Raw genomic sequence first — 72,089 nt, 5'->3', positions numbered from 1 at the left:
CTTGCAGTGAGAAGGCTCACGACTGAAGAGAGTATTCTCAGTGAACCCTCATGGGTGCTAATGACCCATGCCCCGAGGTCCCTTTCCAGCAGGCAGCTTTCCAGCCACTCTTCCCCAAGCCTGTAGCATTGCATGAGGTTGTTATGACACAAGTGCAGGACCCAGAATGTCACCCAGCTGAATCTCATACAATTGGCCTCAGAGAACCAAACCAGCCTGTCCAGGTCTCTCAGTAGTGCCTACCCTCAAGCAGATCAAAAAGTTAATTTTTGCTGTTGTTGTAACTCAACATACAATGGGTGGATATGTTGTATTGCATAACTATGAAATAAATAAAATTATTGTTTTCCATGTATGTCTATATACCCTTACTTATCTATCAATCTCTAACCATGCTCTTCTAAAGCAGGACAAGTATATAAAGGTGAAGGATGATTTGTATCAAACAGCCCTGAGCATTACACTATATGTGTTCTGTTATCACTGCATCACAGAAACCACCTTCTCTTCCTGTCTGTGATTTCTGACTCTATGTGTTGCTGTTTACAATTTTTTTTATAGCTACTATTTCTCTTTGTAGAGTTTACCTATAATGTGTTAAATTCCTTCATCTTCCCAATGAATTTAGAATGGTGTTCTAATACCCTCTGCTTATTGTCATTTATCCTCTTTGCCTTTGACCTTCCCAGTATGTATTAGTATTAAATACATAATAAATACATACTGGGAATGTATCCTAGCATTATTTAATGGAATTTAGAAACATGTCAAAAAAATATTGGAAACACCATCCTACATCTTTATGAAAACCATTCTGTTGCTACAGAAGGGATTCAGGACGAACAGCTTATAAGAAACATGAACATTTTATAATGTAACATTACTTGGGAAATAAATAATTTCTCCAACAGAAAGGAGCACTTTCTAAACCCCTGCTCCCAAATTCAAGTCTACCAGAAATAGCCTCTCATTAGTATGGAATATATTGTATTGGAACTCTATGGCCATAAGGACTTGGTGTCATCTGCACACTTATTGAGGGTCCACTTGATCCCCTCATACAGACCATTGATAAGGACTTTATTGATTATTATTTATTTATGATTATTTATTTTTGATAAGGATAAGGATATTATAGAGACTTGGCTCCAAACTGAGCCCTGGGGACCCCCACCAATGACTGACTGTCAGCTGAATTTAACACCACTCACCACCACTCTGGGCCCAGCATCCAGCCAGTTTTTAACTCAGCAAAGAGCACACACAAGCCATGTGGAGCCAGTTTCTCCAGGAGAATGCAGTGGGAGACAGCATCAGGGACGGTGTCTGAAGTCCAGGTAGTCAATATCCACAGCTTCATCCCTTTAGTGGGTCACCTTGTCATAGAAGGACATCATGTTGGTCAAGCAGGACCTGCCTTCCATAAACCCACACCATCTGGACCTGATCCCATGGCTGTTCTGTACATCCTGTGACAGAACTCAAGATCCCAGCTCTAAGATCAGGATTCCTTGATCCTCCTTATGGCCTCTCTTGTGGCTAGGTGTCCTATTTACTACCCTCCAGTCACCTGGAATCTCCCATTAGCCAGGACTGCTGATAAATTAATAGCTGAACCTTCCTGACTATTGCAAATAATCTGAAGGAAAGTCATGCTGAATGCTTAGGGCTAAGTGTAACAAATGTGTTTTATTTTTACATGTCTCAAGATAGAATGCCTTGTTTACTGTACATCTTTGTTTCTTGAATAGCTGCCTTCAAAAAAATTTTCCACCCTCCAGCCACATATGTAAATTCCACCAGAAATTATCTTCACATTAAAGCTATTATTATATTGTGCCATATTTTACTATTTCATAGAAAGTATAATCAAGTTTTCTATCCCAAAGCACATCACAGATTGCACAGGAATCAAAACCCCAGTGTCTATGTAGTGTCAAAATAAGTCTCTCCATGAAAAAGACAGGCTGTATTCTGACACAAGATAATTCAGTATAAACAGCATGACAGATGCATGGTATATTTGAACTGGTGCAAATTACATAATTTCCTTCATAATTTAGAAATCCATTTCCATTTGGAAAATTTTCAGTGGGGAAAAAACACAAGCTGATCTCTAGGCTCAGTATCAGTACAGGGAAATATTTAACCCAATGGAATTGTTTGGATAGGAAAGGAAGAATAGCAGCCAAAAATGAAGTGGAGAATTCTTTTCCAAAAACTGTAAAAATGTTCAGATTTAAGAAATGCCATCATCCCACCTTACTCTCTCGTGGAGCAACTCTACTGACTTGTACAGGGGCAGAAGAGAAAAGCAAATCAAGAAGCTTTCAAAACTCCAGAACTTCTGGGAAACACAGGCTGACTCTGTTCTGCCTATCAGAATAATTTGCTGTTATAGCCATAATTAGGTGAGAAAAAACACACATGCAGCCACATCCTGCTTTGGAAGATGTTGCTTGAGTGTTTTATGCTAAGGACTAAATGCAAATATATTCATTCCATACAGCACAGAGGTTACAACGAGGGATTAAGGAGGGGGTGGAGTGTGTGAAGGGAAGCCTCCTAGAGAGTGTGAGGGCTCAGGTGCCACTTCCCCTCAACCTCAGCAACTGCACCAGTGGGGAAATAAACCTTCTTAGACAAACAAGCAAAGAAGAGCAAGATGACCTCTGAGCTGGAGGATCCAATCTCAGCATAAAGGTTCTGCAGAAAATTATGTATGCATTACTCATATGTCCTGACACCAAGCTGTGGACAGCTGTCTGAAAGTATTTTTTTTTTGATAAATACAAAAAACTCAGAAAAACTAGGAAAAACCTCAGAAACATCAGGGATTTATAGGGGGATAAGAACTACTGAAAGATCATCATGCCAGATAGGTTGCTATTTCAATATTCCCAGTACTATTATTTTAAGATAAACATCTATGTGAATAACTGAGTCATATATTTGCATTGGAAGACCAAAGGAATATTTTTGGAATGCAATCTCTCTTTTAGGTTAACTGAAAACATATTTTATTATTTTAACCTCTTAATCTTAAAGAATTCTTTGAAAAAATACATCAGGTTTCCATATATCTTATTTGATCATGTTTGGCTTTTTTTTTTTTTTTTTTCTTTTTTTTTTTTTAAATTAAATCCCCTTGACCTAGAAAGATAAGAAGGAGCTCTTAAATGGAAGGTAAATAAAGAATGCAACAAGCTCTGCACAGGGTCAAACTGAGACAAGATCATAAGACAAGGAAAGAACAATCCTCTCTTTCCTCATACAAACACATCCAAACCAAAATGCTATGAAATCAAAGTGAAGGGGATGTGGTTATATTACACTGACATTATATTATATTGTTGAGTAGAAAACATGACATTTTTCAGGTGTACCCTAACATGAAACTGCATCATATCATTTATTCTGGCTGTATTTCAGTCCTTGACTATACTTTCATTATGCTGCCAATCAGTAGGTATGTCAAGCATGGAGAAAGCAAACCTGTACCAATCATTAACAGTAATTAACAAATCTAACAGTCTCTGGATTGTGGGCCATCTGGGCTGGCAAAACTTGCCATGCAGACAGCACAGAACAGGGTCACAAAACAGTGTGGATTTAATGTATTTCATCTTTCAAAGTGGTTTTGACTTAATACAATAGGACATTGGACTGATGGCTTTTAAATAATAATGATAACAGTGAAATAATTATTTTTTCACAATATTATTTGTATCCATGGAGAAAAAACCTTTTTGCCTTGTTTTGTAAGTAGGCTGTCACCTGTGTTTACATAGCTCCAACATTTACTGCCACAATCAGCAAAGGTAAGTGGCAAGTGACACAGGGAAGGCACCTCTGTGTTCTGATTAATGTATAATGATGCACTGGATATTTCTTATTCTTACTGACTTCTAACCTCAGAAGTATCCTCTTGACACAAAAATGTAAAAAAAAAAATTAGATAACTTTATTTCTGATGACTTTGGGGATTTAGGGATGTATTTAAAAGATCTTTGTTTAGAAATCACCAGAGATGGCAGAAGTTGACCACAGCACATAGCACAAGGCAGCTTCCTACATTCCTTCTTTAGCCACAGTTCAGGAGCTAGACCATCATGAGGTTGCTCCTACTTCTTCTATCAACTTAAAAATGAAATCAATGTCTTTTAAAGAAAGCTTGGCATTATCTTGATCTTGTTGCATGAACACGTGCTTTTAAACTTACATTTTTTAATTCTGACATTTAAACTGGTGTAACTGGGGAACTTACTGTTCACTAATTCTGTTAAGGTTCATCAAACTTCTATGCTGCTGCAATTTCCTTTGACTGAATACTTCATTGTTACTGATACAGGAATTATACTTTTGAAAATTATAGGTCTATATAACTATCATTGTTAAGAAATGCATAATGTACTCATTGTACTAAACCCTAACTTTAAAGACAAGATTTTTTGAAAAAGCAAGGCAGAAAACAAGTACAATTTGTGCAATGGGACAGAATTTTATACCATTTTGGTTGGCTTGTAAAGTTGAAATACTTATATATTTTTTAAGATCTAAATTTTTTATAGTTACTTTTTTTTTTTCACTGGAACTCATTCTTGCCTGTTTAATTGACAAATCTTACATTTTTATAAATGGTGAGCTTATAAAACATGCCTCATATATAAGACACCTGGAATTCAATTTAATCAGTGCAGGAGAGTATCCTTATATTGCTAATTTGAACAGATGGATTATATTATTCAAAACCAAAAAAGATATAAGAATGCAGAATTTTTTCAGCCTTGCTCATTTCAGAGAGAGTTTATTGGTGAAGGGCTGTAACTGAGGGTAAACCTTTTCATTCTTTCTAAGCTAATTTTTTTCTTTTACCTGGTATATTTAATGGAAGTCTTGTCATCCCTTGTTTCTCCACTCCCCCTGTCCACAGTATACACTAGGATATTTTCTAACAAGGCATTGCTGTAGAGATTACAATTTTCCTCTTTGGCAAGGAATGGTGCATGCTGCAGAAGAAACTCAGATTATTATTACTTCCATTTGGCCTTTCATTCCCTTCAGTACCTTAAGACAAATATTTCTGATCATAATTTGAAGGCATACTCTTAAAAATATGGGACTAGAAATTATATGCAAATATGTACAGGATTCAGTTGCTAATTTCTTTTAAGAAGTCCATTCTTTATGCTTCACGTCATGCAAACTGCCAAGCCTGAAGTACCTAATTTGTATTTTTTAATAGCATTTACACCAATATTTGTATCAGAGACAGACTGAACAAATGTCTTTACTTGTTGAATATTTGTTTTAAACAATAGAAAATAAACAAATAAGTTGATTATTTTTATTGTTGTCTGTTGCATTTGCAATTGAGTTCACAATTCTATTTACTACATTCATTATATTTTTTTTTTTATTTCATGGCAGGCAATGGTACTGAAATAAAGAATTAAAGAAGTAGATGAGATAAAAAAGTGCACTTCCCTGTGTTCAGTGAAACATGAGAAATACACAGTCAATGTTCTTTAAACAAAATGGACCAGTGTCTTGAAGCTCATAGAGCAGCAGCTTCCATGTCAAAGTGAAAAGTGAGCTCTGACACTGGCTATATGAGAGAGTTAAACCATGAAAGCCATTAATGCCTTTTAGAGAATACTTATTTGATACTTTGTCTTTGTGGATCTTCTATTTTCAGGACAATCACATGCAATGCTTTTTTGTCAAGAATATAAGTCTTCTTTAAGCTATGAGTATTACAGTTCATTAATGCTGGGTTTCAGTGCTAATTAAATCCCCAATGTAATTTTCAAGTACTGATGTAAAAGATACAGAGGTCAAGGAACATTTAGCTACCATTTCCACTGTCTACAGTCCTTCGTCTTCATGTTTAAGTAAGACTTTAGATTGCAGTTGATGGAAGAACAGCTTCTGTCTATTCCCTCTCCAAATCTTTCTCAGGTCTCTCAATTAGCTCAATATACCTCCTGGCAGCTTTGCAAATGTAAAAAGTCCTGACAAATGAGATCAAATAGGAAGGCTAGAGTCTGAGAGCAATTCATTGTTGGTATTTGAGAATTTGTTAGAATTTCGTAGAATATCTCAGGTTAGAAAGCACTCATAAGGATCATCAAGCCCAACTCCCTCCTGCTCACAGAATTGCCTAAAACTAAGCCATATGACTAAGAGAGTCATCCAGATCCAATTTTGAACGAGTTGCTGACTTTCCTTAATTCAATTTCCTGAAGCCCTTGTAAAACAGTATATTGGAGTTCTGGGGAGAATATTATTTAGGAACCTACATTTCTTTCCCCGTATTCATCAATAAAAAAAGAGGAGAAATTATGAAAAGCAATTCTTCTGATGGTCTTCCTATCAACATACTTCATCAAAAGGAACTGCATCCCATCAGGACTCCTGGACCTACGGATATCAGGTTTGCCTAGATATTCTTTAACCTCCTTGACCAAGGGAAAAAATATTCCTTCCTCCAGACCTTCTCCTTGGTCTCCTAGGTCAGGGATTACTGAGGACTGGTCTTGGTGGTTAAGACTGAAGCAAAGAAGGCCTTAAGTATGACAGTTTTATCTGCAACAGCTCTGCAGGGTGCCCATTCCATTCAGTAGCAAGCACTAATGCATTTTCACTTTTGTAACTGACGTACTTGAAGAAAAATTTCTTGTATCCTTTGACATCCTCAGCCAGGTTTAATTCCAAACTGGCCTTGGCTTCCTCATGGCCTATCTTCACACTCTGACCACATTCTCACATTCATCCTTGCTTCCACCTCACATGTATATCCTGCTTATGTCTGAATTTTGACAGGGGTTTCTTGTTCATTCATGCAGGTCTCTTGCTCCTTTTGTCCAATTTCTCACTAATCAGGATGCACCATTTTTAGTCCTGGAAGAAGTAAACCCTGAGTATCAATCAACTCTCTAAGATCCCTCTTCCCTGTGGGGTCTGTTTTTATGTGATTGTTCCAAGAAGATCCCTGAGGAAGCCAAAATTGGCTCTCCTGAAATCCCTGGTTGCTATCTTCTTGCTCTGCCTTCTCACAATACTGACCTCCACAATTTTGTGGTCATTGTGGGCTGCTCTCTTTTTCTGCTCTGATCCCTGTGCTCATGGTCACCAGTGTCCCCAAGGCTGCTTTTTACAGGGAGATACTAAACCTTTGTAAGAAAAAAACATTAATGTACAAAATCTGTAATGTGCACAGATACTCCATTTAATGATCAGACATTTAATGGTCACTCCCTCTTTGACAGAAGATCCTTTGGCTTTAGTGACTTTTTCAGGGCTGTACTCCTGAGCATTACAAGGGTAATTACTTCTGGAAGAAGAGGGAGGTCTCTTTTTCTTGATTCTTGTAGCCACCTATGTTAGCATGAATCACAATGAGAAGGGAAGGGAAGGGAAGGGAAGGGAAGGGAAGGGAAGGGAAGGGAAGGGAAGGGAAGGGAAGGGAAGGGAAGGGAAGGGAAGGGAAGGGAAGGGAAGGGAAGGGAAGGGAAGGGAAGGGAAGGGAAGGGAAGGGAAGGGAAGGGAAGGGAAGGGAAGGGAAGGGAAGGGAAGGGAAGGGAAGGGAAGGGAGAAAAAAGAAAAGAAAAAGAAAAAGAAAAGAAAAGAAAGAAAAGAAAAGAAAAGAAAAGAAAAGAAAAGAAAAGAAAAGAAAAGAAAAGAAAAGAAAAGAAAAGAAAAGAAAAGAAAAGAAAAGAAAAGAAAAGAAAAGAAAAGAAAAGAAAAGAAAAGAAAAGAAAAGAAAAGAAAAGAAAAGAAAAGAAAAGAAAAGAAAAGAAAAGAAAAGAAAAGAAAAGAAAAGAAAAGAAAAGAAAAGAAAAGAAAAGAAAAGAAAAGAAAAGAAAAGAAAGAAAAGGAGATTAATATCTCTTTGTGACTTGGTTGCAAATAATATATGCATTATCCTAATATTATGCAAATGTGACTGATCGTGCAGAATGATGTACTGAAGCCATTGAGCTAGATAGTCAGACAAAAAAATGTGGAAACATCTCCCTAAAATGTTAATTTCTTCCAGTGAAATATGTTTCACTTCCATCTTGGTTTTTCCTGTTGTTTTTTGGTTGGTTTTTTAGTTTATCTTGAAAATATACTCCTATATCTGGAAAATTTTTCATTCAAATATTTTGCAGACGGGAGACAAAAAAAATTTTTCATATTTTCTCGAACACCTCAAAACATTTTTCATCTTTTATACATTTCTACATTCCCAGATCCAAGTACTGGATTATGTTTTAAAACTGAAAAATTATTCTTGGCAGAATTATTTCTTGGAAAATTTTGCAGCATTGAGTATGCATAGAATACTATTTTTTGAACCCTTGATCTGGGAGGAGACCTTCTTGTATTTATTTTCATTGATGTCTGTGAGGTTCTCAGTGTCGTCATTCTATCTCAGATAAAAAATATGGAAATCCTCTGAAATGTCACTGAAGAGAAACAGCCACCACTCAGTAGTCCTTACACTATTGCAAAATGACTGGTGTGAACTTTGCCAAGATGGCAAATGGTTGGATTTTTTTTTTTCCACAGAAGACCTTCAAATGGGAGAAAAACAGAAAACTTAGAAATATGCTATTTCAAGAATTTATGTGAACATAATTTAAAACATCTTGGGTGTCCATTCTCATATGAATTACATTATTTCCAGGCTGACAACATGGCTTATTGGCTCAACAGTTAAAAAATAATAGGGAGAGACTTCTTAGTGGAGAATTCCACATCTTGGATGACCTTCATAGCTACACAGTCTGGTCTAGCCAACACCCAGATACCAGTATAAGGCATCATACTTTTATGTACTCTCTATTTCTTTGCATGCTTTCTAACCATTCTTCATTCCTCTTCTAAGCAGGCAAATGACACCAGCTTAGATTCCTTTCCATGCAGGCCAATTGAGTCAAATTCAGAGGCAGATATGTGTGTACAGTTAGTCAGAAAATAAAATGTTGTGAATTTCCATTAGTATTTAATGTGGGATGAGGGAAAAATTTAAATTAGATTATGTTATTGCTATTATATTCCCATATAATAAACTCTGTACTTTGTATCCTCATTTATCTTAATTTTTATTCTTGATGAAAAGCCTTGTGCCAGCTCTTGTGGCACTCCTCCATTTCCTTTGGGAACTCTCTTCTCTCCAAGTATTCCAACCCTTTCTACCTTCCTATATTAAATGTTATACATAAGGTCCCATATTACACATAATTTCTTTGTGGTGAATATAACTCTTTCTTATGGCTTTAAACCAGTTTTGGGCTTATTTTTTAAATGATCTTTTCCTCTGTTATGGTGAAAGTTCCCTTAAAATCAATTATTCCAGCTACAAACATCTTGAATGTATATTCTACTTATAAGTGTTCAATTTCTCTGGTGAGACAAACCCCAGGAGATTAGATGACATACAGACTTTGCAAACAGAAAGCAAGAAGCTAATTAAGAATTAAAACTCTGCTGCTTTTCTTTGCTTGCATTTAGAAGTGAAATATTCATCAAGTATCAGCTATGTCATGGGAGAGCTGAATAGTCCTTGCTGCAGAAAGAAATAAGCTCTCACATTAATGATATAAAATCTTTTAAGATCTCATCATTTCCACAACAAACATGTTTCTCACATACAGCTATCAGGTTCTGATTTACAAAGGACCTGTTATTAGATATTTTATTCCAGTGCCTATCCTGGCTCCTATGTCTAGTGCAGGTAAGACATCATCCTCCATATGTCTTTTATTGTTTGCATTTTTTCTTTTTTAACATAAATGCTTCCTTGCAGTTTATCTACCTTTTCTGGGAGACAACTGCAAAAACATGTTTTCTTCCAGTTTGCCACGACTGCTTGCACTGTTTTTCCTGTTATTATGGCAAAACATCTGTTGATTGTTGGCATTTGTTATGTGTCTGTCTTCCTGTAGGACTTGCAGCACCAACACAGGTTGTGCCAACATATGTGTCTTGTGATTTGTCTCTGTACCTGGTAGATCTCTCTACTGTCATCTACCTGTATCTAACAATTGCTTTGAACTCTTTGAATTGCTTGATTTGGTAGAAAATGGCAGGATTTTAATAATCACATTACTAACTATTAATCCCAGAACTTCACAAGAGTTTGATTTTTTTAAACTAGAAAGACACACTCTGATAATGATCCCTTCAATTCTCCAACAAGTCTGAAGCTGTGGATCCACAGTGGCTGGTTAGTTTTAAGCCCTGAATGATTAGTGGCATCCCCCTTGGTTTGACCTTCTAGAGGAATTATTTTGTTCAGGAGATTAAACACAAGTCCAAGAACTTTACCAATGCATTCATGCCTGTGTCTAAAATTTTAGTTGAAGTTTAAAGAAAATGAACTCAACACACCAGATTTCAAATGTCCACTGTAGAATTTTGATTAATTCATTATTCCCAGAGAGCTGACTAAGAAAAAAATTTATGGGTGTGAGTTCTCATCAACACCTCTAGATTTCTTTTAGGGTGACAATTTCAAACCTCTTTTATTTTCTGTGATTTTTGTGTGTGTTCACTGAAAAGACTCACTGAAGCCATTGATAAAGCTAAATACACATATACTTGTTAGTAGGAGAAAAAAGCCTTAATTATGAGCTATATCAGATGCTTTTTAATTTTCTTCTGCATTGTGCTGCTCTCTTGCTTTCATTATATTTTCTGTCACATCTTTGTGTCATATCTTCTTGTTGTGAGAGCATCACTTCATCTTAATTGGATTTGTTGTTTGTAGCCATTTTACAGTAATCAATGCCTGTTTTGAAAAGATTTCTCTTTACTGAGGCATATTTTCCCCATTTGATATTCCAGTCCTTTTTCTTTCACATCTCTTTTATTTATCATTTTATTGTTTCCCCTGCTATTTGCAGTATGTCATGATTTAAGCCTGTTCAGATGGCATATTTAAATTTAATAATAGATCTGTCTTCCTACCAAATGTGGTGTAGCAGTCTCAGCAAATTGGGAGCAAAATTTGGTGATTCACTGAGAAAGGTTTAGGTCACTGTCAATCCAATGAAGTTAAGGTCTGTATTAAGCATGTAGTAAAGCACAAGACAAAACCACAAAGTGAAACCTTTTTTTTTATTATTTTGAAATTTCCTTGGTATTGGCTATAAATGCTCATGGACTTCAAACCCAGAATGACCTTCACTGGTAAAACAGGCGCAGCAATTGTATGTTTATAAGTGTGATTAGAGCTATTTTTTGGTTTTTTTTTTAAATATAGTAAGTTGTACTTTTTCGGTACCATATCTAATAAAAATAATTCACTTCTTTCTTTAAGCTGTTGTTGGAGTTGTCACTAGATGAACTTCAGGCTCCTTTCAACCAAAAGCAATCTATAATTTCTACAACATAAGCAATGTAATGTTAGTTTAGATCTAGCTTGCCTATTACCAGTAACAGTATGTTCACATATATATCCCACTGCAGAACACACTCCCATCACTCTGCCTTTAAACAGGAGCTGCTGACTGTAAGCTACACTGAAAATCTGACCACTCTGTTTCATACCTCAGTGTCAACAGAGTTCCTTTGGAAAATGCTCATCACTCTGAGCACTGAAGCTGGAAAAGGTGTGAAGAAAGAAACATCAGAAGAAAAAGACTGGGCTTTGGACACATAGGTTTATAAATTCAGTTGTATATTTTCCTCTTTCTTTGATGGAGAGAAAGTACCTCATGCTATTTTTCTTTTACGTTTTCACAGAAATTGCAATCAAACACTTGGTTACCCATTACTGTCAAAGACAAGATGCAGGGTTTTTTTGGCTCATCTGAAATGAAGTTCAGGTGCACCCTTAAATACAGGTGATGCTTTTTGATTGGTTCACTGGGTAGAAAGGAAGAGGGAGATACAAAATTTGGAAAATGCAGAAAGTTACATTTGAAGAAAGGTAGACTTTGTGATGGGATAGTTAAATTGACCAAATTCGAAGTGATGTAATGAGGTAGACCAACAGAAATTTTTCAATATTTGTAATGTATAAGTGTTTTTCCTATAAAACATTTTAAGCAAGTCATAAAGATACATGACTTATCTGCAATGTCCTCTTTTTTACATGCCTGTGCCAATTACATGGAAAGATTTGGTTGCTTCAAACTGAAAAACATCTTATTAGTATCTAAAACAATACTCATAAGGTCTGGCACACAGATACACAGATACAGTTTAAAAAATGCAACTGAAAGTGCTACCTGCAGAAGAGACATGTGGCCAAGTTACAAGTCACCCGATGACCAGCAGCAACCAGCCATGTTCATACCTTTTATTTTAAACTAATGTGCAGTAGCGCAGCTGTGCTTCTCCTTCTTTCAGTGTGGAGTGAATTCAACATTTAGTTGAATTAATTTGTATTTGCTGTAGGCATGCACATAGACAGTTTCTTTGACAATTCCTGCTGCTCAAGGACCAATTGGTTAAGCCATGAAAATTTCCTTGTGTGTCTGAGCCAGCAACAAGCTGAATAAGGAAACATTACTTCAGCATGCCACCTCTTATTAAGAGTTCATAATTAGCAGGCCATTTGGACAGCCTCTTCCCACGGACAGTATGATTACCACCACTTACAAAAGGAAGGCCCCAAAAGATGATCTGCTAATGCATTTTTTATCTAACACATGCAAGAGTAATGTATTATTATAGTGGCAACAATTAAAATCTGTTTAGAGAGGAACTAGAGCTTTTTAATTGACAAGAGTTCAAGAGTTTAGGGTACTACAAAAGTTGATGCTTTCCAGTTTTTTCACACAGCAGTCAAAAGGGTACTTCATGGTCTAACAGCACTGCTGCACTGTAGGATCTTGTGTATCCACAGCATACTGGCATCCTTTATTAGACTCTTCCCACCTACCTTTACCAGTATCAAGCAATAATAATACCTCTTTCAGCCTCTTTTAGTTGTTTTAGGAAGAAAATTATTTTTAGAACTGCCATAATTAAACTAAAGAAGAAAGTCACTGAACAAACCATTAAATTGCATTGAAATATGCTGTCTTCAAAAGCAAAATCTAATTAAGGTTTAAGCTGCAATGTTAATGGCACAGCACTGAGATTCACTGTGCATTATGGGTTTTTTATTAGTTTCTGATGAGTAATTTCAGAGAGGCCAATGCAACTTCTGGTAAGCATGTTAAGTCTTTGAAAAAGAACTTAATTACTAGGAGGAAAATACTTGGTTTATAGTTAGTTTAGGACAGAATATCTGAACCTTAGTAAGAGCCTGGGAACATAGAGCACCAATTAAACCACAATGTAGCAGTTCTATTATCTTCAGAACTATTTATTTTGCATTTCAAATGTAATCATCTCTGCATAGTTTGGAGAGGACTGAACCTGCTGTTAACATTACTGCAAATAACCAGATTCTAAGAAATAACATTAACAAAGTGAAATAATTACACCAAATAATTATTCATGGGATTTAAAGAAACAAAGAAACCCCATTCTGTGTTATCACCACTCTATCATCAGTAAAGGGTAGCGTTTCAGACCAGAATTTTTGCTTGATTACTTTTTCCTACATGAAAACTTTTAAAGAGGAGAAGCCTTCCTTCCTCTGTGCACTTTTATGTCATTTTTTGCTCTCAGCTAATTCATAATTATATGAAAACCTCCAGGTGAAGCCAAATACTTAGGAATCTGATTATCTTTTTCCCTTAGAGAGACTTGGGTTAAGTAAGGCTCAGCTTCTTAAAGGTGTTATGTCCTTACTTACTTCTGAAGTCAGAACCAAAATATCTTTGAGGATTTAAGTCTTAAGCACCTATGTTACATCTAAGAATGAGATTTGGGTGCCTAGATAAAATTGGCACTTTCAATTTTCCTTCCCATTGCTTTGAACCTTCACTCCTGTACAGAGGAGTTTTTCATAAAGACTTTGATGAGTGTACATGACATAAATGGACTCTTTGTGACAGCATTTCAGAATTTCTCATTTAATGTCCTTTGCACACCACTAATGACATCCTGTTAGACGTGGGTGAAAAATGGATGTAGTGAATTCCATCAAAATTAACCATGCACATGAAAATTGAACTATACTTTAGTTACAAGGTTTCTGGTGAATACTGCCACATCTTTTTGACAATTTTCAGGGAAGGAATTTTGTTTGTACAGTAGACAGGGGAAGTGTTATTTTTCAGGTTGACCTGTAGACCTTTATCCACAGGCAAGTACTACTGTTGTTGCAAAAGTATATATGTGATTTTCAAACTTCTGTTTTCCACTGAAGGAAAAGAAACAAGTTTGCTTTTGGCAGCTGAATAAACCCCGTGGAAAACAAGGAATGCTGGAGGAAACTACATACAAATAGAAAATATCTCATAGACAGAAGGAATCCTGCAAATTGCTCAATAGAATAACCCATGCACTGACATTCTTCATTCACAAAAAGAATCAGTTATTTCATGAATGATTTTTGAAGAGAAAATGGAAATAAATTCACAGCTAATACTCCTTGCAATAAATTATTCAACCAGATCGACTTTAGTTACCAGAACAACATAGCTATAAATAGCTCTCCTCAATAACAGTATAGTTTTTCAGCAAGAAAAAGTATGTTTGAGAAGTGTAGCATCTCTTGTCACTGTGAATGACCCATTTTAAAATGTACTATTAATGAAGTAATTTTTATAGCCTCTTTCTTGCATCCTGATTAAAGCAGAATTGATCAATACAAGTAGATTAAGAGTTCAATATATAAAACTATAAGGATATAAGTGTCACAGTCACTAATTATACATATACTTGAAAATTTCTATCAGGAGGATACCAGCTGCTTATCATGTGCTAGTCCAGCTCCACAGTTTTCATAGAAACATAGAGTGGCTTGGGTTGGAATGTACTTTAAAGATCAGCTAGTTCCATGGGCAGAACCATCCTCTGGAACAGGTTGCTCAGGGCCCCATCCAGTCTGGCCTGCTTTGTCCCACCTCCAGGATATTTTGGATGAAATGCAGAACACTCCTCAGCATGAAGTAGCAGATTGGGAAAGCCTGGCATCCATCACTAATTAATAACAGAAGATGGGGCAAAGTAGGGAAGGGAGCTTATACTGATGAATTAATGATATCCATCCCTCACAAAGATTCACAGATTTTAAATTATCCTGTCTGCTTAGGAAAGGCTGGAGCAGCTGACCCTGAAACATATTGCATCTAGCCCATAATATCAGACTAAACTGTAGCAACAGTCATAATCATATCAAATTGAACATCTGAACCTCCTTGAGCCTATGCAAAAGTCTTTTTATATATATTTTTTTATTACTCACCTGTATTCTGTTGTGCATCTTTCACATCACACTGTATGCACGTTTTTGCGATGTTCTATAAAACATTATGAGCCTCATTCAATTAATTAATTAATTAATATTAAGTCATCACACAGCCAGCACGTACTGTCACTGCTAGAATTGAAAGTAACTGCAACTCTACTCAGAAGATGGCAGCTGCCAGAGGGAACTAACTAACAAGCTATTTACAATATGCTAATTTTAACTTGAACCACGAAACTGAAATTAATAGTTCATGCAAAAGCAGGAAACACTTCCTCACACACAAACAAAGCTTTCTATACTGGTGTAGGGAGCAAAGTGGGAGCAAATGTCCCCCAGATGTTACTAAAAGAAAATGTATTAAATAGAGACATCAACTTCTATTCCAGGCTAATTTAGTCCAAGAACTTGCACAACTAGTGAAAGAGGTGATGTAAACAGCTACTTATGCTTTTGAATAAACTGCTATTATCAATTCTCATGGGACCTGACCTTTCTGAGGAAGATTTCAAATAGTGCATAAATGAATCTCTAGTTAATTCTTTAGACAGAATATGACTGGAGTGGGAGATATTTGGAAGTTTTTGCATTTCATAACATATACAAGAGAGCAACAAAATAAGAACACTATCATTATGTCAGGATATTCCTGTAAACAAATGCTTATTTTTTTCTGAGTATACTTACTGCTAAAAATCCTCAGAGTAAAACTATTAAAAATAATGAAATACCAGTGGGTATTTTTGCAAGTAATTCTTTGTTGCCATAGGAGGAATTATCATTTCTATACCAGGATCTCAAGATAATATAAGCTTTCTTGTCTTCCTATCTATTCTAGCCTTTACATGCCTAGATAAAGATGAAGTAAAAAAAAGATGCAGGTCTTGTATTCACTATATTGCACAGTGTTCCTCTTTGTTCCACTTTCTGCTGTTTTCTAGACCCAGCATGTGACAAACCACAAATTTTATTCCTAGATACCTGTTGAGCTTTCTTCAATAATAATTAATCATCCTCCTGTTGCCTTTAGGCATATCCTCTATTCTTAGGTAATTATTATCCACGTGTTCAGGAAGGTGCTACGTGTTCCTTCTGTTCTTTGTGCATCCATATTAGAAACAAAACCTTTTTTACTCAGCATGTTATTAGTTTCCAGAGAGGTTATTTTTGCCTTACACAGCTGGTAAAATAATCAATACACTATAAAATGGATAAAATCTTGCTATTTCATTAGATTTTTTATATTTATTATTTAGTTTTTTTCATCTATTATTAGTTTTGATTTTTGTGAGAGAGATATATAGAACACATTTTTTGAGCATGAGGTATAGGGGCTTTTGTTTTTGAAAGAACACTGATGTATCAGTATTTCATTTGAACTTTAGTGCAGAAGTTCCATCACCCAAGGACCATAAGAAATCACTATTTTTCCAAAATGTCTGCACATACATTTAATGGGGAAATTTACCCAAAAAAAAACCAACCTCAACACATCCCTCTCTTTATCTATATTCAGATTTATAGTGGATGCTGCCAATTCTTTGAAATTTCTATGAAATTTCCTCTGAATGTTTAATTTTGAAACAATATGCTCAAAAATACCACATTTTCGTTCCTAAAATAAGTAAAACTTTTCAGCTGTAAGCATTTTGTTTAAAAATTTAAATGAATGCATAACAAGATGATAAAAACTTACCATAATTGCTAGGGCTAATTTTTTATTTCAGCTGTTTTGTTTTCTCCCCTTCAACTGTTTGATTCACAGAAGCTTACAAGATTTCAGCCTTTTATACAGATTAGCAATGTGATTTTATTTTTAAATCCAAATCTTTACAAGAAGTTGGAAAACTTCCCTTGCAGGTTATGACAGGCCCACCTAAGTCAAGAAGATAGATGTGATGTGCTGCCAAGGGAATAACAGGACTACAGAGGGAAAGATCAAGGGAGACAAGCAAACTGTCATCTTTGGGATGGCTCCTGAGGAATAAAAGGTCACCAAACTCCTAAATGAATTTTTCCACAGACTGCATGGTGGGGAGGAGCTGCTAATTTTTCATGTGAGAACACCAGTGATCCCAGCCACAGCTAAAGAGGCACTGGAAAAGCATTGAAAGTGGGCAGAGGAAAACGAGGCAATGACCTCATTACTAAGTGCTCCACAAAAGCCTCATTGAAGTTCCACAGCCTTTCTCAGTTTTCTTTGCTTTTTGTCCCATCCTACCAGGAACATTTTGTAAATCCTGTCTTGTCAGCTTAACACATAGGGACAAAAATGCATCAAATGCTTGAGTAAACTGGGTTTTACGGTGTTAGCAAGATTATGGCAGGATTTGTTGTTTCAGTAAAGTGGATCATTCCCTTTCCTTTGAGGGTGATTTGCATTACAAATATCTCTCCTCATATTACAAAAGCCAAATTGGAATCCCAAGCCAAGCAACTGACTTTCAACCTCTCTGAAAGTACAAGAACCCTTTCCTGAGGTAAGATTTTTAATATTTGCAGTGATCCTAATGTACATCACACTGAAATCAAATAGTTTTTCCTATATTATTGTCTCAGGTTTAGAGTTAACCTATGCCTTTGAGAAGTTCCTGTTGTTACATGTGCTGTAGTGACACTTCACTGAGTAACAATTGGCACTAAGGACCGGCCCAAGGTGTCTGTGAGGGGAGCATATCCTGGGAATCATTGCTTGCTTCCCTGCTCCAAGGATAAGGGTCAGAGCACAGCTCCTGCAACAGTCCTGTGGCAGATTGAGAGCAAATCTGTAATAAAAGAGGAAATTGCACCTACTGTCCATCCTGAAATGCCAACTGGTATCATATACCATATACCATATACCATTGCCATAGGAAACTCAGCCATATAACTCCTAGTTAGGATAGAGCTTCTATCTGGCAAATATTTTTTTTGCATAAGCTACTTTCGTAGTTTCCATGAAATAATTTCAGACCTGAAGAACTTCCAGAGCTACACTATTACACAGCTATTACAGAAGCCACCTTCCCTCCATTTATGTTTTTTGCCTTGCCATACAACCATAAAGAAAGTTTTATGTCTTTTTTCAGCTGCAGCTGTCATTACTGCTCAGCACCTTCTTATTTATCTTGTCTTTGCCAGCCTCTCTTCCTCTCCTGGTAATTTTGGTGGACTTAAAGTGGGACACTCGAAGGACATGTCAATAGTATTTCTATTAAATCTAAACTACTTGGGGAAAAACATCACTTTAATGTCATTTGTAGGCTTTTTATTTTTTATTGAGAAAAATATACAAAAGTATTATAATAGCCATGACTTCAGTTTTCCAGGAATACCCTTTTTCTCACCCTTCTTTACTGGTAGGAGAGAAAAGGGAACAGATAAAAGGGAGAAACGATATTTAATGGAAAAGAAGTACATGTGAGCAAAACTATTCAAGGTTTTTTTCAGCTGTAGTTTTAGAACCTTTCTCAAAACACAGCATAAAAATTATTTGGTTACTGACAATTCTGTGTTTCTAAGCAACTCTGGAGCTCCTGGGTGGGAATTTAGCTGTACATTGAATACCTGTGGCTTTCTATTTGCAACCACATTATACACCCTCTTTGACTGACTGTTATGTGTTCTTTAGGCTTTTAGATCCTATTTTATTTCATCCTTAGAACTCTGCATACATTTATACATTTTTTCCCTAAAAGCATATAGCAAACTATGGCCTCAGGTTTTCCTTGTTTGAGAAAATCAAGACATTAAACCAACAGTTCAAAATTGACCACAAAAAAAAAAAAAAAAAAGAAAAGAAAAAAAAAAAGAAAAAAAAAAGATGATGCACATCTCACTTGTGAGGAAAGGAGGAGAGGCAGGCACTGATCTCTTCTCTCTGGTGGCCAGAGACAGGACTGAAGGAACAGCCTGAAGCTGTGTCAGGGGAGGATTAGGTTGGATATTAGGACAAAGTTCTTTATCCAGAGTGTGGTTGGGCACTGGAACAGAGCTCCAGGGAAGTGGTCACAGGAGCAGCCAGACAGAGTTAGAGAAGCATTTGGAAAATGCCTTCAAATATATGGTGTTATTTTTGGGGTGATCTTGTGCAGAGTCAGGAGTTGGACTCGATCCTAGTGGGTCCCTTCCAACTCAGGATATTGTATGATTCTAAATTAGTTAAATTAAATCCTTATTGCAGACTTATTTTTCTATGTTCTACACATCACTTTGTTGTCACTGTGTTAGTTGTATTGGACATTTCTGAAAAGACATATTGTTCTCCTATGTCTGCAGAATATAGCAAAGCCACTTCATCTCTTCGCAGTGAATGTTTTCCATTTTATTTGCTGTATTCCACACCCAGAACAAGCCATCCAGGGAAGATTTAAGTGTAGCAGTGTCATTAAGAATGGTATTTTCATATGCTGGCCAACCACTGTTCCTATTGACTTCAGAATTAAATCACTTTTTAAATACTGATAACATACTATTTTCAATAGAGTAATTTGTGAACATTTCATTAATCCTCCTTGAAACTTCATCTGTGCGTTACTTTGCAGACCTGTTATTTTTAGCTACCTCTCAGTTACTTCCAAATCACACACTACACATGCAACAACATTTTGTTTCTGCTTCAGTCTTCTTGTCTTCTTATATCTAGTGTAACTAATATTTGTTTCCCTAACTCTTACATAGAAGAAAATACATAGAAATAAGTTATCATCTAATGCATGGAACGACCTTTCTGAGGAAAATTTAAATAGATACAACAGTGCAGTTTGGAAAGCAACTGAACAGGTGTATGACAGATGTACATAAAATTATAAGCATATGAGTTATGTGAATTTGGAATCAATACTCGTTTTTTTGCAGCACAGGAGCTATGGGAAGGAAATGAAATTTAGGAAATACTGTTTCACAGAGAATATAGTTACAGCAGGAAACTGCCTACAACAGGAAGTTGTTCAGACTTAACAGAATTCAAGAAAAATTAATGAAAAATGAAGTATTACTGAGGACTAATAAAAATAACAAGCTGCGGGGAAAGAAAAATAAAAAGCTCCACGAGCTTCCTAAACTACAGATTGTGGGAAGATGGAAGAAGTAAAGGGAAAAGCCTAACCCTATTCTGTGTATCCCTAAGTGTTTGTCCACTGCCAGAGATAGGTATTGAGAGGGTTTGAGTCACGATAGCCATTCTTTTTATGGATGTTTTAAAATCTGAAGTGCTTAAATCTCTGATTCTTTTTCACTAAATAAGTACAAATGGCACTTCTCTCTGTGAGATATGGCAAACACATTTCTGGAGTGCCAAAAAAGCATTCATTATTATGAAGCTGTGTGTCAGCTAGTGTGTAGTATGTTTGTCACATATTAGACTGGAAGGCAGGGAGGTAAATGACAAATATGGTTGAAGATGTGAGTAAATTACTGATAAATTGGAATCAAAAGTTCTCATTCTGAATGTAAGAGACTTGGTTCTTTGCAAGTATGACAATGTAATTACAAAAGTGGAATTGTGAATAAAGAAACAAAAGAGGAAGGGTCTTGTGATTCAAGTGAAATTAACATTCTCAAGGTGTTTTTTCTGCTCTCAAGTTATAGTTTTTATTAGCAGATTTGTTTGAAGCCTTACAATTGTCCAAAGACTGTGCCTTACAGTCCACTTGTGATTCTGTTTTCTTGTCTGTTCCACCAACACGTCTGTCTGAGGTATGGGATGGCTAAAAACATTGGCAAAATATTAGGCTGTCTGATTCTATCCTTAAAGTGGTTCTGTGAGAAAAACCCACCTTGTTTTTTTTGTTCTGAATTTAGTTTTCACCAGACTGTGCCTATTTGAGGACAGTAGAGAACAGGTTGGACATTGCAGAACATAAGATTAAATGAGGTTGGGAAATGACTTCAAGAAGAAGCAGAAATATAAGTGACAACTCAGATTGTAGCACATGTAAAGAAACCAAAACACAAAAATATGAAATTATTAATTTTATATAAATTTCTTAGATATTCACCAATTCAACTTTCAAGTGAAAAACAGTAAAGTACCAAATCTCTTTTCTCGAGATGGTGTCATCAACAAAGGTAGTTTGGGGCTCTAAATTCAGATTCTGAGTTTGCCACAGTCTAATTATGGTCTTGACAAGTCTGTTACTTCTTCTGGGCAGCAATTCTTCAGCCTCAATGTAAAGGTACCTCCTTGCTCCATCCTTCATTTCTTTCCTTATCTGTCCTTCCTTTCCTACCCATAAATCACTCAAAGAACCTACTGCCCTCTACAAGAGTAAATGTTACCCAGGGATGTTCAGGATTTGGTTTCTAGCCTTGGTTAACTTAGATTTAACTCATATTCAAATATTAAATACAATCCATGAAATAAAATGTGCTGCAAAAATAAATGTTAGCATTACTGTCCAAATTAATTTTTTTGGAATGACAACAATGATCACCTTATCAAAATGACTTACACTTTTCTTCGAAAACCAACTGCTTGATTTAAGTAAAATTAATATCTGAGCAATTTGTTTGAAATTTTTTGTCTCCAAGACTTCATCTCTGTGAAGTATCTTGAGTTTGATGAAACTGCAATTTTTGATGGAGAATCATTCCATTAATTGCCATCTAGAGGATCCAGACACTGCATCTCATCCTTCTTCTCTAATCTAGACAAGAGAAAATGGTTTTCTGCAGCCTTCTCTATTTTTCTGCTGGTTGAGACAGTTTTAAATGGGCTTAATGATACTCTGGGACTCCCAGAGTTTGTGAAAATTTCCATATGTCTCTGCAAAACAACTACACAGTGTCCAATGGACCTGTACAAGGGTACCATTTGAAAGACTCTACTTCTCAAAAGTAATGTAAAACATGCATGGAGAAAAATTTTCTCTTTACTCCACTGCTCCTTGTGAACAATTATGACAATGGGGAAAAGACAGAACTTTCTTTTTTGTCCTTAATAAATGGCTGTAGGTTTACATTATTGAGCTCACTGTGAGAGGTCTGTGCTGACAAGAATCAGCCAGATTCACATTTCCTACCCACACTTCAGCCTCCTGCTAATCTCTGCTTATTCTGATGTCTGGAGGATTCCAAAGAAGGATGATGAAGATAATGCAAAACACAAACAGAACACCAGAGAATGGAGAAAAAGACAATTACTTATTAACTTTTCTGCTATGCTGACAAGCAAAAAGACCTGAAATAAATCTAATAATAATTCAGAAATTAAACATAAAAACACTGGAGAAGTTTGATTCAAAAAAATTACAGAAGATCTAATAGCAATTTATGCAGTCTAGCTAGTCTCAATGGAGGTGGGTATGATTTTTTAGTTCTTTCTTTACAGAACACAAACATTGGAAGACAGAGGTCCTCAGTGAGCCAGGGAGAGATCTGGGAACAAAAATCTTGTGTTTCATCAACTCAGAGACACTGCTCCTGAATAACATCACTAATGTTGGGAATGAATTGAATAATTGACCTTTCCATTAACAATTAAAGATATTGCTAGGAAAAACTTGAGAAACCTTGGCTTTGCTGAAGGCTAAAGAGCAAAGTCAAGAGGTTTATGAGGCCCTTTAAATGCAGTGTTTACCTGACCTAGTGCAGACCTGTACCATACACACACATGGCACTACACTATCTTCTTAGTCAATAGAGAGAAATATTTCAAAATCCCTCAATTCACAGAAAGACATCCAAAATAGGCCAGATGGACTGCTGTTTTTAAAAGGGCTTATTTCAGGGGATATTAAGCATGACTTGAAAACTGTCTCAGAGACAGACATCTGCTATGTAGCAATTTGATATTATTTGACAAACCTTACTGAAAGTGATGTCAAATAGAGGCTTACAAAGACCTGTTTGGGGCCTTACTGTGGCCAATTAAGAAATTAAGAACAAAGTTAGGTTTTTCAGAGGAAAAAATACCTTTCATAAACCACCTTGAAATATGATGGATTTCAAAATTTCTTTGCTATAATAATGTAAATTTGGGACATACTCTTAAAAGTATTCTGATGAAAAATAGTTTCAGGGTCTAGTCCTTTAATATTCAAGGAATATTATTTTAATATAATTTCTCTGAGTGGGGGCATGAGATTTAGTTTTCCAGGATTGCAGGACAGGCTATTCTCTCTTGCTGTATGGAACAGAGTGATTAATTCATGGGGCCTGATGTGTGGAGTGATGTTGGGTTGAACTCTGGCCTGTTCAACAGGTCTGCATTTTTCTTGTGATCAGGGCTCCAGGCCTGGATGCAGTCTCATGAGGGTGAAGTAGCAGGGAAGAATCACCTCCCTGTACCTCCTGGCTTTTCTTTTGGTGCAGCCCAGGGTAAAACTGGCAATTACACTCCCCAGGATACAACTGGCTTTCTGGGCTTTCTGGCTTTCAGGTGTCACTGCAAGGTCACACCCAAATTTCCATCCATGAGAATTCCCCTCTCCTTCTCTCTCCTTGTCTGCAGAGCTGCTCTCAATGAGTTCTTCTCCCAGTGTATACTCATGTCTGGGAAAAACACACAAGTATTCCGTGCTATGGAGTGATTCACAGTTGAGAAGTGCCTTGCTAAGAGCAACGTGTTTTTGTTGTGGTTATGGAAGTACTTTTCAATGCTGGTCTCCTAACAGCTAGAGGCCATTTTGGTATATGCAGAATTCTAATGACAGCTTGTACTTTTGTCTCCTCCCACCCATGTTGTTAAAGTAGACATACACACAAAAAATTCTGTAGTCAGAAGGGCTTTCAATTAGAAATTTCACTATACTGTCCAGAAGACAGGTCTGTTTGCAGACTCTCCAAAATTGTTCATGGTAATTTGGCAGATGTCTAATTCAGAAGAGAGGAAAAATTCTTCAAAAATTTATGGCAGAAACTTGCAAAGAAATACATCTTAAGAACAGAGCTGACTTACATTTATTCATCACTTGCACCTTATGGTGGGTTGTTACAGTAATTCAGTCCCAGATGCAAGTGAAGATGCACAGTAGTGCTTAATCTTTATGATGCTGATGAGACATGCAAAAGGGAAACAGTTTATGAGGAAGTTAGGCTACTCCTTAGACCTGAATGCTCAAAAGTGTAAATTTCATCATCTTCCTTTGCAGACAACTGTCTCCTGCCACTTCTTTGGAAGAAGATACCGTGTTTATTCAAGTCTTGAAACAATAAAGGGGGGGAAAAGAAAGGGTAAAAATTTCCAAAAGAAACAGCAAAAGATTCAGATTATTTTTTTAATCAGACTACCTAACTGAATGTGACAAAGAAAGGACAGTATAGTCAGATAGTTCATTTGGCCTTCAATCTACAAAATCAATTAATCACTGCTTTGCATCTGCCCTGATCTTTGCTGTTCAAGGGCTTTGTGGTTTAAAGGAGGTGCACAATTAACAAGTCTTTCATGCTGAGGTTTCTGATGGGAAATAGGCCCCAGAATCCAAACTTTGTATATGTCTGATATAGACAAAAATATACAAATATATACAAAATTACATAAGGCATATAAATATAAATACAAAATTATATACAAAGTTCCAAAAAACTTCCTCTCCTAGAGTCAGAAGATACTCTTTGGCAGAGGGTGCCACAACTGCTTATGTGCTTGTGGGGAAGAAACTGTCATAGCCACGAGGTTGTTCTAAAAGGTGCCAAAATCCCTACAGGCTTTGCCATCCTGTGTAACACCTGACTGCAGGTTTTCCCCTTTGATAAGCAATAGACACCTGCTTACAGACAGAATTGCCACTTGCACTGTGTTGCAGGTCTCAGGACAGTGTGATAGGTACATTTCAAACTGCCTTGCTCCCCAGACAGCCCTGCTCAGGAGTTTCAGAAACAGATCTGTATCTTGATACAGATTTGGGACACATTAATACAGGAGAACTTTATTCAGTTTATGTCTACATACAGAGCAGCACACAAAATACATTTAATGCATTTACTGGACAAATACGAACATCTCTTAAGTGCATTATTAGAGCTCTCTTAGGCGGCTACAGACTCAAAAACACTCCCCACTTTGGAAGGAATCAAATATACTAAGGAAAATGCATTGCCAGAAATTAAGGCTTCAAGCACAAGGAGCAACTCACAGTCCTGTGCAACATTAAAATTCTTTAATTTTTTTTTTTTGTTGTTGTTGCTTCAGGAACACTTATTATCATGTTCTAATTATAAAAGCAGTATTTTGACTGCTTACAAGTTAACCGGGTTTATAGCAAAAATTGAATATAATTAGAAGGTTCATGGTCTTAGACCACAAAAATTCAGGCTACTACTTTTGTGCAAAGCTTCATCGTAAATGGGTCTTTATTTCAATAAAATATATTCTGTTAGTTAGTATCATGAACTCCATCTGCCAAATTGAGAATGAACTCTCTCTGAGTATTTCCCATACCCTGAACAAAAGACTTCAAGTAACTATTAAGATGACGTCTTTTTAGTAGCATAAAACCCTGAAATGCTAATCCATGACAGAAGGAATTAGCATTTCATACACAATAACTTAAAAAGAAGAAAAAATGTTAGCTTATGATTTACTGAATACAAGATTTTGATTCCCATCCATTAAAGTTTTCATCAGACAAGTTACAATTTTTAAATGCATTAGTGTCATAGTTTACATTGCTTGCTTTTATATATATATATATATATTTTTTTTTTTTTTTTTTTTTTTTTTCCCTGAACTGATATGGACTTTGACTAACCAAAATGAAAGAACTTATACAAAATTCTGGCTCTTGCTCTTAAAGAAGTGTCCATTGTCCAAAGGATTCTTGAATTCTGGAAGTCTTGGTGCTGCGCCCACTTCCCTGGGAAGCCTGTTCCAGTGCCCATCCACATTCTGAGTAAAGGTGCTTTTTCCAGTACCCAGCCTCTACTCCCCCAGTGAAGCTTCAAGCTGCTCCCTCAGGTCCTGTCAGTAGTCATCAGAGATAAATGAGAAAGAGTAATGAATGTCTCTATGGCTTAGAAAGGAACCTGGCCTGACACACAGGTGAAAAGCTGAGGAAGGGGTGAATTCAAGCACCCTCCCAAGCTGGGTTGGTGAGAGGATCTGACAGAGACAGAAATAAAATCCTCCCCTGCCCTACTTCCTTGTACAGGTGGGAAATGATGTTTTTCAACAGAGTAGTCTCATGGTTTTATCCTATTTATTCAGAAATTCACCCATTAATAAAGTCTATTTTCATGTTTCAACTTAAGCACATTGTGGAAATATTTAAATGCACATATTTTTTATGATTCCTATATTACCAAGTTCCCTATTGCCATATGTATTACTACCCATACAATTGCTTAATTTTAGCTATAATTCAACTAAAAATGATACAATGTGCAGAGAAAAATAAAACCATATTCATTCTACTCCATTTCTACATGCTATGGTAGCCACATAATAAATGCAGTTTGGAGATGGCAGTCATAAGTCAACACCAAACTCTCTGGAAAATGCTGCCCTTCTCAGTTTCCAATCCTTCCTGAAAAAATTCAGCACAATTATGAGAATTCAGAAAAAGAAGTTCCATTTCTACATATGGAATTGCCATCCAATACAGTGTTATTTGACATAATGCTATCATGGGAAAACATACTTGAAGTTAAACATTGCAAAAATTTGGCCAGATCTGTAGATCTTAATAACAGCTCTCAAAATACCAGTTTATATGTACAAAAACTTAATGAACCATACAGTGATCACTTACAGAGGCTGGAACTGCAGTTGGCAGAATGGAGAAAGGGAAAAACATGGTTGTTGCTGAGCCATAACCGATGAGGAGTTAACGCAGAGGGACTGCAGAGACAAAGCAGCACTTCCCCTGGCAGGGTAGCTATTTGTTCAGAGTAAAGGTTACTGCCATTCATTTGACTAAAATGGGCACTGTACGCAACTTAACTGTCAGGCAAGATACAGCTGAATGGTGTTTTTGTTGAAAATTATAAAAGACAATAAATTCAGGTGCAATAAGGTCTGTTTCATACATACCAGGTAACCTGACATATCTTATTTTCCCAGGATAGTATCAACTTGCTGTTAAAATAACCTTGGTATTTTGGCCTCAGAAATCCTGGAGGCAATCACAAATATTTGCTTCTTTTGAGCTGAAAAAGTGATTACCTGGGCTGCAACGTGCTTTCTCGAGACCCTTTACTACCCTGACTTAAAAAAAATATTCTAACATATCTATGGGGGCATTGTTGGTGGAGTACTTCATGGAGACTGATTTCTTGAACATGTCTTCTCTGGGAGCTCTCGATGCTTTCCTGGTGCAACATATGTATGGTTTGATGCTCAAACTGTGAAAACATGTTATAGTACATGAAAACAGAACAGTCTGGTCCTAAATATGCAATTCCTCTAGTTGGACAAAAAAAAAAAAAAAAAAAAAAGACAGCTGCTGCCTTCCTATTAACTTTACATAAAAAGAAAGAACAATTTTAGAAGATGAAAATTCAACTGAGTTTAATGATGCAATGACTCTGGGGTCAGATCAAAGCAAATTAGCTGCCTACAGAGTCAGTATTTCACTTGCAAGCTCTCTGCTCCATATTTTGAACAAAAAGCCCAGGACAGACTGCTTTTTTCACCTTTGCACAAAAGTGGCTTTTTTTAAGACCTCATTTTTTTTTAAACAAGTCCACATTTTTTGAAAGTCTTCATTTTTTTTTTAATTAGTGTGGCTGATTAGCTTCACAGGTAGGAGAGGCCAAAATAGAGAAGTCCAGATAATTTTGCTTGAAGTCCTTTATGCATCTTTAATTATGTGGCGACTAACAGTTGGCTTGGAGGCCTCACAGTTAGAAGTACTCCTAACTATAATTTTATACCTGAAATATAAGTGATTTAATAACTGTTTATATCATTACCTTGGTTGTATAACTCAGCCAGTCTGGGCCGCTGGGGACACAGGCAGCTATTGGCTGTCTGGCTGGGCAGCTATTGGCTGGCAGGCTGGGTGGCAACCAGTTCAGCCAATCAGGAAGAACCGAGCAGACCTTCAATGCCATATAAGGAGAAGAGCATCAATAGAGGTTGGCTGCTGTCGCGGGACCCTCGGCGCGTTTTGTTGTGTGCTCGTCTCCAACACCAAAGACCTAGTGGCATAATTTTTATTGTGTGTTCTCTTGCAGCATGGTACCTATGTGAGGAAACATCATGGGAACAATTCCATGAAAATATAATATTTGCAAACTGGCTTTTTGTAACTGTGTTTTCACAATGACAAGTCTGCAAACTTACTTATATGCTGTTGAACACGAGCAATATAATGACTCTTGTATCAACAATATTTCCAGTAATCAAAGCATCTAAGCTTCAGGCAGATACACAGTAAGGGAAATTTCAGACCACAGAGTAAAATCCTTTTCCAGGATTAAGTAAGTGAAAGTTGAGTCCCAAAAAGAAAATATCGGGCAAGTTTAGCAATGGATGTTGCTGTTAATAATGGCTAACAGGAAGCTTTCTAGCTCTATTTATTTGCAAACTAATTAGAAGGAATTTGAATTGACACCTTGCCAAATATTTCAATTATGTCATACCAAAGGCAAAGATTACAAAACAGAATTTCTTGGTAAACTGGAAAATCTCAAGGTAAGAATGATATTCTTACCGTTCAGAGAATTCCTCTCCTCATCATCACTTAGTGTTAAATAAAAGCAAAATAAAAAGCAACAAACAAAACAACTCCAAACCAACAGGAAAGGATGAATTAAAAGCCCAGGTTTTATGTTACACTGCAGACTGGGTCTTGAATCTCAAAAGGCCTCTTTTATTCTGCACACTAGAAACAATAATGACAAGTGCCGGTCCTGCTGTTCCCTCTGAAAAGGATGGCGGAACAGGGTTTGTTCATAAATGAGCAGAGCCTATTTAAATATTTGGATTAGCAGTAAATAGGAGTGCTTTCACTCACTTGCTTGTCCCTCAGTCTGTGCAGGGAAAATTAGAAAAACTCTACATGGCTTGTTTCAAAAGTGAGGTAACATCATTGTGTTGTCTCTACCCTCATCTACTCCATAATTTACCCAATCTATTTTATGCCACCTGTCAAGACCTGCTTGCATGTAACTTGACAAAATTCATGCTCTTCTCAAATTTATTTAAAATGAAGTTCTGTGCAGAAGTTATCTTGATTGCATCTTTTTTACCCTAGTTTTCTTTTTATCTTACACTTTCTGTGTTTAAAAACTTGCTTTGTTAGTCCAGTTTCACCGCTTAGGAGAACAGTGTTACAATACACTGCTTTTTCTTCTCTGCTTTCATTTCCTTTGATTATTCATTTACAAAAGATTTACTGCCTTTATCCAGGAAAAGAACAAATGTTATTCTTCAGGATTTCACTGGTTAGAGATTTTAGCATATCAATTACTGTCTTTTATTTATCTTTTACAGCAATGGAACAATAAAAAGAGCAGCAGTGTTACATGAAAAGGCCAAAAGATTTGAAAAAAGTTAACTCTGGTTTCCATGGGAGGAATAGTTAGGCAAAATCATGCATATCTAGGATTTTGAGAGAGATCTCAAAGTTATAATTAATAATTCTCACTGAAGGCCATAAATAACCAAATGATGGATTTAACAACATGGCTGTGGAAATCCTGCCATCTCTCCTCTGTCTTTGTCACTACTACTGCATTACTACTGAGCCATGCACGCTTCATCCAGATGTCAGAAGTACCTTTATATCATTGTGCTGAGTTTTTCAGTGATATGATAACTGGAACCATCCCTTAAAACATAAAACTGTCAAACACCACAATTGAGATATCATAGTAAGTTTGAGTGCAATATTTAAACAGAAAATGAACTGAAGAAGTGACCAGAACCTTGGGTATTTGCTTAACATTACCAGCGTCAGAAAAAAAAAAATCTCTGTAGGAGTTTTGATGTGACATTAAACATGACCTTTTAAGTAACTGATTGAAATAGGATTCTGTAGAAAAAGAAAGACATATATGAAATGTTGAGGTAAGTACTGCATTCACTGCTGTTAGTCTCATTGAGTATAAAAACTTTTTTTAAAAATAAATGTACTAGCGATAGTCAGAAATTAATTCTAACTCATTATTATCACATAGGCTATTTGCCAGCCAATATTCAAACAACTAATTTTAAAGGCATGTCAATGCAAAATCAACTAATAGACCAAATATTTCAGATGGAGATGGAAGCCAATGATATCATGATTGGCCAGGGATTTCCCAGGGAAAAAGAGAGAGGAACTGTCCCCAAGACTTGAAAAAAGTCAGGTCTCCAATTTTTTCACCTAGGACCTAACATCCTTGTTTCCCCATCAGCAAGCCTGTCAGAGCAGCATTTTGTACAGCCCTGCTGAGCAGTGTTTATAAAGGAGCCCCCCTCAGAAAGAGGTCTTTACAAAACAAGATTCAAAAGGATCCCTAACTCTCTAGATAATTTTCAAAGACCACCTCTGAGATTTAGAGAACTGAATTTTACCGCTTGTGAACTGCACTCCAGAGTTTGAAATTTCAAAACTGTGCAGCAAAAACACAGATTAAAATCACACTGAAGGTCCCAGTTCTCCTTTAAAATACCATATTCCCTGTGCAGTCTATTATTGCCCACTAAATTTGCCAGTAAGGTGGGTTTTTTTCCCATGTCCCAGTTATGGTCATGATTTGGTGGCATTTCCACAAAGTCAAAATTAAGGGTGCAAGTGCCGACCACGAACAGTACCAAAAGTCTGTTCTTAAAAGCAAATTACTTGGCTTAAAAAAAAAAAAAATATATATATATATATATATATATATATATATATATATATATATATATATATATAACGGGTTTGTGTTTGATATTTATTTATGTCATGCTAAACACAATGAAATCATAATCTTGAGTAGGATTTTTTATGAAACACTCTTTTCTGGATTTGATCCAGCTTTTGACCAAAGTCAGAAAGTTGGGAAGATGTATTAATGATCTAAAACTATGTCAAAAGTAATTAAGATTGTGTTGTTTCATTCTCAATATAGGTTGCTGTAAAAAGGGCAAGCTTATTCAGTAGAATAACTGAGGGAATAGAGAGGAAAAAAAATATTTCCTATATCTTCATGCTCTAATTTTTACCTTATTTCAATTTAAGAAAACATTTTCCTTATTTCAATTCAGACAATTACTCATCCCTAAAACTGTCCTTTAAAAATGGGAATTACTCTTTTTGTGAAGTCATATAATTTTATTCCAAATACATTAATGAAAAATGATATTGTATGACCAGATAATTATTTTGTTTAGTTGCAAAACCAGGAATAGAGGACAAGAACACTTTGAGGTTGCCAAACTGAAAAAAATTGCTCAGAATAAGACTTGAAGGGAGGGGATTATTTGGGATTGGTTTCTGGTCACAGCTTGTACTTCAGCATGTTCTGTCATGCATTAAGTTGTAGGATTTTCTAGTCACTTCTGACAAAACCAGTCAGTACAAATGGCCTTCCTATCTGGAGATTTAATCTAACATGTTCCAGAATAGAAACATTTCTAAATATTTCTTATTACATTACAGAGAATGAAGTACTATATCATGCTTTTTAGCTGTTTTCAAATAGAGATTTGAGATGGCAATGGAAAAAGTATTTTCAAAAGGTTTTTGCAGACTAAAAGGTGGTAGCCTATTGATTGACGAAGCCAGATCCTTATTGAAAATAAGTCAACTTTTGAATGGTGCAATCATTATTTCACCTTTATAAATCAAAGAACAAACTGTAGTGGAAGGCTCCAAAGCATATTCACACTCTAAAATACCATTCAGCTTATACTGCTGCAGTCCCATGGCAATACTGCAGCAACTCCATGCAATTAAATCAGACCCAGAAAATCCCCTGACCAAAAAATGACAGAGTAAGACAGAGATAATGATGCTATTTCCATTACAGTAGGTAAATAACCCTCTCTAATTTCCCTCAAATATGGAACCAACCAGGTAATGTGTATCTTCACCAAGTATCATAAATGTTTTGGACGCCTCAAAATACAATGTGATTCCAAAAGTAAGACTATATGTCAACAGGCCAGTTTCCATTCTATTTGCAAGAAAATCTCTTTCCACAATACAAAATGGATGATATAATGGAGGGGTTTATGTGTGCCAGATGAGAGGATTCAATTTGCTGAAATTTTCACAAATGGTAAGAAAAGTTAAGCTTCTCTCAGTACAGCTGCTAGAAAGCTTTTGTTAGAAAGCAAAAGGAAATCTTCTCTGTGATCTGTCAGGAAGGAAGAGCCTGGGAGAAACAGCTGTTTTCACTAAGTACGGTCTAAGTAAACCAAGCTGTTATCTCTAGAGTATGTCTTGTAGTGATTTCTTCCTCTACCCCAGGTACTGAAACTCAAACAAAACACATGAATCACAGATATAAAACTGCTCCAAACCTCAAACATAGGCTTAGCTAAAGCATCAGCATACATACATAGCACATATATTATAAAGTTCTCCAAAGTTTGAAGTTCCCTGATGAGCTGTGTATTTAACAGGAAACAGTCCTTAGTCCTACTCACAATGAAGAAAAGGCATCACAAATTTCTTTCCTTTGTCATTTCTTTCCTAATGTCATATAAAAACTATATTCCTGCATCCTTTAATTTACTTCCATTCATATTTTGAGTTGATTCATGGTGGTGGGGCATTTTTTGTGTTTTTTTTTTTTTTTCCCTGGGGGTTGGGGAAGAAGTCCCAGAAATCTGAAAATAGATTACAAGAGTAGGAAATTGAAATTTCTCTGCTTTGGGAAGGGTGATGAGACATGGAAAGAGAGAAGAAAGGAAGATATGATTAAAGAGCAAACTGTTCCTAGTGCTGCTGGGTATTCTCAACTAATCTACGAATGGAAATAGTAAATCCAGTTATATCCAGGATGAGAAATGCAAGAAAAGGGAATGAAAAAACCACAACAAACCAAAACACAGCACATTCAAACCAAAACACAGCACATTTGCTGTGTTTTAAACATATCCAGAATCAAAGTCATGTACTGATTAAACTCTCTCCTGAATGAAATAATTTGTTAATAAATATACCCAGGAGCTGTTTGGATTTCTTCTTCCATGGTAAATGCTTGAAAAATTCTCTTTATGTAGAAGGTATGTTTTCAAGAAATGCAAGTCAAATCTCCATGGGCAGAAACCTAAAAGAAGCTGCTACATCACAAAAAGCTGCATCCAGGGGTAAGGCTGCAATCACAAATAAATGACAACACTTTGTTGAATAGCACCAGCTTTGTGTTATCAGCTGTGTGTTTGCCAGGCTTTTCACACGTTTTTCAGCAAAACTGGAGTACCAAATGCAAAGTGAACAGCTCAGGAGGGTTACATGTGTTTCTCCCCAGTGGGGACTAAAGGTCACAAACCAGTGGACAGATTGAAATGAAGCACACAGAGCAAGATTTCAATGCACAATGAAGACAATTTGTTAAGTACTGTTCTATGCTTTATATAATTCATTTCCTTCAGATCAGTGTTTTGATAATTCATAAGACAAGAAGCCCTACTCACTATTAATATGTAGACAATCCCACAGGGCAATTAATTTAAAAGGCAAAGCTGCAAAGGAGTCATAAATTAAGGATTTATTCTGTTAAAATATAACATCAGAGGGTATCACAAACTAGAGAGGAGAACTTCTCATCTGGAATCACACTCTATGTAGCCAATGCATTATGACAATGCAATTGACTCTGTCAGGTGAGACATTTCTGGAGATTGGACAAACTGACTTTCCCAGACAGATCTTTGCTTTTGGCTTCACTTGCAGCTAAAAAGTCGGGAGTGGAAACAAGAGCAGGTTTGTCCCACAAGACACTGGATGGACATGGAACAGGGAGATGAATTCTTTGTAGCCCACCTGAACTGGGAGTTTTGGTAAGATTCTCACTGGGGCTCAACTTTACCAGTAGCTATCTCTTCTGGCTATATTGACAAGGTTGGAAAGGCAAAGAGTCATGGATAAACTCCTCAACTGTATTGCTTTTCCAAAGCTTAGTTTAGTTGTACCAATCTCAGTCCCAATTCTGCATGCAACACTCAGAATTGTCTATTTCTTTACATCTAAACAAACCTGAACCTTAACTCTGAATAAAAGTGCTCTTTTTTTGAAAATCAAGGTAAAACTTGACTGTTCTTTTTTTGCCCTCATTTTCATACCACTTAAATTACTAAAACTTTATTTATTTGCTTAAATTGCACAGCAGTTAAAGCAAAGAAATAATTTTAAATCCAGAAATAAAGCAACCATCTTGAGACAATGAAATATCAAAAATGTGATGAGGTCATTGATTAAAATGTTCCCTTCAGCAAACAGTAAATAAATGACAACATGAATTCCCATTTGGCTCAGGAAAGGAAGACAGCATAACTCACTTCAATAGATGCCAAAGAATCATTGATTATGAGGGATCAAACTCTTTGCTAGATCACTAATATCAAAGCAGAGAGATTAATCATGGGCTGCAATTCAGAGAAAACTGTTGCAGGATGTGAGGAACTGCATTGACTTGTTTGTTCATCAAAAGTATGAAATTAGGATAAAAGTGGGGGGAAGTCGGGACATGGAATTTGCAGGCTTGACTGGTAACCACAAACAAAGATTGTGAAAGATTTTGCAGGACTGGCTGGAACTGATAACTGCAGTGGAAACCCATTGTTGCTGAAACTGATAACCACGGTGGAAGGAGACCCATCACCCCTACTTATGCAGGATAAAAAGGGACTGAAAAGAAGGAAAGGTTGTCAGCTTTTGGCAGAGCCAGGCTCCCAGCTGAACCCAGCGCTGTTTTGCTTGCTATCGCTTGCTGTAATTAATAAAATTACTAATTGAACTTAAAAGGCTGAATCAAATTATTCGCCTCAATTTATAACACAGGACCCTTCACTGCTTTTGATCTATGAAAGTTAGGTTTACCTTTGGCAGATCCCAGTGACGAGGCTCACAGAACAGTTTGGACACAGCCATATCCACTGCAGTTTTACTAAAACCTCTCCAAGAATCCTACTAATTCGATAAAACTTTTAAATGCTTTTGGGAAGACAAAGTACTTTTCAATCTTTGTTTATCCTGATTCAGTTGTTGTGAGAGGTAGTCAATCACTGAAGTAGCTCTTAGCTGAAGAGCCTTGCAATATATTCTGTGCACCAAGATGCATTTTTCATCTGACACACACAACACTTCTCTCACATCAGCAACTTGCATGGTTAGTCTTTGTAACTGAGAATTTTCTACTGGAATAACAAGTATCTTAAAAATATTCACTTTGCAAGGAATAAAAGATAAAGCACAGCTACTGCTCAATATGGTTTTGCTTGCAAAAGAATTTGCTGTAGGTAACAACATAGTTCACTAAGTGGAAGTAGGGTAAGAGACTGTATCTTCTCTTACCAGAAACAGACCCAAACCTTAATCATGAAGTCAGTATTAAAATTCTGTTGTCAACTGGAACAGTGTTTTTTTAAAAAAAGTAATTTACAGTAGATATTGTCATACAAGAATATTATGGGGTTTTTTTAGTGCTCTTTTAAAGAGGAGCTCAACCAGCCTCTGTAATGAAATTAAACATGAAGATTTACTAAGGTCATAGTCTTAAGCTCTTGATGAAGTCATCCACAACTTTGCAGATCTCCATCCAAAATTCCTTGCACCCCTCAGTGATAAGCCTTCAGCAGACTCTGGGGAAATTATTCCATTTGGTGCTTCTATACGATGTAGAAGCTACAACTTCACAAGAGCAGATTGACTCTGATTGCACATCTAATATCAGACAGCCCTAACTCTCAGTAGGATTTTCAGGGAGAGACTATTGACTTAATGTCCTTATGTGTCAAACCAACAACCTGTAAATCATATGACAAAGTGTATGGGGAGTTAATTTCTGAGGCCAGACAGGGGGATAAAGAATACAGCTGAACCTAAAAAAGATTGAAACTCAAATCATTGATTTCCTGAGGCAAAATTAATAAAGGTTTTCTTCTCATACTTTACAGTTAAACCTCAGACTTCTTTCCTGCAGAAAACTTTCTGTTGGCTAGCATAATGAATCCAAAAGTTAGTTTTTTCTGTTAAACCCATTAAACCCAGATTTAACTTCTCATGGCAGTGCATTTTGTTTTTTTCCCTATTTGTCCATAGTGAAAACATGCAAAAAAAATTCTGAAACTAATGTAGGGACATAAAGTGCATTTACTGAAGAAAAAGCAGAATAAAGAACATTCAATGTATTTAGTATGCCAAAATTTAAATGTATTTTATTGGTAGAAGTTGTTTTGTGAAACAAGAGTAAATTTATCCTTAGCAAAAATTCTACTTAAAAGATTAAAAGTTCTCAATACTTCTTTATTCTAGAAGCAATTAAGGAACATCCAAAATACAGTATCATTACCCTTATTACAGCATTGGCTGCCTTGAGCTCTCCCCTATATTTTGTCATCAAGCTATAAATTTTCTTCTTGACAGATTGATAACTCTGGTCTTGCTGCTTACAAGCTCCAAATGTGAACCAAACCAGTGTGGGGACAGGGACGGGGGGCGGTGTGGTGTGCATAAAGAAATCTTTGTGGTATTTCATTCTAATATCACCCAGTTTTCTCCTGTTATATTGTAAATGTGTCTGTTCTCAGTGCTACTGCATGGAAACATGGAAAAAAATACCAAGAAGGTGAAATGAAGGTGAGCAATGAGAGACAGGATCATCTGCTCAGAAATGCTCAGTACTGGTCTCATTCTTGCATTTAAGAGCACTGTGCTTTCTTCTTTCCACTCAAAAGAAAAGTAGATTTAACCAGTGGAGGTCAACTAATCTAAAATAAAATAAAATAAAATAAATGAAAATGCAATAAAATAAATTAAATTTAAAAATAATATAAAATACATTAAAATAAAATAAATAAAAATTTAAATATTTAAACAAAATAAAATAATGATAAATGGAAATAAATGAAAACATAGTATGAATAAAATATTTAAATATTTTAATATTATTTATTTCTACGTAATTTTAATTTAATTGTATTTTATTAAATTTTGTTTATTTTAAATTTTATTTTAATTTAATTTCTCTTATCTGACAACTAGTTTTATTTTTCCTTTTAGAATAATTTCAAATTAATTTTCAGTCTATTTGCAATCTTTTTGCTTTTATCTTCAATATATTCTTCTCAGCTAAAGATGACATGAATTTAACATTTCCTTGCCTCTTATCTACTTATATCCACTTGCTCCTGTAATTATTTATAGGGACAGAAGGAAAAATCTGAAATTTTAATCCACTTGTTTGGTGTCATGAGGACAATTTCTAAGGTCATAAGACACCGGGGAGGATCTGTTTCCATAGGCCTACTATGCTTGTTGAGGTTCAAGACAAAGGCAATTATTATTCTGAGGGCCATCTGACAGGAGCTGTTGGCTACAAACAAACCTCATTATTGCCATTGACTACAACATGGAAGATGCTCCACTACTGAGGAAAAGGCAGCAGGACAAATGCTAAAACTGACATCAAAAACATGACATGTGTCTTTCCTTCAGCTGAGTGTTTTGTATCCAGCCCCCTCTATTGTACAAAAGCCAGACTACTTTATAAAGTGAACAGCAAGAGCGATGTGTTAACAGTGTGGTACTTCTGAAATCTCCATTTCATATGAATTAATTGATGGCTCTGCAGATAGTCAGTGCTGGTCAATCCCAAACTGCTGTTATAGTTAATAAAAGACCTCTTGTGACCCTACTTTAATGCAAATTAATAAAGAAATGCTTGCCTAAAGAAGTTAATCACATTTTCTTATTTTAATGTTGTTGTGGTGCTATGAACCTTCTCCAAATATAGTAATCTGGAGAGAGGCAAAACCTGTTGTTTGAAAGCTACAAGAGCTTTTAATACTGATTGTGGACATGGTGACTTGAATAAACAGTGTTTGTTGCAAGTATTATATCTTATTGTACATGAGAAAAAGTACTTACAATACTTTACTTGGAATATTTTACTGATACAATTTTAATTTTTTTTTTTAATTTGTTCTGTTGAGTGACATTAGCATCAGCTGGAAAAAGGAGACATGGAGTTACATTGCTGATGTTGAGCTGTGCTGCACCACGTACACTTGACACTTGCAAACTTCCCCAAATCCCTCTGCAAACACAAAAAGTCTGACAAGCCCCAGTGAGAAGCATGAAGTTTCCTGCATGATGTTCAGATTCTGGTGAGTCTTTGTAGTAAGGATCTGCTCTGTCATGATCTGACCATCCTCTGTCCTCTCATTTAAGCAAAAAGAGTTACAGACATTTTGGTAATGAATTTTGTTTGCTGGGGAGAAATGCACAGCATAAGCAACAACTGCACAGAAAAAGCACGTATCAAAGGTTTGCTTCAATCATAGTGTTCCTTTTACCCCTTTTTCTTCTATCTTCTGAATGTAGATTAGCACTTGATTGCAAGTTTAATCTCATCTACTTATTTATTTCCTTATTTATTCATTTTAGCCATTGTGGCTTGGTGATACTGTCCCAGTACATAAATACTGACATCATTCTCTCATTTGATCCAGTGCCCAGTGTTCTATGAATTAAATTAATTACTTTTGCTTTTTAATTTTTCTAATGTAAGTAAAATGCTAAAACAAGAATAATTAAGAGATTGTTTTGAACATAGAATGGTCATGTTCTCAAAAGTTGAGTTATTTCACAGATTCTCCAAGGGGCAGTGTGGGAATATTTTTCTATCTTCACTGTTTTCAGCTACTTTTTATTATTTAAGTCATATCAGGTCAGGACTTCATACTTCCCACTGGCCACAAGTGTGTTTTAAAGTCAGTAATACACCCAGATACATCAAAAGTCCTACTTCCAGTGCTCTGACTCTACCACTTCCCTGGGCAGCCCATTCCAATATCTAGTCACCTCTTCTTTGAAAAAGTTCTTCCTAATATTAAAGTCCAGTAACACCAAGTCTTTTGGAGAAAAATACTAATAACAAATAAGCACAAGTTAATTTTTCCCCTGATCTGTAAGAACATCACTAGTACAAAAATCCTGTTACTTCTGCTGGAGTTGTCTTCCACATCCTAGCTGCAAGTACCTAGGAATTATAGGAAAGAGAGAGAAACTGAGATTTTTTTTTTTTTTTTTGGCTGTTTAAATCAGACACTTCTTATAGTAAAGCAGTAAAAATTTAGAAGAAGCTTAAATGAGGTCCAAAACTGAAGCAAATCAGCACTGTTCCTAATAGTAATGGAAGTGCTTAGTGTTACATTACTTTTTCAGGAACATAGTCTCCTTTTTGAAGACAAAAAGCACACTTTTTTGGCCTTAAATTTTCTGCTCAGCTTTTGTACTTGTACAAGGACTTTCAAGCCAAACACTTCAGTACTCTGTGCACGGCACACTAATCATCTGTTGAATTAAAAGCCTTAAGTCCAAGAACTCTTTCAGCCTCAACTTTATTTATCTAGTCCTTTGCTATTATTAGGCCCTTTATGTAAGAGATTAATCTTGTAAAATTCCTTTGCATATGAGAACATGCAAATTTGCTTGTCTTACTGCAGTATCTGAGGTGGAAATATCCAGGTATGAACCAGCTGGGCTTATTTGATAGTCACATCAGCAGAGGATTTCTGCATTAGAAGCACGTCCAGCTCTGGAATAATCAGGAAGCAGCTCTGCTCAGTCACATCATGAGAGGCACCTGCAGTACAGGGGGGTGTGGGAAGTATCGCTGAAAAGCTGCTGCATTTATTACCTAGGGAAAAAAAATCAATTATCTGTTCTGAGGTAACAACAGTCTCCTGGAAAGATGAGAGGGAAATAGCAGCAAAAGAGGATTAATGGAGCAGTTAGTGTGGTATTGATTAGGCCTCTGGCTTGTGGGACTTGTTCTGGATTTGGCTAAAAGTCAACTTTACCCAAATAATGACTGAATAGATTTTTTTCAGTGATAAGAGGACCAAATCCTGCATGCAAAAATAGTAGAGAAGAGAGTGGGGTGGCTGTAATGCTTTATGAAGCTGACAGTCTCCCAGAATATTAGTTTTATGCAGAATAATAAGGCATGCAACTGTATAAAATTTTCATGCTATTTTCCCCACCTCTTTCCACCATTAACACAAACCTCACTGGAGGTAAAAACCTTGTTTATTAGACAAATGCTAAGAATGGAAACTATCAGAAAAAAAATAATTCTGAATAAAAGGAATATGACATTTTCACAGACAGAGAGAACATCTGAGTATGTGGTATTCTGCTTGTCTAGGTTCGACAAGACAGGAGTCTGCGAAGGAGGGCTAAAGCCTCCTGTGCAATGGAGAAGGTAAACCCCCTCCCTCTGAATTACTAGGAGTTTTAAATCAAAAGGCTCTCAGGCAAAGATATGGGAATGGGAGTAACAATTCTTTACTAGGAGAAAACTAGACAACAATTTAAAAAGGCAAATGCAATCGGTACAAACAAAACCAGTGAAAAAGTCCACAACCTGAGGATTCGGGGTGCCAGTAGCAGTCCTGCTGGGATGATTGCTCCCCTTGCAGTGATTGATGAATTGCAGCTGCAGTGGTGATCTTTAGAAGGGTATAGTTTTCCTCTGAAGATCTGGTGGCAGTGGGGCCGGTCTTCCTCTGCGCCGGGGTTGCCTCTGAGCTCCGCTGCCGTCGCCTCAGCGCGCTCCGGCTGCTTCGCTGCAAGTGCCGCCGAAGAGAGCTGCTTCTCTGGCAATCCCCCAAAGTAAAGAGCTGCTCTGTCCCCAAAAAGGTACCCCCTTATATCCAATAAAAGAGTGCTTGGCTTCCCCCTCTGGGTGGAACATCTCACAATAGGATGGTGTTACGTTACCAGCCCTGCATTGAATCAGTCAATGGCCCACTAACAAACTATTACCTCTTAGGAGCAAAACCGGTTCTTGGAAAAGATAACAAAACCTGCCCAACAGGTTTGCCTTCAACAGATGGCAAATAGAATACAAGTTTATCTTACAACCTAGGACACTGCTTTAAAAAAAGTCTTCAGTTGTTTGTGGTTTTGCAGAGCAGAAAGAAAATCTTCTTCTATAAGTTGATTCTACATTGGTTTACAAACTCTGGAAATTGAGATGATTTCCAATAGAGTGGGTATTCATGAAAGTACAAATTAAGCTGTGACAGTGGACTTTTCTCAAAAGAGCAAGGCTTTTCTATATTTTGCACTAGGAATATTACCTTATTAATATTCTCTGATGTTAATATAGTCATTTAACATCTGGAAATGGCATAAGAAATAAGCAGGAGGAATATTAACGCAAAATTAAGGAAACTAGCTAAAGGTAATTAAAACAAGGAAGAATGGCATAAGGCTAAACATGCCACCTAACATGACAGGTGAAAGTAAGAGTTAATAATTAAAAAATATATATTTAATATTCATTTGGTGCCCAAAATATGGGGCTTTTAAAATTTTTTTTTTGCACTCTTCATTTTCTCACCATTAGAAGAAAAATCATTTTACAGAGGCAACAGAGGAAGTAGCAAAATTCAGACACTTGATTTCTGTCCTATTCAAATAGTTACTGTGGAGTGGAAAAATTTGAAAAAATCTGTAGCAGGAGGTGAAAATACTATAAAAGAGGGATATATTCATAAATCAGTAAGTTACAGTAGCATATTATAGCTCAAGTGTAGAATAGACTGTTTGCATGAAAAATATGTAGATTTAAAACGCAATAAAAAAGACCAACAAAAGAAATCAATAATGATACATTTTATTTCAAGCAGTCATAACAGCAGTGCCACATCCATCAGTCATATTTTCCTAGGCCCTGTATATAATAATCCCCCTGATCCCTATATAATTGCCAGCTTCACCTTTTGAATTATCAACAGCTCTCACAGCTTATTGCTCTGTACTTTCTTAATAAGTGCCCGCAATCAATAATCTTCCTACTGAGTAAGCAGCAACCAGCCAGCCAAACACGGGGTGTAAATGTTTCAGAAGTGATCATTACAGGGATTTGAATGACAAGGTGACTGTGCTAATGCAATAGGCACAAAGTAAAGACATAATTTGGAAAACCCGCTTACTGGAATATGTAGGTGTCTTGCCATGGCAAAATACTCACTCTGCAGAGGAGAATATTTACCCTTGAAAATGAAACCTCCTGGAGGACATTTTTTTTCCTGAGATGACAGTCACCATTACCAGAATTTCATACCTCACCTTCAAAACAAACCATCCAGCATGTCTGCAGCCAGCCTCTTTTATTTGGAAATGCAACTGCTTAGTGTCTCACACAAACTCTGCAATGATTGATAACAGGGATTTACATTCAAATTTGAGAATAGTGTCACTTTGATGACAGTGGTTTAAATAACAATGTGTATAACAAGGGCCCTCACAATTTTTTTCTGTTACAACTCACTCGCTAAACACCAACACAGTAAACATCCACCTATGTTAGAGAATTATTTCTTAAATTTGACAAACAAAGCAAAGAAACAGTGATCCAGACACACGTAAATTTTATAGAACTTTGAACAGAGATAGTTTTTCCAGAGTGCTCAGTAGTAACATTGAACACATTTCCAAATGAGCTCAACTCTAAATTACTAAAGTTGACTTTTAGTCAACAAGAAAAAAGAATAAAAGTTTTCTAAATGTCCTGGTGAAAAAATGTGCTAATTTTCTTTCATTCTTTATAAGGCTACAGGCACTGGGCTTTAAAAAACCCATCTATATAGGCACACAGACGAGTTCCATAGGAAATACTCAGAACTTCTGAAAACGTAACTATTTATTTAAATGCCTAAATGAATGTTTGTTTTGTTATCCAGTCTGAAGACTCCTTGAGACAGTGGGTGAGTTGTAGTGACTTATACTGGAAAAATATTTTCCTTTGGAAGTAATATCAAAAGCTCATTAACCTTAGTCATTCTCACCATATAATTACATCCCCTGTTCTTCAGAGATGACAGTGCATAGGGAGATGGAAATCCTGACAATTCATTAAAATCTGCAAGACATAGCAAGAAAAAATATATTTATCCTTATTTTTAATATTATTTTTGAACTCACAAAAGGCTTCTGGTAAATTCAGAATTTGATCAACAGCATGACAGAAAGTGATATGGAAAGTACCATCAAAAGAGAAAGAGAATTTTACCTTTATCATATTAACAATGAGTTTGAATTTGTCTTTGTTGACAGGTGGTTTATTTAAACATTTTTCTTGATCAATTTTTTTTTATGTGTTATTGATTTTTCAAACTGGTTTGTAAGATATCTGAAATAAAAACATAAGGCATATTCATTTCACAATGAAAGTTAAACTAAACTGTAGGCAAGAAGAAAATGAAAAAAATTTAAATTCACAGTGGCCTGTTCTTCAATAAACCCTCAGTGCCAAGACTCCAAACAATTGCTTAATTCCTGACAATCCTTTTTGCAGATAAATCAGGGTTTAGTGCTTGCTTACTTTATTTTGTTTCTTTTTCTTTTCTCTGAAGTTTTATTCTGCAAAGGCCTCATAGCATTTGACGAATAAAACCTCAGAGAAAATTTACTGATTTTTGGTTTTCTTTAAGCACTGAACAACTAGTGAGCTTTCCCTATGAAGGACCTGATGAAACTGAATACCTAAAAGTCCTGCAAAGTACTCAGCCTTCTAAATTAGCAACAAAAATTCCTTGCTGGCATTCTGACATGAACATTACCACAAAACCCAGTATAAAGACCTTTAGGCAAGACTGCTGGTGAGCCATTAGATGAGATGATGATGATAATGAAGATGATGATGATAGGAAGCTGATCATTAAACAGCACACTCTTAAGGGACTACTTCTGCTGCCCTAATTATCCTGTGTTTCTGACTTAGAGCTTCATATATTGCCCAGCACAGCAGCACCTTCTGAGTGCTACAATCTGTCAGTGGACCCAGCAAGGTCTGCAGCGTATTTCCTGGCCTATCTATTTTTTAAGGGAGAAAAATGCATTACAGATATTTTGCACATTGTTTCCCACTGGTTTGTGACTGTTGGCAGGACAATGATGTATAGGAGAGTAAGATGCTTATTAATTAAATATACTTCAGTGAATTGTTTGGGGATTGAAGTGTCACAGTCACACACTATGTGAATATGAACGTGAGGGTATGGTCTACAAGAGTAGGTTTGTGCCTTTAAGAGTGCTTCTTTTAAAGGAGGGAGGGAGCTGTCTGTAGCTAGAGCAGTGATCTCCACTGTTTTTCAGATATATTTTCAGGTTCATCTCTCCTTTCTGAGCTAAACTGCACTAAAAAGATTTACCTTTTGTGAAAAAATATCATGAACACTGTTGACCTAAAGAACTGTAGGCTTTCCAGTCCTCCCCCTCATTTTTCACCATAAAGCAGCTATTGACAGAGAAACTTCTAAATTACCCTTGCTTTTTCATTCCCTCCTCCTAACTGATGCTAACAAACCTGCTCAAGTTCCTCACTCCCTCATTGATTTCTCTCCTTCAGAAAGATGGGAGCATCCTGCAGTTTCCCAGGACTTCATAAACCACCATTGTGCTCCTCCTGGTAGGGACTACCAAGAGTCCTGTCAAGGGTGGTCAAAGACATGGTTCAGTTCTAGATACTCTCAGGTTCTGATCCAAAACTCTCAATTATTGCACATTATTTTAACATCCTCTGAGAAAGTTTAGATATTTCTCATGCCATTCATGAGCGGGAAAGCTTCTACTGGTGACAACAGGGCCCAACAGAACCACCAGAGGTTGTTCTGAAAAGAGGTTGAAAATTAATCTCAGTACATTTAAACCAAAAGCTCAGCTTTACTTTCCTTATAAGCACAGTCTTGGACACCTGGACCCACAACTAGATCTTCTAAGGCTTCTGCTACAAATTGTGTAAGCAATTCAACTGCATCAGAGTGGGTGGATCAAGTGCACAAGTGCTTTGGATCAGCAGCAATATCCAGTGTGACTGTGTGTACAGCTTTGTCACTGCTCAGGTGTGCTCGTGTGGCCAGTTAACAGCTGGCCTTTTGAGGTAAGCATGGAAATAGGTACCAGAGGCATCCCAGAGCTTGCAATAGAGAGTTTAAATAAGTTTGAACAGAAAGGCTGGAAAGGAATAATAAAACAGCTATTTGGGTAGTGCTCCATAGTTGCCAGTTCATCAATTAATAAAAAACAAAATTAATTGCTAACTTTGAAATTACCTCATCTCTTTTCAAAAGATGCTGACAGCTTGATGTATTAAAATAAGAATGATCACTTATTGTAAACAAATTTCAGTTCACCTCCCCCCACAACTCTTTAATTTCAAGAAGGATGGTGCACCTCCTTTTTGTGTCTGCTGGACAACCTTCAGCTCTGCATTAGCTAATTAATTCAAAGAAGGAAGAATGTCTTTTTCACAGAATCATCAGTATAGCTAATATTATTTATATCTAACCATAAATAATACAGGGGAAAATATCTTTTAGTTCCTGCGGATGCTGCTCTCACTTTAACCCTCTATCAATCCTTGGAGATTAAGAAAGCAGTGATAATATGTGCTATCATTGGTAACAGGAGCACCTCTGTAGCATTGAGGTGAAGGTAATTAAGCATGGTTTTAAAAACAGGAGCATGTATACAAAATAAGGGAAGGAAATGCTGTGCAAACCTATATAAGGACAGGGGACAAAGGTGCATTGTTCTAATTTAAAATAAGGGGGCTGAGAAGGTGTGTTGTCAAGGGATAGAAGTATTGATGAAGGTTTGAAAAAAGAAAAGAGGAGAAGTGGTATAGATAAATAAAACCACTGAAAGGACAACACTTGTTGATATATGAAAGGAAAGGCTTTCTTCAGTCTATGGTGACAGCTTCATGAAGAACTTTTCATGAACTTGAAAAGATGACTTCAACAGGTCTGTTCTGAAAGGATGCCACAGGGCTTCACAGAAAAGCACAGAAGGCCAAGGCAGAAATGTTGAACAGCAGGAAGAGTGAGAAGAAAGCTGCCCAGAGCTGAAAGTACTCCTCTGTTTGCACAAGGGTGTTAACTCTGAATTGTGAGAATATTTTAAGTAGCAGACAATGTGATCCCTGAGGAAGTCAGGATGCTACACTGGAAAATACAGTGCACTGATGAAAAAGCAGGACTGATGTTAAACTTGAAGTTTCAACCATTAAAAGGCTTTAAGTGCCTATCTTTAATCTTCCAAATGTGCACATGCACACGTTACTGAACTATATGTCTGGAATACTGTCATGTGAAACACACTATTTCCCAACAATTGGACATGACTGAGTTTTATTTAGATACAGTGGCAGTGTATACCAGGGCTTGCAAATATTTTTCTTCTTCTTGTAGTTCTAGCTGTAAGTGCAGGTTTGTTTGTTGGGGTTTTATTTTGTTTGTTGTCTTAATTATTTCTTTCATTACTTTATAATTTTCTTTTTATTTTTTTTTTCATTTCCATTAAGCAGTTTTGAAAGCACAGCTGAAATTCTGAATCATGTGTGCTGTTTGTGTATTTAATTTTAAGTGCTAAATTTAATTTATTTTCTGTTATTCTCGGAAATCCCCTGTATCTTTATATCTCAGGGAGTTTAATGTTTTCTGTGTTTCTGATACCTGCTTATTTAAGGATTTGAATACTTATTTAAGGATTTGAATACTTAAATGCATTATGAGTAAATTGGAATCTGCCATGGTAAAATCTTATTCTACTAATTCATATGTGGATTTCTACCATAGAATAAATAAAATATTCTTCTATATTAAAATCATGGTTGAAAACAAACACAAAAAATATCTACCTGCAAAATCTCCTAATAGTATGAAACTTCAAAATAAGTGTCATCAAGCTGCAGTACTGTGGACAAGTTCTCTTGTCCCTTCAGCATGGCACTACAGTAATTATGATCTCAGTCTTGAAAAAAATATCAAAGAAGTAAACTGAACAAAAATACCAAACAAGGAAACAAGCAAGCAACCAAAAAAACCTCTAAATGTAAGCTGTTCCAGTCGCGAGTCAGCTCACACATTCATGGACGACTGAAAACAGCATTTAAATCAGCATTTTAATATAAAATAGAATTTATTTTCGCCCCATTCCTTTATTTATCTCATGTGTTATTCCAAACTCACCACCACTGGCTTATGACACTGAAGTCAGCCCAGACAAACAAGAATAGTGTCCATGTCAGGTCACAGTTGAGGCCTTTATTCCCACGCTACTTTTTCCAGTCCTGCTGAAAAGGAGTGCTGTGGTTACTCCATTCCACACTATTACAGCCCCAACTCTCATGTCTCACAATTGATTGAGCAGCAATTTTTCTCAAGTCTCCAGCTCTTAAAGTCCTGCAAAAGAAGTTGCTGTGAGTTGTGGCATGAAACTTTAGGACAGGAGCACCTCAGAGAAAGACATGGACTTATTGAGCATAATACACAAAAATTATTTGATTATCTCTCCTATGATGAAAGGTTGGACTAGAACTGTTCTTTGTGGAGAAGGAAACTTTTGGGGGGATAATTATTAATGATTGATCTAATTAATCTCATTAAATCTTACTAACCTTATTAACTAATTAATCTGACTAAATCTAGATAATACCTGAAGGCAAGGCATAAAGATGACATAGCCAGGCTCTTTCCAGTGGTTCTCAGTGACAGGACCAGCAGTGACACAAACAGAAACACAGGAGGTTGCTCCAAACATCAAGAAACACTTTTTCACTCTGGAGGTGATGACCAAGCAAACAGCAGCTTACAGTGTAGCACAACCTCTTTTCTGCACTCTTTCTGTGGAAATAGCAGCACTCTAAAGCCCTGAGATACCTGAATCATTAATCAGAGGTTGCTCAGAAATCCCTCTCCCCAACCCCATCCCCAAATCTCAGTTCCCAAGTAAATATGCATTAAACTCTGGCTTGTGATATTTGACAGATTGATCTGAATCCTGACAGTTATATTAAAGATGGAAGAAAGGAAGGCAATTAGTTATCAAGCATTGAAAACTGACACAAAAGTAGCATAAACTGGCAAAAGTTAGTCCTGAAGAGAGGAAATCAGTGTCCCTGGTTTTCTGATCCTCTCTTCATCATTCACAGGTTTTATTGCTGACCAAGAAAAGAGGAAGAAGTGAAGCACAAAGACAGGGCATTGGAATTCAGGGAATGAAGAGAAGAGATAAAACTGAAGTGAAGAAATCAAAAGCCTCACTTTCAGCGTCTCAAGTTCAAAGACACTTTCCACTCTATCACAGCACTTCACAGATTTAACTTTTTCCATTAACCCCTACACTGGCTTGCATAACAAAAGTAATAGCAGTTCAAAAGCCTTATACTGTGGTCCTGACTTGAACTGCAGTCAGCTTGTGGCAAGCTGTTTACCTGTGATTAAAATGGTAAAGTTCTGACCCTTGACCTTACTGTCCTTCAGGTTTGAAATGTCCTGTGTCACTGGCATGCTCTAAGGATAAGCATATGAAAGGTCATTCGATACTCAGATTCTACCATAATAAAGATAAAAACTAGATTTACAGGCATCCTATTCTGTCTTCTGTTGTACTTTTTTTTTTTTTTAGTAGGGATAGAGTTAATTTTCTTCATAGCACATTTTAAGGGGCCATGTGTTGGATTTTTTTGCTTTGCTTGTGTGCACAAATTTTATTTTACCTATTAAACTGCATCTCAAACCATTTTTTTACACTTCTAACATTCTGATCCTCTCCTCTCTCTCCCTGTGGAGGAGAGGCTGAACTAGTGCCTACGTGAGGCTTGCTGGGGTTAAATCACAATCAAAAGCAATTATGTAATCTTTTTCAATTAGGTATTGATGTACTGCCAATAAATAAAAAACTGCTCTTGACCATGGACTGTAATTTTTTCTGATTTCATATGGCTTGCTTAATTAAATTAGCATCACAATTTGCATTTGTTGGATACAGTTGGTTCCAAAGTCCTGCCAGAAGGAAAAATAGTAGCAAGTTGTACCTCTCACAGTAGGGACAGCAAAGATTTCTTATTTTTATTTCACCTTGACCCAGTGTGAGTAGCATTCCCCAGCAAGCCTACCATTACAGAAAGGTTTTGAGGTGAGAAAACATTAGCAGTTGCAAATTCTATCCAAAAGGCACTTAGCACTTTCTGCACAAATCTGGCTATGTTCTTCCTTCACTTGCATCCTGCAATAAAATTCCCTGACATCAATGGAAAGGTTTCTTTCTGTATCCTGAAATGTATCCTTCCAGTCAGCTGAAATCTATTCTTAGATGATTATTACATTTTGTGAGCTTCCCTAAAAGTCCATGCAACTTTGGAAACCTCTTTGCCCTAGAACTTTAAAATAGCCTGCTGCATCATAAGAAAACCAAACCCATGAATGTTTCCATATCATTGCAGTGTCTCAATATCCTTCCATCATCTGGCATTTTCTCCTGGGAAAAAAGACTTCAAGGAACCCACACTGTGTCCCCCAGCTAGGCCAACATGACCAAGGAGGACCTCCCCTCAAAGCATAAGATTCATTTATGCCTTGAAGCCTGTTTGCAGCTTCAAGGCACTGATAGGGAAGAGTGTGTGTTAGCAGGGTCCAGGGGAGCCCAGCTGGGGGACCCTTCCCTGCTGCTGCAGAATTGTAATGGCTTTGGTGGCAGGAAAGTCAGTAATAAGGAAAGTCACTAGCATAGCCAGTTCAGAACCAGCACACCCCAATTTTGCACATTTGCCTTATTGTTAATTGTAGTCTCAATCTGAGTGTGGGCTGAGAAGTGACTCTGCCCAGCACGTTCCTGTCTCTGCTTCAGAATTGCCTATTTGTTGTGCAAATTGTTCTTTCCCAATATTTTTAGAGTTCTCTCAGCCAGTGCGTCTGAGCGCTCTGTAACCTGTAGTGTGTTTACACTCACAACACCCCTGAGGGCAGTAGAGTGCAATTATCCCCGTTTTACTGATGGAAAACTGCAGTATAAAACAGATTAAGCCATTCACACGAGGATCAAGAGCTCTTTGCTCTACTTATTGTGAGCAGGTCATCTTGCTGCTGGTTTTCCATTTGGCCTGAATCCCAGTCAGCAGTTGAGCATCACATCCAGCCGACGAAACTCTGCTCCAGGAAATCACTATGAAACCTCAAACCTTAATAAAACAATGAAGGTATAAGTAAAAGCTTTCTCTTGGGAATACTTTGAGCCCATGAATACCACAGAAGGCAGTATCAGTTGCAGCCCAGTCTCTCAACCACAGTAAAGACACTGTGGATATGCTGTCCTAGGACATGAAGTTGCTGTCCTCCCCTCCTTTCCAAGATCACACTGCTGGCCTCTGGTTCCAAGAGGGCACAGCTCTGCTGCTGGTTATGGGATTGACCTGCTCCAAGCAGGAAACACTAAATTCTGAGAGCAAACAGCAGTGACTTGGTCATCACAAACAGACCTGGACGAAGCAGGAAACACCACAGAGCTCCTCCCTGGTCTGTCTGTCAGAGCTATGAACTTTCTCTATTAGGGATATAAATTAAATCTTATGCTGGAAGGATAAAGTCCATCACACATGAACAACCAGGAGTCAGTGTGATATGAGGTACACATTCTGCTGTAGCATTTCCCTCTAAAGCATCTCTTACGGGCCTTTGGAAAATTTGCCTTTCTAGAAAGATAAGTGCTGAACCATTTTAATAGTTTTTAAATTTGCTCTGCTTGACATGAACGTTTTTATTTGAACTCTCTGTAAGACCACCAAGAAGAACCTCATGGATCAGGAATCAAGAAAAAAGCAGATTTTCTGCTGAGCAGTGATTAAAACCAGTAAATTGTCCAGAAGCGGAACACATATGTATTAGCTTTATTTATCAGTACCATGGACAGAAGAATAAAATGTCCATGTAAAGCAAGGACAATCCTATTCCTTATTGGGTGTTGGTCTTTCCCTTTTTCTCTCTTATTTGCTTTTTTAGCTTAGTGCTTAGCACAAAGACATGAACCTGTGAATGATTTTTTTTGCTGGTCTAAATCAACAAAGAAAGGGCAGTTTATATGTGTTAGTAAAATCTTCATCTCAGCCTGCTTCAGTGCATAATTATAATAGGAGTTGTGACACTGTTTATATCATAGAGAATAAATTTTGCTTTCACATCCCAGACATTTCACATTGTAAATCTTTTCACACTGTAAATCCCTTCACAGCTTGCTTCATGTCCTAGTCTCAGTCACTCAAGATCTGCCATTCCGGGTTAGACCATGGTATCACTGTGTAACAAAAACTGGAAAAGGGGTTTGAAGCCTGTTACAGATGTGAGGTGTGCATGGTCTTGCTGGAGTAAGTTTGCCTTAGAAGTCATAAAACATTTCCCAGCCTTTCCAGAAAGGAAAATTTTTATTCAAGTTTAAAGACTAAGTTTGTGCTGAGTGCTTTCCTCAATAAGGTAGATTTATGAAGTACCCAATTGATTCCCTGGTTCAAGGTATTAAATGACAGTAACAGCTGCATTTCCACTCTAAAAAACATTCAGAGATTTCCTCTGAAGTTCACCTCATTCTTTTGGTTAGAATCAGATTCTTCACCTGAAAAAGAGCTGATTCCTTTTCCTTTGGGAATTGCACAGATCAATATTTGCTATATGAGTTTCTTGCTATCAAGTTTGCAACACTTGGCAGCAAGTGTTCTAGTTAACTGTACCCAAGCACAATTAGGTTTCAGACACACTGTAATGCTAATTCTTTTTTTCAGGTCAGTGATCAGACGTGGTAAAATGAGTTGAAAGGCAGCACATCCAAGTCTTATTCTCTAACTCGACATTGGCATCTATTCCCTTGCCCTCTGAAAACTTATGTACAGCAATGTTTTTTTTTGGTGGCCACTACTACACTTACAATTGCTACTTCAATAACCATAGGAATGACCTTTCCCTCATTCTTCTATTCAAATAAAAACCTGTTTTTCTGCAAAGAGTTTTCTTCACTTTTACATATGTGATAGTGGCAGCTCCTGATGATCTTTCTGTTCTATGAGGAACAGTAATATACCTGTACTCCTCTGACAGCATGACAAACATCCTGATTTTCTTCATAAGAGGTATTTTTGTGATTATATAGGACCTTGCCCAAAGGTTTTCTATTTTGCATCACTGCGAGAAAGGAGAAATATGTGTGTGAGTTCATACATGTATCCATAGCTGATCCCCTCTATTTTAACCTCTAGAACCATTTAATATGAAACTAATTTCTGACCTTTGGTGCATCTCAAACACATGAACACCTACTGCTGTTTTGTGCCAACAGCTGCTCATCTTCTCTTAACTGTTTGTGCATTGCAAAATTAGAACTGCATTTGTAATCATTAGACTTGATGCTAGTTTAAATCTCAGTTTCTGTAACAGTCCAAGGAGCTGCAGAAGGAACAGATTAATGAGCAATGTCACAAGCAAATGTGCAAAACCAGAAAATCTGAAACAAAACACAACACTGAAAATGAATGTACACGCTACTGGGAGTTAAGCCATAAACTGAACAAGGAAGTAGCACTGGAAACCATGGAGTATTAAAGGCAACATTTCTCATACCTTCAGATATGCACATTTCAGACTTATAAAATAGAGTAGGTTTGTCTAGTGGGCCTTCAGCTGTGTTTCAGTAATTTATAAATGCTAAATTGAATTAGAAATTATTTTAAAAATTTTTAGCAAAACTCAATTAGCACTAGAAAAAGGGGCTGCACACAAAGGGAATCAATTTTATATTCTGCAAGAAATTTTCAAGACAGACACTTTGGAATAGAAAATACATTTTAAGCCCAGTAAATATACCAACTGAAAAGTCACTTAAAAGGCCTTCTCATACTTCTGAAAGTCCAGTGAGTCTAGTCAGTTCTGAGCTTATGTTGAATTCTAGAGTTTGTGCTTGAATTATTTTGATTCTGCTTAGGAAGATAAAAATAAAGAGGGCAAAAAAAGCCAAAATGATGAACAAAAACTTAATTTTAATTTTAATTTATTTAATGCATTTTTATTATATCCAAATTTTTATTTATTAAAATGTATTTCATTTTATTTCAATTTTAAATTAATTATAATTATTTTTAGTTAAGTTTCATTTAGTGTAATTTAATTGCAGGGAAGGGAAGGGAAGGGAAGGGAAGGGAAGGGAAGGGAAGGGAAGGGAAGGGAGAAAACTAAAAATTAAAATTAAAAGAAAAATGAAAAAGAAAATTTATGTAATTTAGTAGGAAGAAAAATAAAGTAAAAGAAAATAAAATAACACATAAAGAAATGGCTCTGAGATTCAATTGCTATCATCCTTCTCAGTGTCTTCCTTAGCTGCAAAATACATTTCTCATTTCAGTTTTTCAAGTGTATCATTCTTCCCTCTATGAACATCAAATGTTTTCCCTCATTCATTTTGTCAGGCTACTCTTTCAATATACCATTCCTCAAAATTCACATCTGTTTAAGAGCCATTTGTTCAGTTTCATGCCAATATTAGCAAGTCTTTCCAACACATGGAAATATTTCATTTCCTCTTTTCACACTGCAGTAAGTGGGACTGAAAGCCTTGCTTAGTCAATCACTAATTTCAAAGTACAAATCCCTCTGATTTGACCAAAGTCAAACTGCTTTGCCACAGAGTTATTAGCAATATTACCATGATGAGTGAAAGGATGATGATTTATATAAGAGGTCAGAACATGGCATTCCAGGACATGGAATGTAGTTTACATCTCGGCAGATAATAAAAATGTAAATGAAATGCAGACATCAAGTTTAAAAATCACCTCAGTCTTATGAGATTTTAAAGTCTGATCAGCAAAAAACCACTCCATTAGCTCTAATAACAAGTCCAGAGTGAGAAGATACCTAAATGACCTCCTGAAGGAGTTCAGAAGAACCTGGAATGTATTTAAAAATAAGTAGATCAGTACCATTACTTCCAGGGCAGGCTACAAAACTCATGGCAGAAGAGAAAAATCAATTCCCATTACATGGGTTATCTGAAGACATTTCTGGAAGAGCACAACAGTTGTAACCTCAGCTGAAATAAAAAGCAACTTGGTTTGAACTGTGGGTCCTTTACAGTCAAGTAATATTGAAATGCACTTAACTTAAAAAAAGACTTAAAATCTTAAAGGCTTCACTGCACAGAGAGTGAAAGTACAGGAATTAAAGGAACTCCAGCAGAAATGGGACTTTGTTCCAGCAGCTTACGACTGCCAAAGCAGCCCTTGGCTGCGGAATGCCAAAATCCTCGCAGACGTGGATCCATGCTAACTGGGAACTGCATGGATAAAAGCAAGGAAACAGAGGAGCTGTGGCAAATGTGAAGTTAAAGACTTTTTTAGAAGAAAGGGTGTGTGAGGGAGAGGATATGGCGTGTGTGTTCAGTCTCATCCTCTACATGCAGTGTTAACACCCTCTGTCAGGTGTCATAATTTAAGTCAGATAAAAATTATTAACTTTGTGCTTTTTCTGGTTTGGGTTTGTTTTGGTTTTTTGTTTTCTGAAAGAATACATCATATGTGCCTGGCAATGGCCTCAGTTTTGACACAACCTTTTTATTCCCAGTGCAACAAAATGAAAAATACATGTTCAGGGCTTCCCCATGTTTCAGTGATGATAAAGACTGAAAAATTCATCACATCCCTCATTCACTATGATTGTCAGCTTCTGTAAGTGAATAAATAAATTATTTCATTAAATTCATAATTTAGTCTAGCCCTTTATATCTTTTTTTTGACCCCTCTTGAGGTAGGATTTTGTTTTGCTGTGGTACACTTCAGTTGGTTTGAAGACAACTCTGAGGCCACAAGCAACATTAAAAGCTCCAAATATAGTAGGCTTGTTCTTTTCATGTTTGCTGCAACATGTTTCATATTAAAATTCCATTTGGGCATTACTGTCTCAAATCAAATGAAAATGCTTCAGAATCACCGAGTGTTCTGCAAGGTAATATAATATTCCACATCTAAATCCATTTCTTTTTCTTTTCCTCAGGATTTTTCTATAAATCTCAAAGAAAACATTTGCCTTGCTTCAAAGTCATTAAAACCTATAAAGATTCCCTTTAAATTATTTATCTACCACACTTCCATTTCAAAAACTTCCTCTGTCTGAAGGGTTCTGTGAGGTCTTAAGGGATGATATATAAATTAGCCAACAGCATGAATTTCAAAAACTCTGATTTAAAACCTGGGGAAATCATGATTTCTGTTCTATCCAGTTTCTATGTGATAAAATAGAAGAATAAGACCAGTTGGAAATCCTTCAAAAGAATTCTAGAGCTATAAGTGGTGGTTCTAGATTGGACTTCTAGACCTGATTCCTATCAGGTCTGCAACCTTTGCATATGCACTGACTCTAATTGTCATAACAAGACTGTGTAAGAAGCAAATATGTATAGATTGATAGTGGAGCTTTGGGAAGTTGTCACTATGGATTAAATTGCAGATTTATCAGTTAAAACAAATTCCAAGTGATGCTTGCAGGTTTTTGACCTGGCCAGTCAGGTTTTTTACTCCTATGCCTGTAGAGCAACAAACAGAGTGTCACCTATCCACAACAGAGGTTTCCTACCATCTGTGACATTGATCATGATTAAGAGCACAAGTTCCAGGAGTTGTTCAGACAAATCTCTCTTTCACATGAGCATGCATTGTATATGCCCTCATGTAGTGCAGAAAAAAACAAGTTAGCATATTTGAGAGGAGGAGAGAGATTATTACTCTAGGTTTGAGTGACATTTTCACAGTGACATGGGTCAAAACAAAAAACAGATAAAGAAATTAAGATTTTTAGAATGACAATGTGTTTTATATACTTCAAAACTATCATTATCTTTACATTTATTATTGCCAGTTCAGAGCAGTTTCCAATACAAAGGAACTCTTTTGTGCAAAGTGACTGCTAAAACATTATTTCATGCTTCCTGTCATGTACTGCTCATTCTTCCATAGGTCCCTGCCCCTGTGCTGACTCACAGTAAGCTATTCCCTCCCTTCACCTTGCCCTTTTGGTATGAGAAGGAATAACTGTGGATGGCAGGCACTTAAAATCTTCAGTCCAAGACCACACCACTGAAGCATGATAAACAAAGTGTGCCATAACAACAGCAAAGCAGATCAACATAATACCTTGCACCTAAATCCTAACCTTTGATGCTCTGCAGCCAATCAAAACCTTTATCATGCCTTAAAATCACAGCCTCACACATTTACCTGTACAGCACTATATAACTGCACACATGAGATTGCCTTATAGAATCTACTCATCTCCTTTGATCGTGACAGTGCATTATTTGTAAGGATAAGAAATGTTATGGAGATTTTCCTGAATGATTAAGTAGAACTGGAACTAAATGTAATCATACACTTATAGGAATGAATTTCTTGTTTTGTTCACACTGGGAGTTTTCATCTGAATATTCATACTTATTTTTAAGCATGCACTGTATATTATGCACTACACAAGTCATAGATGAGGAAGACCTGGATAATATTAATTTCAATTTCTAAATCCTTTCCAGGCACATAGAAAAAGCAAACACTTAAAATAATGGAAAGCATAACTAATAGTTCCTTGTTATGTGCAGTTGTTCCTGTGTCACCTACCCCAGGTGAATCTGCCTTGGCAAGGGGTTGGATGAGGTGATCTCCAGAGGTGCCTTCCAACCCTAATGATTCTATGATTCTGTAAACAGCAAACTTAAAATATCAGAAGATAGCTTAAAAAAAAATCATATAATATGGATAAATTTAAGCTTTGTACATTAATATATAATTGTGTTCTGTACCATACTACTTCAATTTGAGAAAATTTTGTTGCTTAGAAAACTGATCATATAATATTGAAAATACTTCATATTATGATATAGATTTTAAATAGCACAGGCAAAACTCAAATGTAATTATCTTGTGTTAGGCCAGCTGATACAGCAACCAAACCAGACAAAATTTTGCAATTAGTGTTCTCCCATAAATTCATAGAAAGAATAGAACCTTCCAGCTTAACTGCAGGTTAATGATTATATCTCTTAATGTGATCTAATTACATAAATCAATTGGACCACAAGAGAGGGAGAGGGAGTTAACCTCTGTCAATAGAGAGGAGGAGAAGCTGTTGGCATCTGTGCAAAAGAAGTGAGCCAGCATGAAAATTTCTGTGAGCAATAAAACCAGTATGTCTGTCTTGTTCACAGTTTTAGTATCTTTGTTATGAATTTATATTCTAAAATTGGCTTTTCAAAGTATTTTATGCCACCTCTATCCAGTTTTCCTGATGTATATCCTTAGACCATTGGGGATTTAGTGAAATGATAACGCTGCTATTTTAAACTCACAGTTCTGGAATAAGATACCTAACACTTAGCTTTGGTGCAGACAGATTATTGAAAGACCAAAATCCTTGGACAAAAGAATAGATGCTACCAAATACTATGATTAAAACAAGAGAAAAAATGCCAAATCATTTGGTTACCCAAAAAAGGAAACAAACCTAAACACTGCTTACCAAGCAAAGGCCAGGAAAAACTGAACTGTAAAATCAGAGCAATGGCTCCCATCATAATTTGCTTGAACTTTTGCTTTTCTCTTCCTTATCTAAAAGGATTTGTGTGCTCCAAAGTTTATCGGTTTTCCCTGCAATTGTTTCAAATACCGCTTTTCTAACAGAGCTTCATCTTGCCTTTTTTCCCACATCACAGCAACTGCAACAACCTTACTATCCTGAACTTGATTTTTTTCCTGAACCATCTAGATTATAAAATAAATTAGTGCAGATTCTATCAAAAAATACTTTACAAATATAAAGTAACATAACTGCAAATGACAATATGTGGGAACAGTACCACTTTAATTCTAAAAATGTCTTCTTTCCTCTGTCTTCTTGCAGGCCAACTGCTGGAACTAAAGACCCTAGAATGTTACACATGCTCCAAATTCCAAGGAGTAATGACACATTTGACACTTAAGGAAGTTTTCCAAGAACATGACTGTGATCTTCAGCTCCTAAAAACAGCTTGCTATGCAATGACTGTGAAAGAATGGTACCAAAAAGTATAAAAAAGTCCAAATGGCTATGAAGCATCCAGGGTTTATACTTCACAGAGCAGTGTATAGACACACAGAGAAATCCTTATACCTCTGCTAATCCTCTCGAAACATCCTGTTGGTTTTCACAGCAGCGATAAAGAGGACTGGACTTTGAACACCAGTAAAAAGTACACAGAGCTTTCCTTATGTTAGACAAGACCTCCTTACTCCCTGAGTAAGAACCACCCTGCTTGTAGTACACTTATAACCTGGTTTTATGTTTGCAAACTGAGCAATAAGTATTGAAGTATTAGATATGGTTATGTGACACTACTGAGGTCTGATGCCATTTTTCAAGGTATCCTTAGGGAAGTTTATACTTAATAAGAGCAGTGACAGAAACATCGCCCAGAGTAACAGAGTGCACCTATCACAAAAGTACAAAATGTGTACACACTGCACATATATAAGCATTACATAAATTAGGATCAAGAGAAACTTTATTTCAAGGCGGCACTATCAGCATCTTCTTATCACTTTCTAATTCCCTACTACATTGTAAATATAAAAAGCTTTAACATAAATAACCAGCAGGAAATTTACTTCTTAATTAACATAGTCTTAAACTAAGGCATTGATTATAAGAGGAGTTATAAGCTTGTCTACTAGAAAAAGTTATCACTTGAAACATCATTTATGAAGACTTGATGGAACATGTTAATGTTAATAACAAATACTTTGCAAGCAATATATCCCAGAGTGCCCAATCTGACTATCCCAGGAGCACATCCAACTATCAAAGTTCACTGATTGACCTATCTTCAAGACTTTGCAGCTAAATCAAAATGAAAGTGTAGCAGAAATTCAGAAATTATGCTCCAAGGATCTGCATCAGAGATAATCAATTCCTGCACTTGATATGAATTCTCCATAGAAAAACATTATCCATTTCAAAATAAAAACTGAATACTTTTTACTGAATAGAATATAAATTATACATGTAAAACAGAATCTTAACTCATCAAGTTTAGTTTGTTTTGGAAAACAGATTAATTTTTCAGTTTCATTCTCTAATCTTTTCATAAACTATTTTTCAAAATCCATAAACATGTAAAAGCACATGAAATAGAGCAGAATTTTAAAAAAAACACCCACCAGAAAACAACTTGTGTACCTAAGCATCTACCTGAACATATAAATAAAGGTAATATAGGAATTAAGATCTCATGGTGTCACACTCAGGACTATCTAAGTCTCCCAGGGTAGTGCCATTCCCTAACTAGTAGCAGGGAATGCTTCCTCCCTTACTTTGCCCTCTTCTTCTGTGCTAGCCACATCCAGCCATAAAAATTTTCAGTTTAACCCAAATAAAAGTGAACTTTGTATCGTGTTAGGTCAATTTATTCCAATAGACCTTTTCTGACCAGCTCCACTTTGGAAGTCAACCTATGCCTGTGCTGAAGAAAATGTGTGCTCCTAAGTGTCATTTTTTGATCTATTTTTCTCTTCACACATCAGTCCCCAGTACATAAATTGAAACAAACATCCTTCATTCCTCTGTCTTGTCAACTAAGATTTTAATTTCCTGAGTGCAGTGACTTATGTGCATTGCCAGGTCTCCCTGCAGAGAGCTTTGAATTCAGCTGGAGCTCCTGGGTGCTGCTGGGGCTCCATGGTAGGTGGCAGGCACACAAAAGTACAGTGCAGGATCCAAAGTAGAAGTGATTCATAGTGAATTAGAGCTCATAAGACCTCCTCATTAAAGAATTCCACAGTGGCTCTGCTTGCCATGCATGTCATTCCCTAAAGTAGTTGTGTAGCATCTGTCACCCACAAATAATGAACTGCCTAAGAATGAGGAAAGGTGCGTGCAGCAAGTCAGATTGGCTGTTCCTCCATGTTCTGCTGTTAAAGGGATGTGAAAAGGGTAACACCACCAAGGCAGAACAGCAATTACCTCACCACTCAAAAGCACAAGAATGTTTTCACTTCAGCACTGACAGAGCAGATGAACACAGCTACCACAGAGCAACACTATCAGCTCTGAAAAGATTTGCATTTAAGCACATATTAAACTCCCCCAGAGCTTTCCTGCCAACACAAATTGTGCTGGCTTGACTACAGTGGGACTGTCAGAACTCTGCAGCCCAGTCCACATGCACGTGTGGCTCCAGGAGCACGAAGATGCTCACACAAGCTGACACAAAGTCACACAAGGATAAGGGATCGTTACAGCAATGAAAATGCATCCAGCCTAGCAAAACCGTGCTGCTGGAACAGGAAGATCACAACTAGGAGCAACATATTTTCACATAAGCAACCTGCCCTTCAGAGAACTGATTTGCTCAGCCAACACAATGCGAAGGGGTTCAGAGAAACATGAGGCAGGGGGATTCTGAAATAGGAACAGTAGCTCACAGAAGATGAAAAAGGGGAAGCACTGAGTGCAGCCATCATAACAAAGTCACCATATTACTGACCGAATATTATGGCATTAAAGCTACAGTGTATCACAGACACTTTTTGTCACCTTAATAGCTGGCAAAAAAATATAGAAGAAAATGATAAAAATTATGCAGTGACCAGATCCTTACAGAGAAAAAGAACACATGAAACATTCCCCTTACAGTGGGGAATGCTTGCTTACATATGGGGAAAAACAAAACTGGAAAACCAGGATATATTATGAGAGAAAATTCTTGTGTGTATGTAATATATAGGTAGCACCAGGCCCTAGCAGTTCACTAAACACAATCAAAGCAGCACAGCTGGAATTTGTAGCCCACTGTGTTATCAAGTTATAAAAAGCTGCCTAATAGAGACAGTGCCATCTGGGCCAATTACAGACAGCATATCTCAGGCACGATGGAAAATTATTCCAAGTCACTGTGTTAAAATTCAACATAGTTTTCTTTTGTCTTGCTTTCCCTTTGATTTTGCCTACAAAACAAGGACCAGTAGCAATGACTTTGGCTCAGACTAAACCTACTGAAATGCTAGGGTAATTTCCTAACCACTTAATTGAAAGGATTTGGATGCAAAGATTTATAAAGGAAGAATTCAGAATAATTTTATAAAAGTTCCGATATAAAAAAATAAATCTCAGTTTTGGGCTTGTCTACTCCCTCCCACATTATATACTAAGTTCTTGTCTGGGAGAAAGCAGAGCAGTTTTCATTTCTTTACTATATTCAGATCACATGGAAGAAATAAAAAGAAAACATGCTGTAATGCCAACAGCATCATTACAATAAAGCCTATGCAATAAACCAGAATAAAATAGAACTATAAGGATATGAATATTATTACACTCCTGATGCCTTATTTGCCAACATTTTGCATCAGCACAACTGACACATATTTTATGCCTTTTTGTTTGTTTTTCTTCTAACAAATTCTGCTTAGGCAAAACTAATCATACATGGGACCTGTCCTTTGCAGTCCCAGAAGAACTGTAATATGCACTTTGTCCAGCATAAAACCAATCTCTGTTTAAGCAAAACATTAATGGACATAGTCACCAGGTGACATTTAAAGGAATTTATTCTGGAAAAAGTCCTATGTTTTAAGTGTCCCATTGGTTGTAAATAACTTACTGAATATTCAGCAGTAAAAATTTCACTGGGCTGCATAAAACTACTTAACATCCTAAGGGGGAGTTATCCTCTCTGCAGAGAATACTGGGATCTTTTTCATTCCTGTGAGGAACACTGCAAAAAGAGTAACAAATCCACAGAAGCTGGCCCTTTAACCCTGCTATGTTGCTGCTATTGAGGGCTGATGCTTTTTTGTCTTTAGCAGAAGACACAGCAATGTCATATGTGGTATATATGTTCAGTATCTGTTCAAATAGGTACCAAAAATCACAGTGAGTAGCTCTGAGACTTCTTGTTATAAAATTGCTTCAGAAACATGTTTCATTCCAGTACTTCAGTTGAAATTTGTAGGAACTCACCTGGCAAATGTAAAGACAGAACTGCTCAGCAGGGAGCTGTTACCATCAACCTTCAGTGATTGGCTTTATAAAATAATTGCTTCTTTCATTACTCTCCAGGAAAAAAAAAAAAAAAGCTAAAAACTTATGTACACTCCTGTGTTGCAGTAACTTATATGACAACAAATAAAATCTATTTTTATTATACCGAGTAAGTTTTGTGTTGTTTATAAGCAAACAGGCACAAGGAAGGTGTGGGAAAATGACAGGGGGTAAAATCAGAAAAAACTTCACATTCCACCAGAAGTTATAACAGTAAGGGAATTCTAGGAGGAAATGCAGTGGCTGAATGCAATGCCCTAAACTTCTGTGACACTCCCTACACAATACATGCTAAGGGAGATGAAGGAAAGGGTGGAGCAGAATGAGGACACCATGGCCAGACTCTGTGGCAACCCCTCCAGGAATGGGAACTTGATGTTTCCAGGTAGATGACAAACCACATAGCAGCTGCTAACCAAGGGAAAGAGATGTCCTGCTGCTGAACCAGCAACTGTGGTGAAATCACTCTCCTCAGGTGAACTTTGTTCATTATATTTTCATTGTCATAACTAACTCACACTTGCATCCCAAAGATACCCTCACTGAGCATGTGATCTTTATTTTATTGACTGTACATCTGAGAACAAAGGGGAGAGAATTTTACACCTCTGGGCTGCTCTGTGCAGAGTCCCCATGAGGAGACACTGACAGACTGGTCAGACACAGGGGTCTCAGCTTTCCTGAGGCACTGATAGAGCATCAAACACAGAGGGTTTGAGGAAATCCTCCCTTTCTCATGACACAGGGCTCCTGTTATGAAAAAAAATTTCATTCAAACTTGGCAAAGCATTAGGACACACTGATCCTTGACTAGGTGACAGAACAAAAGGGAAGTAAAATCTCATAACAGACTGATGGAAATATTTATGGAAGCAAACACGTATACAGAAAGATGCTGCTTTATGGTAGCAAGATATTTTCATAACCAGAACAATTAGATTTTATCTTTCATTTTGAAATGAAAATTCCAGTTGAATGTTGGTATAAAGCTGAACCCAATGAAGCACGAAATTACAGGAAGGTATTCCTATACTATTTGCTGCTTAAGTTAATCTGCATTTTTTCACTGAGAGTACTCAAATTACTTTATAAATATCAGTACTCTATTTTGCAGATGGGGAGACTGAGATGCTGAATGGTGATGTTTGCTGCAGAGGAATAACAAACATTTTAGCAACAGAGGTTTCACACCTAGTGGGGCTTAATTCAAACAGTGCTACCTCATGAGCCACGCTCCCAAGGCATGACTAAGCAAATACTTTCTGTATGTTTTGGTTTCTCTGGCAAATCCTCTCTCTAGTCAAGAGACTTCTAGGTTGTCAAACAAAGAGCAATAAATTCTCTTTGTTGCAATAAGAAAGTGGTTTTTCAGAGCTCACGTTAATCAAAAGAAGGTGGTTTTGGGTGGATTTTTTTTCTTTTATGACAAAGACATTAAAGCAATTTAACCATAGAAAGAACTAGGAAAAGGTTTAAGAAATTAGTTTATTTGAAACCAAAGTGCAGCAGTATCCCAAGCCTTGAATTTGGCAGCTAGACACCCAGGGAGCTGGGGAAAATGGAGAGTGCCACATTCAGAGTCCTTGCTCAGGGACTCTTTTCACTGATCAATCATTTACTGTAAAATACAGAAATAGCCCCAGGTTCACAGAGCAGAATAAAACATTGTTTCTCAGTTTCTGAATGTTTTTTGCTTTAGAGTTATTTTGAATGTTTTTTGAGGTCTATAAAGATAAAACAGATAACAACAGAAGACATAAACAAATAATCTTTACATCTTAAGACAGAAAAAAACCCTACCTAGAATTTTCCAAGCCTAAATCAGTACTTTTCAGAGCTAGATCTTTGCAGTTTATTTTATAATTAACTTAAAAGTCAAAGTATCCAATGGCATAGCATAATGAAGGAGATACCTTCTTTGCTTGTTGTTAATGTGCAGAATAATTAATAATGGTGGAAGAAACTGTTTCCTAAGAAAATTTCATGTCAAAAACATGTTAAATTAGAAAAATATCTGGAGAGATGGAACTCCAGTGGCTGCATACTGAGTGAGAAGACTTTGGGATTAATTAAAAAACTACTACAGCATGCATTCTCAGTCATTGCAAAAATTCACCAGATATTATGAAGTAGCAGCAGTAACCAAGAACAAACAAAGCAAAAAATTTTATAAAAAAATACATCAAAAAACTTCCTCCCTAAAGAAAATATTTCCATCTAAAAGAAGTGTAAAAGCTCAAAGTATGAGAGAAAATAGATTTAAAAGAAATACAACTTTTATGTAATGAAATCTACTGAATATCAAAAAATTTTTGACAAAAAAAAAGTTATCAGTAATGCTTGTAATTGTCATTTTAGTGAAAAATTTGAGTTCCAAAATGTGAGTTTAGGAAAGCAATTTCTCTTTATTTACAGTATCATTGGTTCTTCACACTATGAAACAAATTTCAACTATTATAATTTTTTTTAAACCTACATTTCCCCCAACTAGAAAAATGAATGAATCTCCTGTGCTATGGAAAAAGCTTCAATTATTTTATTTCAATCTACAGGTATTCTAAGTCCTGTACATTTCCCTCAGTTCCTCATATGAAGCTTCTCCATCAGCACTTTTACATATTATTTCCAGTTCATCCATCACCTTTGGTAGAGAACAAGTAAAACATCACAACAGGCAAAGAAATCTTTACAAAACCTTCAACCCAGTAATTTAAAATTTAGGATGTCCAACAAAAAGACACTCAACAGTTTCAACAAGTATTGGGGCCTGTGTGATAGAAAGAATGTAAAACTTCCCTGAGTAAATTCTTATACCATCCTAAACTTATATAATCAGGATCTTTAGATCAGGAGAATGGCTGGCAACTAAAATTTTTAAGATCCATGAGTCTGTCCCTCTGCCTCTGCACCCTTTCATTTGCTCCTCTGTGTGTTGTCAGTTAAAAAATATGAAATTTATTAATTCTTCCTTGTGAATAGAGTCTAAAATTCCTACATAAAATAGGAGAAGCATCTACTTAGAAAAGGATTGCCTTTTTTTTAACTCAGAAAACAATACGTATTCTCTTATGAATCAGAATACTCACCTTTCAAAAAATGGCATTAAAAAGTAAGTTAAATGTGTTATTTTTGTTTGTTTGGGTTTTTCTTTTCTAAGAAGAAGAAGTAGGCAAATTAAGAAATATGGATTTGTTTACATTCTTTAGAATGGATATAAAAACAGAGGAGAGAGAACTGAGTCATGGGATAAAATGCCACATTTTGTATATAAATAGTGACCAGACAATGACATATATTTTGTGGTAAACAAAGACAAAACAATAAATCTATAGGAAACAGGAAAGTACAATATCTGTGGGGCACAGGGGTCAATTTATGAATTCCTGAGACCAGACTGAGGAGATACAGCAGCTTCAAAGATAGTCTGGCACTGTTTTCTCAGCTAGTCCCTTCACAGAAGGTCTGCCCAGGAAATAGAAGTTTTATCTGGGAAACAAATGCAAAGATTCTTACTGGTCACTTCCAACTTGCGATATTCTCTGATGTATACAATTATTACATTTTCACTATCAGCTTCAGCAGGCTACCCTGGAGATTTATGACACCTCTCTCAACATTATACTTTCAGTCTCTCTCAACATTATACTTCCATTTAAACTATGGCAATCCCATAGCCATGCAAAGGAAGAAAATCCCAGATTTTCTTTCCAGAGGAAGTTCTTAAATCAAAACAACCCCCAGCCAGATTTAGATCTTCAGGGTGCAACAGAAGGAAAAAAAAATTAAATTACTGCTTTTAATTAATTGTTCAAGATCTTTGATTAAGCAAGACGACTGGTTCATATGAAGTAATCATCCCTTGAAAAGTACTTTTCAGCAACAGCATGTCAGTGTCCAGCCTGGAGCAGCAGAACACTGAAGCACTGGCAAGAACACCTTCAGTCCTGTTCTTCCACACATCCTGAGAAGTCCCTTTGAGGGAAGATGCTGCAGCACATGGCAGCACCGTGCCTCTCATTGCCCTTGCCTTACTGGTGCCTGTTCTGCAGCAGTTTAGAGGCTGGAGACACAGGCTGAAATAAAAGACCTGCATATTTATCTGCTAGAGCAGGCAGGATTTTGGTCTCTAACCAAAATGGTAAAGGAGCACACCACAGATGCCCCCTCAAGGCAGCCCAGAGCTCCTCTCTGCCAATGGCACACAAGGTTTAATCAACATATGAGAAAGAAAGAGGGAAAGCATCTGCTGACCTGCTATAGCCAAAACACAGACAATTTCATTCTTAAGATAAAGTAGCTCAGCAAGCCATCCCCTGTTTTATTATGGGGGAAATGCAAGGCAGCCAACCATCCCTACTAAATCAAGCAATTCCAAGCTGCCCTCTGAAGCTGCAGTCCTCAGGATTGAAGTCTGGGATCTGCCAAATTAAACCATTACTTAAGTAATCACCATATTATAAATAGGAGAACAATTTCCCCTGTATCCAGATCTCCATATGTGAGACAACAAGCAAATGTTTCCATATTTTAAATATTAACTCTCCTATTGACACACCTCATTTAAGGTGTATCTTGTTAACATGCCAAGTCTCAAATAGCTGTACTATAAGAATACTGGCTTATATCCTCAGCTCTGGAAATCATTGACTTCAACAGAATTAACTCAATGCACATCAGCTACAGATCCAGCACACTGTTTATTGCTGAAATTGCATAGAAAGAAGTGCTTTGAAAAATATAATGTCCCTGTCATTCATTTCAGGAATGTATTTTCATGATGACTGGTCAAAGCTGGCTTTTCCCTTGTATTTTTCCTGCTTTACTGGCAGCTATTATGAGCAATTTTGTTTATTTTAAAAGGTTTGTTCTCATCCTTCTTATGGGCTCCATTTGAGCCTGGAAAGATCACAAGGTCTCCCCAGAGACCTCTCCATGTCTCTCGAGCTTAAACATGCAACAACCCAATGTACAGCTGATATCCAAATATGACTATAAGTAAATCACCTTACTCCACATAAGTAGGGAACATCCTGTCAGCATGGCAGGACAACTCTCCATGCACATCAGGATCTTGCCTTGACTGGAGAAACCTCTCAAAATTACTCCTTGAGGCAGTGCAATTCCTTGCAACAGATTTGAGTGACAGCATGTTAAACTTTGAAATCTTAGATAAGTGATACAAAATAGGGTGGATTGTAGGCACATAATACTTTAGACACAAACTTTTGACCAAGACTCAGACTAATTCTGGATCCAGCTGCAGCCGAATTCCCCTAAGAAGGGAGTTTAAAAAGCAAGGGAGTCCTTTGTAAAACATATGACTCAATGTGGGGGGGTATCCTTTGCAGCTTTATCTGTCCTCTATGCAGTAAATCATCAAGTGACCTTGCCATTGGATCTTGTTAAACCCCTGACACGTGAACTACCAAACTTTGTATCTGTTTTGTATCAATAAATATATTGATACTTCTCTGTTACAAGTGAAGGCACAGCTTCATCCATCACATCTGGGTGTAAGGTTTCAACTACAATGCCTGTTTTCAACAGATTACCTCCTGAGCAATTAATTTGCTAGAACTTTCCTGCCCAGCCAGATGGATATCTTAAAAAAAAAAATTCCTTCCAGCAGCTGCAATGAAAATGTGCTTATGTAAATTTGTGAATCAGGAATAGATATAAAAACAAATACCACCAAATAAAGAGACATTGAATAGATCTTTCACTAAAAACTATGGATAATAAACTTAGTTTTGACATCTAACATGGTTTCTTTTGATTAAGCTCTCATGGGGACCTTTCAGCTGGAGCAGATGGTCAGACCAATGGTTCCGACAGCAATTGGTTGGGACAAATAAATGTTAAACCTGAGTTTGTCTAGCACAGAGACATCAGAAACTGTGCCTGAGAAAGAAGTACTGTGAAAGATTAAGAAGGCATTTATGTGTAAAAATAATATAAAAACCCACATGAACAGTTTTACTTCAAATAATAATGTAAAAAATGAATAGCCAGATAGCCAGAGTATAGCAGAAAGTTATTGTGTGGCTTCTTTGGTTTTCTTTCTTTTTTGTTTTGTTTTGTGTTTTGGTTTTTTGTTTGTTTGTTTGTTTTTTCTTTGGTTTGTCTTTTTAAGTAAAATTAATCCAGGGACAGGGAAGAAAATGAAGCATAAACAATAAGTTCAACACAAAAGGGTTATTCTAAACAAAAGGGCAAGTCTCCCAGTAACACATAACTTTTATTATTTAGACTGCATAAAATTACAAACAACACTGATTTCCATCAAAGGAGCTGCAAAAAAATAATAAATCAATGGACCTTTTTAAGGCAAGCATTGTTACCTTTATTATAATGGAGGACAAGACACTGCACAGCATGATAAAAGGACTATTCATATCCATCCAGTATTTACATAATATCTGACAATGATGAGTTTTATCAGATTTCAATGTGTGTCCAATTTACATAGTGATAAAAATATCTGAAAATACAGCCCCAGTTTATGGACACCCTATTTCCTTCTTACACACAACAAGTCCTCACTCAAGCACGCTCAACATGCACCAAAGGTGGGTGGAGAAGCAAGCCACACTTGATACTCCAGGCTTTTCTGCATGCAAGTGATAATATCTTTTAATTCATAATACAAAACATAGGAAAATACTCCTGGTGTGCAGACACAAAGCTGATTAGAGTCAGATTGTAAGTGGAGCAGCTTAGTGGCAATTAGTTATCTGAATAAAAAGAAGGTGATCACAACAGAGCAGCCTCCTAGAGTTAAAATCACCTTTGTACTTGGACTAAATTTGCCAAAATCACAGAAATATTTCACAGTTTTTAAGAAGAAATTGCAAGGGTTTGGGGACTACATTTAAAGAGAGGAAAATTATGAATTCACCACCAAGTGTAGGCACTTAAAAGCTTAAAGGCAATGAACACAAAAGGCAATAGAACCTCAGGAAGTTTGTGGAGAAAAAATTAATATGTAGGTATTGATATAGATCATATAGATATAGTTTCTTAAATAATAGCTCTGAAGTTTAAGAAACAATTCACTGAAGCATGCCAATTGCTATTAGCCCTATAGAGTTTGTGGAAAAAAAAGAGTCAGTGGAGTTAAATTGTATATTTTGTATTGACAGCAAAAAATGCTAAAACAGAATATGAATGGTAGGCTATTTTGACAGAGAAAACAGAAATATACAAGAAAAACAAGCATTCAAGTCCCCAAAAGACCATGTATTAATTACTGATGAAGTAACATACTTACCTACTTAAGTTTCCTTAAGCTGCTTAATATAATTCATATAGACACTAAATATGAACTATCACAGCTTGAACTGCAGAATTACCATGAGGTGATGGGAATTACAGATTCTGATTACATGACATCACATCTTAGAAGAAAAGGGGGAAAAAATAGTTTGAAACTTGGGCCAAAATGTTTCCACTTTTGTGCCTTGGCTTGTCACCAAGAGAAATCTGTACTTTGGCACCTATGTCCAAGTATCTTTATTTTATCACTAACAGCTAAATAGAGCCTTTGATGTGGGACCAATAGAAGATTCACCCCCTCTATGAATCTCAACATTTTTTATTTGCACACTTATTTTCAGTATAAAACCTTAGTGAAAAAAACTCCTGAAAAAAGGAAAGTGCAGTTGTCCTCACTCATGTCCAAACATATGATGCAGTTAAAAACATTTAAAAAACCCATGCATGAATGTACTTTGTAGTATTTATAAAATTGCTTCACAGACAAATACAGATGTCAATTCAGGCTTCTAGGTGAAAAATCACACTGAGTTAATTAAATTTCAAATGTTACTATGTTAACATGTGGGATATATAGGCTATTAAGGATTAAAATAGTCCAAGTATTTCAAGACAGATCACAGTGCTTGAAATATAAAAAAAACCTCTTAGTTATCCATTACACAGGTGGAGTTTTCTTGCTGGAAGAGCTGAAAGCATAGTAAGAAGAAACCAAAACATATAACTCTAGATAAATATATTTTTCAACAATAAAAAAACCCCTTAGCTAAATAGGGATTCATCTAGGTATACACTGATATTTTCTTAATATCAAATAAAAAATTAGATAACTCGATGTGAGAAAGATTCTACATTTAATTTCAAAGTGTTTTATCCCTGTACAAATCCATGTTAGTCCCATTAGACAGGTTTCCAGCTTCCACACACACTTCCTTTCTGCTTTGCATAAATCACAAACACAGTCAGCTTTTACAGGATTACTTCCCTATGCATTGTGCACTACTAGATGCAGATCTCACAGGATACTTTTGGCTGCACAAGTAAGAGGAAAAAAGACAAAAATTTTTTTTGTCTGTTTTTGCTTTCCAAGGAGGTTTAGATACCTGTCTATTCAGATAGGCAGGTGCTTAGGCAGCCTTGCCCTGAGAATGGCTGGTACATCTCTGCAGTAATTTGCACTCATTTGCAAGGATCATAATTAATACAGTAGAAATCTTTGTTTAAATGTTGTCTTGGCTGAGCATGTTCAAAATTAATGTCACATTGAATTCTTGCAGTTGATGCTTTCATTTACATGAAGCAGTTGATACTTTCTGATATGGGACTCATATCCCTTGTAAGAATTTTGGAAAACAGTGTATGCATCTTTATTTTTTGAAAAGCTCTTAGTGTTCAAGGGTTGTTTCCCCCAAGTTTCAAACTTGGCAAGCAGTTACAGGTGTCTCAGTGATTTCCATTTCAACATTTGATTTATTAAAAATACCCTAGGTATACTTCAATTTACTTGCAATTTTTTTCACCTGTCCTTAAATGGAAAACCTGTGTAGCTGAAAATTGTTTATTTCCAGAGCAGCATCTGCAAATATCTGTGTAATATCTGTTAAAATTCTATTCTATAATTTATTGCAGCAGTATTTCTTGAGGCACTATAGTTGATATGCTTGTAACTCCTTTAGTAGCTGCTTTAAAGGAAAAAATGTTCATTGCCTCTCCCAGCTCTGGATAAAGAAAAGCCTTAATGTCACTAAGTTTTCCTAGATCAATTTAATTATGTATTTACTGATTAAGGAAGTAAGAAGAGAGAAATTGTAAAAAGATTGTTCTTTTTATGGTGTTGCAACATGTTACACATGTTGCTTGTGTTGCAGAGACATGTATTATCACAAAATATTTCTTAATTTACAATATTTGAGATTATCTGGTATATTTAATCCAAAATCGTATGTATCTTGCAATCAGTAATCAGTTAAGGCAGTCTAACAGGAGTTCAGTTTTTTGGCTGATAAAGTTCAGATGAGATCAAAACTTTTCTAATTTTAGTCAAAATACTGGCTTCTCTTGGCTTAGAAAACACCTTGACCCCAAAACTCTGTGTCATGTTCAGATCCATGTCATTTAGCAGCTGCCTACAAGGAAGGGTTTATGAGTAACTTCAAACAGTGATTCCTTCCTGCAATGCACAATTAAAATACTTCAGTAACTGCTGCAAATGTAGCTATCAGATTCTGCTTGCCTGTGGTCCTGTTGATTAGGTTAATCAAAATTTAACGTTAAAAAATGCTCATTCTTCAAGTTATGTCTTTTTAAGGATAAGTACTATAACTGGATAGAAATCCTTTCAATCTGTGTGTAGTGAAGTTCACAATATTTGTTGTCTATTAGCCTCTGAATAAACTTATTTTCTGTCTGCATTTGTATATGCATGCAAATTAGGCTATGAAAAACAAGATGAATTCCATCTGATGAAAGGTAGTCTGGACTGAAAGTTATGCTGCAGATATTTTCCATAAGAAAATATTTACCAAGAAAAGCTTTCATAAAATGTACCTTACATTAAAT

The 72,089-nt window shown here is 36.5% G+C and overlaps 1 long non-coding RNA gene across 1 annotated transcript; it reads left to right on the top strand.

Annotated features, from left to right (window-relative positions):
* Positions 1-17,604: 17,604 nt before the first annotated feature.
* Positions 17,605-48,740, top strand: LOC116183602 (uncharacterized). The gene is made up of 3 exons (XR_004148249.2): positions 17,605-17,784; positions 38,307-38,471; positions 48,314-48,740. It is a non-coding gene; the product is annotated as an uncharacterized LOC116183602 (long non-coding RNA).
* The last annotated feature ends 23,349 nt before the right edge of the window (positions 48,741-72,089 follow it).

The sequence above is a fragment of the Lonchura striata genome, chromosome 4 (assembly GCF_046129695.1).
Source record: "Lonchura striata isolate bLonStr1 chromosome 4, bLonStr1.mat, whole genome shotgun sequence".
Lineage (NCBI taxonomy): Eukaryota > Metazoa > Chordata > Aves > Passeriformes > Estrildidae > Lonchura > Lonchura striata.
This window is presented reverse-complemented; position numbering and strand designations above follow the sequence as displayed.